The sequence below is a fragment of the Ictalurus punctatus genome, chromosome 2, assembly GCF_001660625.3.
Source record: "Ictalurus punctatus breed USDA103 chromosome 2, Coco_2.0, whole genome shotgun sequence".
Taxonomy (NCBI): domain Eukaryota; kingdom Metazoa; phylum Chordata; class Actinopteri; order Siluriformes; family Ictaluridae; genus Ictalurus; species Ictalurus punctatus.
This window is the reverse complement of record NC_030417.2, coordinates 28370209-28433214: the sequence shown is the minus strand read 5'-3', so window position 1 is coordinate 28433214 and position 63006 is coordinate 28370209. Positions and strand designations below refer to the sequence as shown.

The 63006-nt window shown below is 38.8% G+C and overlaps 3 protein-coding genes across 5 annotated transcripts; 2 read left to right on the top strand and 1 right to left on the bottom strand.

The window, feature by feature from the left end:
* Nucleotides 1-2831: 2831 nt before the first annotated feature.
* Nucleotides 2832-30765, bottom strand: LOC108255005 (TOM1-like protein 2). Of its 3 annotated transcripts, XM_017450568.3 has the most exons (16): nucleotides 30659-30765; nucleotides 22480-22564; nucleotides 20921-20999; nucleotides 20406-20555; nucleotides 17588-17722; nucleotides 17186-17341; nucleotides 16545-16661; nucleotides 16011-16144; nucleotides 15309-15351; nucleotides 14465-14627; nucleotides 13219-13336; nucleotides 13055-13130; nucleotides 11981-12046; nucleotides 8664-8723; nucleotides 6768-6804; nucleotides 2832-6666 (listed from the first exon to the last, which is right to left on the bottom strand). In XM_017450568.3, exons 1-16 carry the CDS (start codon nucleotides 30708-30710, stop codon nucleotides 6518-6520), a joined length of 1620 nt encoding a protein of 539 aa, XP_017306057.1. In that variant the 5' UTR covers nucleotides 30711-30765; the 3' UTR covers nucleotides 2832-6517. The 3 variants fall into 3 exon arrangements, with proteins under 3 accessions (XP_017306057.1, XP_017306065.1, XP_017306076.1); XM_017450576.3 differs by lacking the exon at nucleotides 11981-12046; XM_017450587.3 differs by lacking the exons at nucleotides 8664-8723; nucleotides 11981-12046.
* A 98-nt stretch (nucleotides 30766-30863) lies between these two features.
* On the top strand, nucleotides 30864-43189 carry drc3 (dynein regulatory complex subunit 3). The gene is made up of 15 exons (XM_053674977.1): nucleotides 30864-30947; nucleotides 31309-31417; nucleotides 32083-32193; nucleotides 33751-33920; nucleotides 34010-34126; nucleotides 34258-34424; nucleotides 35447-35593; nucleotides 37389-37508; nucleotides 38535-38652; nucleotides 40024-40193; nucleotides 40315-40437; nucleotides 41910-41982; nucleotides 42080-42201; nucleotides 42301-42432; nucleotides 42669-43189. The coding sequence occupies exons 4-15, from the start codon at nucleotides 33761-33763 to the stop codon at nucleotides 42777-42779; spliced, it is 1560 nt and encodes a 519-aa protein (XP_053530952.1). The 5' UTR covers nucleotides 30864-30947; nucleotides 31309-31417; nucleotides 32083-32193; nucleotides 33751-33760; the 3' UTR covers nucleotides 42780-43189.
* Nucleotides 43190-48783: 5594 nt separating this feature from the next.
* On the top strand, nucleotides 48784-61939 carry gid4 (GID complex subunit 4 homolog). The gene is made up of 6 exons (XM_053674973.1): nucleotides 48784-49136; nucleotides 51135-51194; nucleotides 52306-52413; nucleotides 55708-55809; nucleotides 56803-56933; nucleotides 59419-61939. The coding sequence occupies exons 1-6, from the start codon at nucleotides 48948-48950 to the stop codon at nucleotides 59480-59482; spliced, it is 654 nt and encodes a 217-aa protein (XP_053530948.1). The 5' UTR covers nucleotides 48784-48947; the 3' UTR covers nucleotides 59483-61939.
* Nucleotides 61940-63006: the final 1067 nt, after the last annotated feature.

The window sequence follows — 63006 nt, the reverse complement described above, 5'->3', positions numbered from 1 at the left end:
CTTGAAATAAAAATCACGACTAAAAACAAGCGGCAAATCGCTTGTTTACAATACGTCCAACATGGTTCCCAACAGCTCCGTGATGGCCGCGGTGGGTATGTCTTACACAGCCAATCAGAATGCGCGACGGGAGGGCTATGGAGCTTCAAGCTTCTCTGATCTGCAGACTCGACTCCGCCTGTAGAACCAGAGAAACTGGCCAATAGGAAGGCAGAAACGGAATGGGGTGATATGACATCACGAATGTGGCTGCCGTGGTTACATCATGCATTTTCTCTTAGAATAATGAGGATGAATTCGAGGTTATAAATAATAATAATAATAATAATAATAATAGAATAACAAAATTGTACACTACACAGTTCATTCATGATCCTACTAATTATAATCCATAATAATCCATTGTTGAATATGTTAAACTATGTTCAAATATAAATATATATTGAGATAAACAGGGAATTACTTCATGCTGTGCTTTATGATGAATATTTGATGTTTCTAAACAAATCTAAACAAAATAAACCATGGGTGAAATAAGGTGAAGTGGGTCAATGACCGAAAGTAACACAGGTATTAGATGAGCCAGTTCTCAAAGCTTCCCTCAGTTTATTGTGTAAACACTTACAGCGCCTCCATTAGTCTCCACGAGTGAATTAACACAATAATTGAAATGTTTGACCTGTGGCTTAATTGTTCATTGTATGCAATCAAATACCGAATCATGATACACACTGACTTTTGAGAGGCCAAATGTTTTAAACAATATCTACTGTAATGTCTACAGAAATGTCTGTTTAATGGACCATCTGTGCTCCAAACATTAGTTTGTTAAATAAAAAATAAATCCAAAAAGCAATCTTTGAAACTTGGAAAATGTTACTGGAACGTTCCCAGAAGGTTAGTTTGTAGTTACCAAAAATAATACCTAAATGTGTGAACGTTCCTTGTCTGTTGGCATATAAACCACACTATAGCACAGTTTTAAAGGTTTTGAGAAACTCTGTCAACCAAAAATAATCAGGATGTTATAGCTCCCAAAAATAACCAAAGGGGAACCAAATGCTAATGTTAGGGAAACATTTTGTGTTTGCTGGTTTTAGGCTACTCTAGAGCTTTCCCTCCATGTCACCAAGCTATTTATTTACATTATTATTATTATTTTTAATTCAACCTGGAAATGAAATGAATTGTTAATAAAAAATAGTGTTTTACACGTTTCCTTGTATCATTTAAACTATACTAAATGAAGCAGTGTTTGTAAAGAATTATTGTGCTTCCTACAGTTGCTGTACAATACTGTACAAGCACTTACATGAGCACTGATACTAATAAATAAATAAATAAATGATATCTTAAAAACATGTATTGCTTTGCTTGATGTACAAACTCGTTGTAACTCCTTCCTCTCTAACAGGATATTAGCTTGATTCAGACCCTGAGCTTTTTGTGCTAGCATGAGAATATGCTCATGCTAGCACAAATGCTACACAAGATGTAGACAATAAAAAATATAGTAGTCTTGCTAGTAGTCTTGGAATACAGGAGCTTTTCCAGCTCTGACACTTTATCGGCTAATTGCCACAGGCTTAATTAAAACAGGTATTCAGTACAGAGAGGTAATATGTATACAGTTGTGGTCATAAACTTATATACACCTTGGAGAATCTGTAAAATGTTAATAATTAAAAATAATAATAAAAAGGATCATAAATTGGTGTTATTTTGTGTAAAGTTCTTTTTTTTTCCCATTTCATACTGCCCTTCAGAATCTACATGAAATATTTGCATGTTTCCCAGCAGACAAAATAACAATTTACACTGATGATCCTGTTAATAATTTTACACTCTTAATATATCGTGTTGTCAACTGGAGCATCAGTGAATGTTTGCACCTTTTGTAATAGTTGTGTATGAGTCCCTCAGTTGTCCTCAGTGTGAAAAGATGGATCTCAACATCATATAGCCGCTGTTGGAAAGGGGTCAAATATGCAGTAGATGCTGGAAAGCAAAGAATGTGCAGGACCTGGAGGATTTTTCTGAAGAACAGTGGGCGGTTTAACTGTTCAGGACAAACAAGGGACTCATGAACAACTATCACAAAACATAAAAACAGTCGCTGATCATCCAGGTAACGACACACAGTATTAAGAATCAAGGGAATATAAACTTTTGGACTGGTCAATTTATGTAAACTCAGTTATTATTATTTCTTCTGGACTATATGTAAACATCTGCTATGTGAACTAGCTCATTCTGGGCACTACTAAATTTTAAAAAATGTCACTTTTATGATTCCTCTTGTTTTAAATGTTTAAATTTATGACCTCAACTGTACATGTTTGGGAAGTGCTGATTGAATCACTGTTACTGTGTTTATAGCTGAGAGAAATACTGAATCAGCTGGAACAACAGGGTGAGTTAAAAAAAAAAAAACAACAACAACATTTAATCTTATATTGGTTTATAACTTAGTTCAAAAGTGGCCTGTAATTTATTTGCTTTATTACACTACTCAGTGTATTTACTTGATACTTTGTACACAATTTAAACTTTGCCGTTTTATCCTCCTGGTGTGTATATGTTGTGTAATTTTAAGTGTACAGCTACATCAGTAATCAAAGTATAATCAAAGAAGTCAAAGTATACAGTCACTTACAGGTAATAAGGTACACTAAATTACTATAAACTAGTAAACCTAGTAGTAATTCACTGTGAATAGCATATAAAAATGAATATTTTACAGCAAGGTTGTAATATTTTACAATGAGGTTTACTTTATTCCCAAGATTAAATTTGTCGTTTCCTTAAAGAAGACACGTAAACATTGCACATCACAATAAGAAACTTTATTACATATCCTAAAATACATTAAGACATTAATGTTTGAGACAAATAATCAAAATAGTTAGGACTTAATGTCACATGGTAACATTCATTAAAGCAGTTATTAAAAATAACGATTGCCACCTCATTGGAAAGCAAAGCTTTTTATAGGACACCGAGAGTTACTGACAGGTCGGCTTTATTGTTTTACTTTATATAACGCTATAAACAAAACAAAAAAAAAAAGTTTTATGTAATTAAATGCTCATAATTGTGACTTTTGTTGAAAATTCCTTTTCGGAAACAGGTGTAATTTAGGTGTTAATGTAAGTTATCATCTGATTTGTGTTGTATATTCATTTCACACATATAAAAGGCCCATCTATACTCAACATTTTATCGCTGATTTATGACAGCTTGAATTGTATTAAGACAATGTATTAAGTGTTGTACCAATTTGAACAATTGAAATGTTAATATCTCATCAAAATATTTTTGGCTAGTTGTGACCAATTTCTAATTAATGCTACACCGAAACTCCATGTTACGCTGAATGACTACTAAACTGAACTGCTGCATTTCAAGAGCTGATGTACACCAAGATTACAACAGAGGTTCAGACTCAAAGTGTCACAAATCACACCTGAAACTCCTAAATTCATCAGGCATCTCATCTCCTTTCCTTTCTTTCGCTGCATTCACTTACATTCTGTCCTATATTCCTTCCTGCTGTGCTAGCTAACCCACTTATCCAGCTATGAAACGTCACACCTACCCTAACCATCACGACCAAAAATACGAACCAAGTCACATAAATGAGCTCTTGACTGAGTGGACTGAACTCCTTCATTTGATCTCTTTCTGAATAACAACTTACTCAGAAATGATAACGGACATTTATATTCATTACTTTTGGGTTGTATATACATATATTTATGTGTACATTTAAATACATAGTGCACAAGTTATGCTACCATAATTTAATCCTGCAAGATGAAGACCACCAGGAAACAAATTCCATCCATTTACTTTTTAATTCTGTGGCCCACATTTTCATGTGTGATTTATTGATTTTTGTTGGCTATGAAAAACAACCCATGCACAAAAATACAGGATTCTGAAAATAAAATAATATTTTTCACAAATGCTTCATAAGTATTTGTGAAATATTTCCTCAAATCACTTATTTAATGGTTAATTAAGTAGGCAGTGCGTTTTATAGAGCTTAATTCTAAGAACCGTTTGGAAATACTCTTAGCTCTCTGAAACAAGAGCTAACAAATCCCTTTTTATAAACTGTCTAAACTGTCTTTGGTCACCATTTTAATAATTATGACAATGCATTTCCTTCACCATACTAACACTCAAAGCAACTGAGAAATGAAACCCTGACAGAGAAAGAAATGCAAGCGTAATTTTTTTGTTTTGTTTTCCCTTATTTAAAAAAAAAAAAAAAAAAAAAAAAAAAAAAAAAAAAAACCTCCCCTGGTGTCCAGGTTTAACTCAATACATACAAAAACATGACAAATTTAAGGAAAAAACTGATGGCTCTGTATTGCTATTGGGGGTATTTTCTTAGCATGGCTTGATTCTTTATAGCGCTTCTCCACAAAACAGCTCAATTTGCCACAACTCCAAAACAAATCCATACTCGGACTATCCGTATAACCTGGCAGAGCGCATGTGTCGCTTTCCCATAATATAATATACTCATGAAAGTAGGAGGAGTTTCTCTGTACGTTATCAAAGGCCTAATTTGATAGGTACAGGCAAAGAAATACTACTCAAAATATGGAAATAAAAAACATCAACAAAACTATGCCTCTCTGATTTATATTTCTCTCTCTTGAATGAACAAGATGCACGGAATTTATTTTAATGGAAGCACACACTCAAACACAAGTGTGCCAACACTCTAATCTCTACTTAACAGAGGAGCAAGCTTTTGATTAATGGCTGCCTATGGACCCAAACACAGCTATGCCTGCCAGTACTTTAATGAAAAGTCAGTCATTTGAGTGTCCTTATTAGACAATGTTAAAAACACATGCGCACACACATAAAGCTGTGCATCTTTGGCTGAATCCCAAATATCTTTCTACAAAATGCATAAGGGCACTAGATAGCAAACAAAGCGAAGAGAAAGTTACATGGGACTTGCCCTAGAAGGTGTCAAGTTTTACTCTGTTTAAATAAATAACAAGTACAATGGCATTAACGGGGATGCCTCCTGTGTCAACAAGTCTAGTCTTCTTTGTTATAAATTTGTATGGCCAGAATACCCTTAAAAATTTCAGATATTTGATCTCGCTATGACCTCAACCTTGTTTGTATTAAGTCCAAAATGTAATTAGTTCATCTTCTGGTTACAATGATAATTCCATATAAATCCTATATTCAACCTATATCGCTAATGAGAATCTCGGATGGACGGACAGACGGACGGACCTAGTGGTGGAGGCATAAAAATGAAACATCGAATTGAAACATTAAATTCTTGTTTAAAATTGTGACATTGCTTCTTAAATCTGCCAGAGAAAGGACTACTCAAAAGAGTAAGTCACTCTAGCAGTCACTATTAGCCATTTACTAAAGATTTTGTTCCTGTAGAGACGAGAGTTCAGCCAGAGACATTAATCAATGACTGCTGTTTGACTATGTTTTAGCAATCAATGGCCAGCACTATTTTAGCTGCACTCACATGGTGGTGGAAATGGCCACAACGTGGATTATGGGTAATTTACCGAGTGGAAAAGTGCTATTAGAGGAAAGAATCAATGCAAATCAGTGCAATGTTATTCCGACTGATCATCTTTATCCTTTAAAACATTTCTATCCTGATGGGAGTGGTCTATTTCAGGATGACCCTGCTCATATCCACAGGGCACAAAGGCTCACTGATGAGTATGAAAATAATCTAAGTCATATGCTGTGGCGTTTACCGTCACCAGATTTCAACCTAATTTAACACCTATGGGAGGTTCTGGAGTGATGTGTTAAATAGCGCTCTCCACCATCACCAAAATACCATTTTGAGGAAATAAAGATTGGAAGAATGGTGTTCATCCAACCAGTATAGTTATAGAGACTTGTAGAATCTGTGCCAAGGCACAAGGAAGCTGTTCTGACAGTTCTGGAGGCCCAAAACTTAAGACACTTTATGTCTGTTTTTCCTTTAATTTGTCACTCTTTTGTATATGATTCACCATTAGTGGTTTAATGACGTTGGACCACAGGAATTAAAGACCTTTGAAATGATCTTATGAACCTTTATGGAATGGCATATTTCAGATTAGTATGTAAACTTGCATGGGAAATCTGAGATATTATAACGCTTTTCCAAGCCAGATTCCGCAAGGCTTCTGTCAATAAAACAGAAGTAAGTTATAATCATGGCATATCTTAACAAAACAGACTTAAACTACAAGATGACTTCGCTGCTGAGAAATTCACTCGTTTAAGACGGTTCATCCCTCTGCCCCTGAAGTTACATACAAAAGCATGTTGAGTCTGGAAGAGGAGCCATATCTCAGAAGCTGCCCCACACCGGCCAGCCGCTTGAGAGGTGGAAATGAACCAAGAGTCCCATGATGGATCAAGAAACGTGTGACAGAGTGCAGCACGGAAAGGCAGCAGGCATCCAGAGGAACGCTGAGGGGGATGAACGGAGCTTTTCTTAAAGTTCATGAGTGACCTACAATGCAAACAGGTTGTCCTCAGTCCGCTCGGCTTTCTTACGGCTGCTGCTTGGTGCGCTCACAGGAACAGAGGGCTCGCCTGTAGGGGGTGACGGTAACACTGTGTCTGCAACTTTGGCTCGCTCTTCTAAGAATTTGTCAAACTCTAAAATATAGGCAAAGAACAATGGCAATTCATCAGCAGTGTTGGTTTTGATCTAAAATTCACTTGTTTACAGTCTTAATACACAGTTTTACACTTCCTACCTTCACTGGTGACTCCCTCCTCAGGCTCATCACCTTTCTGTTCAGTAGAACACAAGAAGCAAAATAATTATTTGTATTGTTGGATTATTAGATTATTTATCGTATGGTAGACCTTTTGTCTAATCAAAGTTAAAGGAATGCTCCAGTGCTTTTCAACTATTTACTGTATGTGCAACATATATATGATAACCACAAACAGAAATGTAGAACAGAATAGGAAACCTGTTTTCTCAAAACTTACTTCTAATGGAAGTCTAAGGGCAGTGGTCAGGACCTTAAAGAAATATTTAGGAAAAACTGTGGACCCCCCCCCCCCCCCCAAAAAAAACAAAAAAACAAAAAAAAAAACCACTATGTTACTGGCCTAATGACATAACTTGTGTTTTCAAGTGAGTAATATTTTGAATTTATAATCATTCATTTGTGGTCAGTGTGGGAAATAGTGGAAGCGCAATGTGCCTGCATGGGTCCTGCTTATTAACCGACGTTTACTGAGGTATACATAGCTTTATCTAATATCCTAACTCCATCTTTCCTGCCCTACCAGAAAACATTATCTCATGTTACTTTGGCCAAAAAAGTTGGTAATTTATGGGACAACTTATGGTCTTGAATGATTAGTCTATGACAATGGTCATCAACCCTATTCCTGGAGATCTACCTTCCTGCAGACTTTAGCTCCAACTATAATCGTGCCCACCTGACCATCTAATCATTAGAAGTCTTAGATTAGATTCCCACAAAGATGAAACCTGAGGGAAGGTAGATCTCAAGGAAGTGGGTTGGTGACCACTGGTCTATGAGATGGACCTTTTACTTTTCATTTCAAAACCCATGTTATGAAGCGTGTATTATGCAATGTCAGGCAGCGCATAGTAAAGGTATTTGCATTAATTAACTTGTAAGTACTTAAACAACTTTGATCGATTCGTTTTCTTAGCATAAACAATATATATTTTTAATAAATCCTGTGTGCCATCCTGCTTTCGGTTCACATCGAAGTCGATCCCAAAAAGAGTGGAATCTCTGATCATAGGCATTGAAATATGTATGTCAAAAAATGTAGCATCGAAGTGTTTCAGTTAGCGAGGCAGACAGCTGATATTTATTTTGCCTTTATTTGGCCGGAATTTATCAAATCAGGGTTTGAAATGCAGATAAGTTTGTAGCTATATTTCCAGAACCAGAAAAAAAATGTACAGAATACCATCACCTAGTTAAGTGTTCTGTAGTAGTATTAGCTGATTAAATTGCAAATAAATATTTTTGGTATTTTATAAATTTTTCAAATAATTCATCTAATAAATTAATTGGAAAAACTATGGCTAGATTAATCGATTATTAAAACAACTTGCTTGAAATTCAGTTGAAAGACAATGGAGCATTCCTTTAAATAATACCCACCTTCCAGAGCACCTTCAAAATACCAACAAAGTTTTAATGCAAGCATTCAGCTTCACTGAAGAAAATGAACATATCACTTCAGATCTGACATACCATTTTCATATGATCAACACAAAAACCATACAATCCAGCTGAGTATGAAGACATTTCACTAGACCCACAGAGCAATATGCACCATTTTACTGAAACATTCAGCAACCACCATTCTCATAATTAGCGTTTTAGTACACACATACAAGCCAAGTGACAGACAACCTTACTACATGACTTGCCACTGCTGGAAATCTGTGTTCCCTGATTAAAAAAATAACAATGATATGAGTACAGGCGCGAGGCAAGCTTGACTGCGGACTATGTTAATATGATTGATCGACGGCCAAGTACATATATGAAGTTAAGAAACCTATATAGACGTATTGGGTTACATGAAATGGGCGTGGAATGCGATAGCAAAACCAAAGAAAGAATGAAATCAAGGTAAAGAATTCTCACCACATCAGCACCGAGCCACTCCTCAATGTCATCCATGACAGTAGACTGCGATACAGGAATCTATGGAGCAAAGCCATGGAAAAACCAAGGGCCCCCGCAAAGCCACCAAATAAAGCCGCCCCATCCCCCGAACAAAAAAGAACAGAAAGAAAAAAAAAACAACAAGCATAAAATCACAAGGAGCTCTGCTAGGAAAATAACAACAGCAACACATGCAATCACAGTATGCATGGATTCACACCGCCAGCCACACACACACACACACTTACACACACAGAGCACGTTAAGCATGAACGTTGCTATATTGTACAGCATGCAGTGGGAGGCAGAGTGAAAAATGAGGAGCTGTCTGGAGAGAACCGTGATGAAGCTCAGACAGGAAAAGGACAGTACAACGGCTCTGATCAACGGCTGCAGATATTCTAAAAAAAAATTATTTTTATATTCTTGCATGCAAGACAAAGATGTATGGTAGGACATTCGTAATGTCTTAGATGAAAATACTGATGTGTGTGTGTGACTATAAGGAATTTCCTGAGACGGGAAATTTTATTTGGCTTTTGTGAACTTACACTCAAGCTTCAAAGCAGCTCTAAATAATTATAAAGACCTTAAGAGTTAAAACATCCTACAATGTGCTAGATTTACCTCAGTTGATTTAGCTAGGTCCTGAAATACTCACCATGATTAAGATTTAAGCCACAAGCATTTTTCTATTGTTTTCCTATTTAGTTCTGTTTGCACCTAGGTGACAAAAAAAACATTGGCCACACACTACAGTGAACTACGGTGATATGTGCTCTTAAACACCAAAATTCCCAAGACAGCCAGCTAACAGCTATGTGAACACATAATATGGCACTAATGTTCCCAGCTATGTAGTTATCCTACACAGGGGTGGACAAAACATTAACTCGGGCATCCAGGACCAGGACGAGCAGATTTTACATCTGTGTGGACATGTTCAACAACCAGAGGGGGAAAAAAGACTACTCCTTATTGACTTTTTACAAAATAGACATTCTCTTGATATGTACTGCATGTTTTAATGTAATACACTTAACGGTAGTGTACTACACATTGACGTTCCTACTGCATCCTCTACTTGATCCAAATTAGCATGTATGGATGACAGATTTGTTTTTGTCTGAATGAGGAACACACAGTTACACTAAATGGCCAAAAGTACACGGACACCTAACCATCATCCCTATGTGCTTATTGAAATTCCCATTCCAAAACCATGGGTAGTAATATGGAGGTGGTCCTCCCTCTGCTGCTATAACAGCCTCCACTCTTCTGGGTATGTGTGCCACTAGGTTTTGGAACGAGGCTGTGGGGATTTGGTGTGGTTGGACACTGATGTTAGGCATGAAGGCTTGGTATGCCGTCTGTGTTCCTGTTCATCCCCACCAACCTTGGAAATCATGTGTTTGACAAAACACTGTTAAGCTGGAACAGGTCTGGATCCCTTATATCCAGTGATGGGAAATCTTAATGCTACAGCATACAAAGACATTCGACACAATTGTGGGCTTCCAAATTTATGGCAAAACAGTTTGAGGAAGACTCACATACGGGTGTGATGGTCAAGTGTCCGCATACTTTTGGCCATATAGTGTAACACTTATGGAACCGAGCAAAGGCTATCATATAATTCTCCTGCTAAATACATAAACTTTGTGAGAGAAAATATTGAGATGCTAGCCTGACTTGAAAATCTTTTTCGTGCGATGTGATGACGGAACACCACATCTCACAGTGGAAAACTTTTTTGTCCAGGGCAAAAAGATGATGCACTACTTAAAAAAAAAATGTGGTAGAAGAGGATAACGCTTCATTCATTTTAATACACTTAACTAGCTCGCCATACATTATCACATTACATTAGCTACCACTCTTTCACTTATTCAGTTAGACCAACCAAAACATTGGACTGAGCAGCACACTGGAGACTTTACTTGGGCTAGCTAAGAAATGTACTATTTGTCCACCTCTGTTACCCAAGATTAACTCTCTCGACACTAACTAGCCATGTTTGCTAGCAAGCTCACTGATATTACTCTAAGTATTATGTCCTGTAATTAAACCAAGCATGAACAAGCTAGCTAAAAGTAGAATATTTTGTGTTGTAAACCAGAGTTGTGTAAACCATGCTCACTAGCAAGCTAGTTCACCTTATGCTAAACATCTATGACTAAATTGGATGCAAATAGATTCTGACTTTCTATTTACCTGCAGATGCAAAAATGGTTACCAAAAATGTGAAATATATTCATGAATTTGGATTAAATTACAGCTGGATTAAAATTGGATTAGTAAACCGTAAGGGTGTGAAACATAAGTTCTAGAACAGGACGAACATGCTAGTCGTTTAATCGTGATGGTCATTATGAAATGTAGTTGGCCAAAGTGTTATTCATAATAAATGTAGACAGTGAGTGGAAAAGCTCTTACTGCACAGCTGTTGGATCAGCATGCAAATGCCATGAGCAATGCCAGGCTCATCGGTTAACGGTGTGTACCAGCCCTGTGCATGAAGCTGTACCAGTATAAATATGTGCTATCTATAACCACATCAGTTTGGCATTGTGGGGGTTGGTGTTGGTCACTGTATTACCACATGAAAATTCTTCCTTTCTTCTTTTTAAGTATATCAGATTTTTCAGACACAATCCTATTTGGTGCAGTACATATACGCCATACCAGTATAATCCTTCAATGAACCAGGGCTAGGCCATCTTGGTTAAAGCTAAAGGCAAGATCCTGTTTGTATATAATGAAAATTCATACATGTCCCAAGGAACAAGCAGGTCTTTTCATTTCGAAAGTCATAGTATGCAAAGAAGGCAAAGGAGGATGGAGTTGCCCACAGTAAAAGGGACAAAGTGAAGGAAAAGGCCTGAAAGAAATTTGCAGACCCTGAAGTGTTCTGAAAAGCTTAGGCTTTGAGACAAGGAGAAATGACTTCTCTGAAAGGACAAAGCCTACAGTTTCAGAAGAAAAGCAGCATTAATTTAAAGCAAAACTATATGAAATACAAAAAAGAGCATTTAAATAAATTTTAATAAAGTCTGACTGTGCGTATTTGGTAGGTTTGTTAAACAAATCTTTATAATCCAATGGCTTACAAGTGAAACAGAATATTGAATAATTCAATAAGTCTACATATTACGTTAATTAGGATGGGTAAGTTGGCTCTCCCTTTTACTGTACGGGATGGGCTTGTTTAGCGGAGGTGAGGGGGTAGGGATGACATGGTGGATGGACGCAGGAGGACACTGAGGAGGAGACAGTGCTACTGGTGAAGTCCTCACCATTCCTTGGGTAATGAGCCAGCTGTCTATGGGCTCCAACTCTGCGTTATCACCTTTTACACTCAGCTGAATCAACAACAGAAAACACCTTACAAAACGTGAAGCAGAACCCAAACTCCCCCAAAAGAAGGAAAGATAGAAATAAAGAAAAAGATAAACGAAGAAAGAGAAACATAGAAATGACATGTGACTGACGACTTTAAAGTGCAGAACTTGTCTGATATAGAAATGTTGTGACAAACGATAACAGAATCACCTAAGAAAGGTGGAATGGGGAAAAAAAAGGGAATAAACTTTGACCAGTGGTCTGATCAGTAAATTCTGCACTATAGTAACACGGCACACTGACTTTAGCCTGATGATTTCAACACTCGACGGTGCCTGGCACTGAACACAAGCTGTAATCAGTCCTCATGTACTTGGTGATAAATAATGATTTGATAATCTCCTTATGCATTTCTATTCACAGATTCAAAGCTGATAAGACTTGGTTCAGTTGCTACAAGTTTGTAATTAGTATTGGATTATTACGCATGTTTCCCAGTTATGTATGGAATTTATCTAATATCCAAACCTGAGAGACTTTTTCTGACTATCATGCAAGGCCTCTATCATAAATAACTCATCTTCAGTAACATAGTGTAAAGTTAGTGACCAAATAACTTCTGAGATACTAAATTCTAATACATTAAGTAATACAAATGAAGTAGTGATAACAGGAGATAAAATGGAGTTTTTTTCTACATTAACATTAAAGCACAACTAGGATGAGTTGAAGGATGGTCTTGGTGAGCTTTCTTACCCTATCCTAACAGTGGCAACAAACCTGCTTTCATTATCTACAAATATGCATTCACAATATACTTTATAAAGAGCATAAATTTCAAATAGAAATTCAGTGCAACCTTAATATTATACACAAACCATACTAGGATGCAAGCTCTACTTAAAAGCAGTTCTATACCAAAGTTAGTTAGAGCTCCAGTGGGCTACATTTCCATGAACATTTCATACAACCACAACCCTTCATCACATGACACATGGAAGGTTGGACAAAGAGTTAACAGCACTCACCCCAGTAGCGTTTTGTTGTCGGACATCTAGAGCAGAAGCCAGGCCACCGAGAGCCTGTGGGTCTTCATATTTCACGCTGAAACAGAGTGAGGAGAAAAAATTCAGAGGGAAAACAAAGCATTGGTGGCATTATTGAGTCTAATATCTAGGTTCAAAAGGCTTACTTCTTGCGCTGGTCAGAAAGGGAGCTTCCTCTGGTCTGGGCGAACATGTCGAAGTCATCACGAGGATTGTGAGCAGACAGTGCACTCAGAGTGCCACTGACACTTTCAGAATCCAAATCTATACATAGACAGAATCATAAGGTCAATGAATATTTGATTAACTGACTGATCTGTAAAGTGTGTGGCATTGGTAGTATAGGTGCATTACTAATATAAATATGATTGAGCTGCTGGGCCTGCTAGGGGTTCTGTCTCTTAGCAGGCCCATTCACTTTTCAGTGGTAGTCAGTGTTAATGCTGAATCACAACCACCAACACACATACACTGCTCTCCACTAATATTGGCACCCTTGGTAAATATGAGCAAAGAAGGCTGTGAAAAATGGTCTTTATTGTTTAACCTTTTGATCTTTTGTTTGTATTGATATTGATGCATGTTTTTATGGGTGTTTATATTGATGTGGTGGGGGGTGGGGGTGGGGGGAACGCACGTTATCCTTGTTATGGATATTGTTTGTCAAGTGCTACGTATAATGTTTTGAGAGTTAGCATGTTAACCAAATGTTAGAACTTATTTACTACCTATACCTGGTCAGGTGTCCATGAACCTTTGGCCTAAAATTTACTATTTATGCTCGCTTAGACTATCTTTCTTCTTGTTTTGTTTTTTTTTTCAGGAGGAAATATAACCTTGCTAGCTAAGTGACGTCCTCACATGGCGAATGCCATGCTTTGACCAAGTTTTTGGATATCCATGTGCCATAGTGAAATGTACATAATGTATATAAGCTGAATCAATTTAGTTTGTGATCAGCCACCAGCTGTCAAAATGTCTGAATTTTTAAATATAAATTTTCTGGGTGTAACCAGATCTTAAAATGCTATAACTATATTTCTGGTACATGCAGAGAAAACGCCTGTAGTTCTCAGAACTACAGAATAATAAAAAAAAAATACAAAATGGCAATGTTTCACCAAGTGAAATATTTTCCCAGGCTGCCACACAAATACAGACAACAGTCCTTCCTAGTACTAGTAGTGTATATGGGTCCATAGAGCTATGACTTTGGTTGAGGGCAGAGTTTGTGGTTGAATGTACATGTGCTCAGACATGAATTTCTGCATATGCATGTGCACCTGTGTCTCACTAAAATCCTGCCATAAGTGTGAAGTGAACTATTACAGCTGTCAGAGTCAACAATAATAATAGGCTGTAACGGCAGGATTGTGCCTGTGTGTCACTTACTCAGTCCTGCAAGCTGTGTGGCGAGTGACGGGGCAGTAGCAGCAGCAGTCAGGCTGGAGGGAGGTGTGGGAGTGGCTGCAGCGCTGGCTCGAGGGGTGACGACAGCCGGGGAGCCTGGACCCAGATCTATCAGATTATCCTCCACTGAAGCCTCGTTCAACACCTGCACATCATCACAGACACAGTCACTTACTATACACTACACAATACACCTTCACATACACAGGAACCAGGTTAGTCAAAACAGAATTGCTGCCGTTTATTTAATCAGTTTTGTAGCTGCTATTGGAGAATAAAGGTGGATAGGAAATGGCTATGGGATCAGGGAACCACAAAGAACTGCAAGAATGTGTGTGTGAGCGAGGGGCGGGATAATAGATGAAGAGGACTGCTCTAGTGTATTCTACAGCAAGATAAAGTTAAAACATGTCATTAGGGCATGTCAGACATGTGCAAGCCATGTTTTAACTTTTGCCATATTTACCTTCACCCATATTTATCACAAATGCTTCAATTCTACTATACTTGCCTTCATTAGCTATCCAGTGTACAAACACAAATAAACAAACAAACAAACAAACAAAAAATAACCATTGGCATATCAGCATGCAACATAAACACACCAGGTGGGTACAACTATTTTTTTTTCCTTTTTTTTTTTTTTTTTTTTTTAACTTTTATTATGTACAATATATCAGGTACATAATACACTATTGGTAGTTTAGCACAGCAAACGTAAATTACAGACCAAATTTTATGAACTAAGTTATAAAGCAATATAAGGATGAGGGGTTATATGTATAAGATAATATTAGGCTTATAAAATCAGCAGATTCCAACTTACCCCATTGTTCTGTGTATTCCGGCCCAGTCTGTATCTCTCATACCTGTAAGCACAGAAGCAGTGAATCGGTCAGCAAAAAACAAAACACCTTTCTCTATTAAATTAATTTTCATACCTAGTGCTTAGTGAAGAAGTAGGTCTTCAATAGTTGTGTGAGTGACTTTTTAAATTTTAAACATATATGTATGATCCCAAATTTTAATGAGCTATTAGACATCCAGCAAAGCTGCGTGATCAGCCAAACTCTCTGATCAGACGGAGCTGAAAAGCGAGCCTTATATTGTAATACGCATTCTTGATTGACATCCCTTCTTTTCAAGACTCTCAGCCTGTTTCGCCACTCAAGCAGAACTAAATACAATAAGTACAAGCTGGGAGAATCAGGACTGTTCAATGTTGCATGTTCAAATCTTGGCGTTGTCACAGTCATCTGCGCTTGACAGGTTCTCACTAGGTTGCTTCATCTCAAAGAAGCCATTCAAGTATAAATGCACAATTTTGACAAATACCATGTGGAATAGACAAGCCTTGTGATGGGTGAGATTAGGCCAACCACTTTACATAAAAATTCGAGTGAATTACGAGCAGATGTGGGAAAGTCACTAATCATTAAAACTTTGTATGTGCATGGACTAACATTAACCTCATCAGAAAAGAATCACTGGTTTTAGGCTTTCTGGGACTTCAAACATAAGTACTTGCCTTTCATAGCGGAGAAAAATGTTGTTAAGGTCATCGTTGACATGTAGCAGCTCCTCTGTGACCTCTTCATTGGTGACACGAGAGATGAGCTCCACTATCCTTTGCTGCATGGCCCGACAGGTCCTGTTCAGCTCCTACTCGCACACAACACATGCATGGCATCGGCACGTCACTTTGCACATTGCTCACAAGACTACAGCACTAGTAGTTCAGTTTAATATGCTGGTTATAAATCTGAGTCGAAGCTTCTATTAATGATACCAATACTGGTTCCTAAGTACATTCGATATCAATGTATTTCTATTTCAATGATCAATCCCACAATACCCCAAAACTGACCACTTCTATGAAGAAAAGCAAATCCATTAAAATATCTGCTTCCTTATATACACAGTGCTTCTACTCCCCCTAGTGGTGCATTCAGGAATGGTCATTATGGAAGAAGAATACTGTGTGATGCACACAATGATTGAACACAGGCATTTGTTAGAAAACAAGTTGAAAGTGGGAAGGAAACCCAGTAGGATTTAGGACCTGGAGGAGCTCAAGGTCAGAGGCATCCTCTTGCCCTGGCACCATCTCTGTCAGCATCTCTGACATCACTTTGCAGTTTCCACGCACAATGTCCAGCTCACTCCTCAGCCGGGCAATCTTTGAAAGCACAGACAAACACACACAAAGACACTCATGGTAAATGGTAAATGGTGCACTTATATAGCTTTTATCCAAAGCGCTTTACACTGTGTCTCATTCACCCATTCACACACACTCACACTCACACACCAATGGTAGCAGAGCTGCCATGCAAGGTGCTAACTTGCCATCGGGAGCAACTTGGGGTTCAGTGTCTTGCCCAAGGACACTTCAGCATGTGGAGTCATGTGTGCTGGGAATCAAACCGCCAACCGTATGATTAGTGGACAACCCGCTCTACCAACTGAGCCACAGCCGCCCCGTGCACATGCCGGTCCGTACACATGCACACACCAGCAGCATATATACAGTCACTTACATGAAGCTCAATTGGGCAATTTTATAAACAGGTTAAAATCAAATCTAAGACTCAATTTCACTGAATGAAACACTTCATTCATCCCAAGTATTCATTGAGGCATTAGGTTTTATACATCTCGACGTAAACAATGCAAGACACAATGTTTGATGGTCAGACTGACCTGTTCTGGGTTTGGCGTGATGGGCCCTGCCATGTTTGGTAAATGAGTCTGAGCAGGCAAGCTACTTGGAGCAGACGTCTGAGGCGTCTGGGATGCTGGCTTGGGCTGGGGAGTAGCTTTGTACTTATGTGAGGCTGGATCAACCTCTGGGACTCCCTGATTAAATCATAAATTCAGAAAGATAAAGCCATTTTTTAAAAATCATCAAAAAAAAAGAAAAGAAGATAAACAAACGTATCGGTTCTTGTTCTGGCTGAATATGCTTAAAAATATTTCTCTTCAAACTGAAACACAAACATAAGAGTGGAGCACTCTGCATGTGATGTGCTGGTTTCATAAGACAAAAGATGAAAAAAATGGCAGGAAAATTGTAGAATATGTCGCATGATGTGGCTGTCGTACTCTCTGTGGCGTGTGAATTGGTGAAAGAGCGTCCAGGTCTGCCATGGGGAACTCGACACCTTTTCTCTTCAGCTCCTCGTAAATTTGGACGACTCCGGTCAGATCTGGACTGCTTCTGAATGCATCTGCCCAAGCCTGCAAACAAAGCACAAAGTACTGACATGTGACTTTTGACATTCACAGTCATGTGCAGTTTTGCTGCTGTATGTAAAAAAATATATGGTGATACACGTCCAACTAGCCAGCCACTATTTAGTATAGATATAAATACTCTCAATGATAAAGGTCACTGCAGATCAAGTGAGCTGATATTTTATGCCCCTGACCTTACAGTGTCTTACAGTAAAATTTTAGCACTGTAGAGTAAGAGTATTTCTGGATTAATCGGAGGCTTAATATTAAAAGAGTAGTTGATTTCAGTATATTGTAGGGCTGTCAAAACTTTTAAAAACACTAGTTACTAGTTAAATATTAATGATAATTTGCATCACATAAAAAGCAAAATATCATATCAAAATATCCATTTTATCTCAAACATTAATGCTTCAGGTTTGAGTTTGTTTATTTATTTACCGACAGTAATGCTTTTTTGTCACTGTTATAAAAAGAAAATCTGAGATCTGCAATGTTTTAAGGCAGGATTTTTAAATAAATATAAGCTACTTCGAAATTCATGAATCCAAATGGCTGGGATTATTATCAAATAATGCAGTTAGACAACCTACATAATGTCCTATATGCTTAATAAAACGGCATTAACAATTCAGGAAAAGAAAAATTTAACTTGTAAATACAAATAATATATCATTTAAAGCACTTTTATTTTGATGAATTTAATTGGAAAACATACAGTATCTCACAAAAGTGAGTACACCCCTCACATTTTTGTAAATATTTTATTATATCTCTTCATGTGACAACGCTGCAGAAATGACACTTTACTACAATGTAAAGTAGTGAGTGTACAGCTTGTGTAACAGTGTAAAATTGCTGTCCCCTCAAAATAACTCAACACACAGCCATTAATGTCTAAACCGCTGGCAACAAAAGTGAGGTTACCCCTGAGTGAAAATGTCCAAATTGGGCCCAAAGTGTAAATATTTTGTGTGGCCAACATTATTTTCCAGCACTGCCTTAACCCTCTTGGGCATGGAGTTCACCAGAGCTTCACAGGTCGCCACTGGAGTCCTCTTCCACTCCTCCATGACGACATCACAGAGCTGGTGGATGTTAGAGACCTTGTGCTCCTCCACCTTCCGTTTGAGGATGCCCCACAGATGCTCAATAGGGTTTAGGTCTGGAGACATGCTTGGCCAGTCCATCACCTTCACCCTCAGCTTCTTTAGTGTGTTTGGGGTCGTTATCATGCTGGAATACTGCCCTGCGGCCCAGTCTCCGAAGGGAGGGGATCATGCTCTGCTTCAGTATGTCACAGTACATGTTGGCATTCATGGTTCCCTCAATGAACTGTAGCTCCCCAGTGCCAGCAGCACTCATGCAGCCCCAGACCATGACACTCCCACCACCATGCTTGACTGTAGGCAAGACACACTTGTCTTTGTACTCCTCACCTGGTTACAGCCACACACGATTGACACCATCTGAACCAAATAAGTTTATCTTGGTCTCATCAGACCACAGGACATAGTTCCAGTAATTCATGTCCTTAGTCTGCTTGTCTTCAGTAAACTGTTTGTGGGCTTTCTTGTGCATCATTTTTAGAAGAGGCACCCTTCTGGGACGACAGCCATGCAGACCAATTTGATGCAGTGTGCGGCGTATGGTCTGAGCACTGACAGGCTGACCCCCCCACCCCTTCAACCTCTGCAGCAATGCTGGCAGCACTCATACGTCTATTTCCCAAAGACAACCTCTGGATATGACGCTGAGAACTTGCACTCAACTTCTTTGGTCGACCATGGCGAGACCCGTTCTGAGTGGAACCTGTCCTGTTAAACCGCTGTATGGTTTTGGCCACCGTGCTGCAGCTCAGTGTCAGGGTCTTGGCAATCTTCTTATAGCCTAGGCCATCTTTATGTAGAACAACAATTCTTTTTCAGATCCTCTGAGAGTTCTTTGCCATGAGGTGCCATGTTGAACTTCCAGTGACCAGTATGAGGGAGTGTGAGAGCGATGACACCAAATTTAACACACCTGCTACCTTGTAACACTAACAAGTCACATGACACCGGGGAGGGAAAATGGCTAATTGGGCCCAATTTGGACATTTTCACTTAGTGGTGTACTCACTTTTGTTGCAAGCAGTTTAGACATTAATGGCTGTGTGTTGATTTATTTTGAGGGGATAGCAAATTTACACTGTTACACAAGCTGCACACTCACTACTTTACATTGTAGCAAAGTGTCATTTCTTCAGCGTTGTCACATGAAAAGTTATAATCAAATATTTACAAAAATGTGAGGGGAGTACTCACTTTTGTGAGATACTGTATATGAAATTGAAAAATATTTTTAAATGGTCATTCAGATAATAATTTAATTTAACCACAGTAACTTAAAAAAAAGAGATGATGCTTAACGTAGAAGATTCAAATTTGAAATTGTTTTCCCTTGTATTTAAACTGACTGTATTTAAACAACAATTTTTTGTTCTGGTCAAGAGTTTCAAGCTTTAAAGAAAACAAATCAGACCAGACACTGCTCTTCCCTATTGTAAATGCACCAAGTATTTTTCCTTACCTCTGTCTGAATAAACAGGGCATACAGCACTCAGACTCTTGTCACCAGCATGTTATTAAAGGCCACAGATAAGGAAGGTGGATCTAGGAGAAGAAGAGTTGTAGAATAAACTGCTCACCTGAATCAGTGCCAGCACTTTATCCTGTACTATAGTGGGGGGGTTGTTTTTCGGAGAAATGATCTTCACCAGGATGCCGTCGATGAAGTCCCGGGTGGCCACGAACACGTGGAAGCGATGGCCGCAGTTCTTCACGCAAGTCTCTAGCACCTGGGAGAACACAGAGGGTTTTAATTCCAACTGACTTATGAGCTGCGTTCACACAAATACAACTTCATATGCTTTTTTTCCCCCCCTGACAGCCAAAAGAGAAGCTTTAAACTAATGAGGCTAGATTCAAAGAGCCAAACGAGGCTCACAGCTGTGAAGCCACAAATCAGATCATTAAAGGAAAATAAACAGCCTCTAGTTGGTATTGCAGAGTGCATCACATTGTGCATGCGCACCATCAAGTCATGAAGCAAAGCAGAACTCCACAAACATGCTACATTCTTCACTACATAGTTTGGCTTGTTAGCATCTAATGAGCAGGGCGGCCCCATAGCAAACATTAACCCAGAGGCTGCTATACTCACAGTCAGAGCCAGCATCACCTCCCGGAAGTTTCGATTGCCATTCAGCCTCTTCTTGATGGCACGGATGGCGTCTTTGGGCCTACACATACATGCACACACACACACACACACACACACCCGGTGGATTAGAAGTGGTGACTAAAGATGTGTTAATCCATCTGAATGATTTTTATTGGACAATTTACACTGATCAGCCTGTTCAAAAGTTTACACTCCCCTGGCTCTTAATGTATCGTGTTGCCGTCTTGAGCATCAGTGAACGTTTGCATCTTTTATAATAGTTGTGTACGAGTCCCTCAGTTGTCCTCAGTGTGAAATGACAGATCTCAAAATCATATAGCCGCTGTTGGAAAGGGGTCAAATATGCAAAAGATGCTGGAAAAGCAAAGAATGTGCAGGACCTGGAGGATTTTTCTGAAGAACAGTGGGCAGTTTAACTGGGACTCATGAACAACTAGCACAAAACATAAACACACTCATTGATCATCCAGGTAACAACTCACAGTATTAAGAATCAAGAGTGTGTAAACTTTTGAACGAGGTAATTTTTATAAACTCAGCTATAATCTTTTCTTGAGGACTATATGTAAACATCTGGTATGTGAAACAGCTTCTTCAGGACAGGACTAAATATAAAATAACATGGGATTTTTATGATCCCTCTTATTTTGTTAAGAGTATTAAGATTTAGTAGATTCCCCAAGGGGTATGCAAACTTTTGGGCACAACAGTATATTCAAACGGTCATATCCTTGACCTGCATTAATGGATATAAAAATACATAAGTGGTTAAAAATAACCTTAAGCACAATTAGGTCCATTAGAAAATGTCTGAAAGAGTTGGAAATCTGTCAGGACTGGACCCAGGGGGGGGGGTTAGAGATCCAGAAACCATACATTTTCGTTGCATCTTGTCGTTATCAAGCTTCAAAATCATCTTTTAAACATCACTTTCATAACAACAAGCTGCTTTTTTTTTTTAAAGTGTACTTCCTTTTAGATCCATCATGATCAGTAAATCGGACCTCTTATTTGTTACGCTATGTATGAAGTACAGGCCCTGGAAAGAGGAACCAGAAACACATGTAGGTGATTATGTTAAGGACGTTCTATATACAGTACGGATTCCTTTCTCAGACTTGGTGAAGAGAGTTTGTATGTTCCATTTTTCACATTCTTGTCATCACCCACAACTTCGGACACAAAAGAGGACGCCAGGCCAAAGTAACCGGCTGTTGTCCTGCACTACAAGATGCTCTTTCACTCATATGGAACAGAGGCAGGACTGTGACGACGGTGTGAAACAGTGAGTGTGAGACTGAGTGAGAGACGGAGAGAGAAAGAGAACATTTTAAAGTAAGATGATGTGAGGCGGTGCAGTCAAGAGTAACCTCTTCAGCTGCTGCGAGACTGAGAGCCTCATCAAGTACTGATTTAGCCGCCAGAATGCACAAAGTGAAGGAAGAAGTATTTCAGAGCAACTGAATGAGTCACCCAGAGCAGCAGTGAGTCACCAACGGACTCTAGGTGTGTGCGTGTGTGTATATATGTGGACTCACCCTTCCTCTGTCTCGTTAATAATGTCACAGATCTCCATGTTGAGCGTCCAGTCCTCATTCTGCAGGGACCCATCAGTTGCCTTCTCTGTCATAAACACATCACAATCATCGACTGAGTCATGCACACACACAAAACTACTATTCACATATCCACCACTGGAATAGTGAGGATTACATGGGTGCTAAAAATTTAGACAAGGCTTCTAGATCTACAGGCCATAAAACATCTATAACCCTGTAAATAATGATTTAATAAACTAGTGCTATGTGATTGTTGGTACAACATGAGGATTTACAGGAATGTGGTTAAATTGTGATAGTAATTATCTTTAGACCTTGCTCAGCTTGTCTAATCACTAGACTGAGTGACGCCCTTGTTTCTGTCTTAATACCGATGGAGTGTAGACAAGATGCCATTGTTTTATTATCCCAGTGTGTCTTCTAGTACATTTTGGACATTTAAAAACCCGGTTGAGATAGATATTAGCTCATGTAATTCACCCAAAAAGTGCACAGCCTTCTTCAAATGAGGCTTTCCCATGCTATGATTTTGACAAGTTGTGTGGGAATTTCATGGGATGAAATGCAGATCATGGTGATGAAACACATTTGTCCATAAGCCTCCTGTTTAAAAAATAAATAAATAAATTAAAATAAACCATCGTCAAAAGAGTTCACTTTCATGTGACATCGCACTCTGTTAAACAGGTTTAATTACTGTTGCATTACTCATCAACAGGGTGAAACTTGAAATCGTTTTTCACCTCTCGGCTCTATCGAGACCAGTAACAACTCCGCTACCTCAGTCCTTTCCTTTTCCTGTTCTTCCATACCCTGTGTGCAAGAGCAGAGACACAGTCTGGGCCTCAGAACTCGCAGCCCGCTGAGATGTAAGATCTGGACTCATGGCCTGTCAGCTCTGATAAGAGCTCAAAAGCTAAACCTGAGGGTCTCTGCTCTCCCTGTGTGCAGCAGCTTCTATTGTCGGAAAACCTATGTGTAGAAGCGTCTCACACCTCAAAGTTTAAAAGAACGTCCAGAACAAAGTTTAGGTTCCACCACACCAACCAGCATGAGGTGGAATGAATGAATAAATAAATAAATAAATAAATACGCGAGCGAGAATGACTTGGCACTTCACAGTGGTGGACAGGAGCCGCCATCAGTCAGCCGTGATGACCCTCGGTTCTGCCTGGCAGTGCCACAGAGCTGTCTATACCATGCTAGAGACACGCTGGAGTACAGAGCTGGCTTTCATGGATGGATGAAGGCGGTTTCTCTAATCTGGACACCTCCGTCCATGCCTTATTCATGCACTGGCCTTTTGCTGTATGCAAACTGTCAGGACCAACGAAGGCAATAATTGTGCTCTGGCCCGCTCTCATTCATTCCTTTTATGGACTCTTTTATTTTTTTTTACATTACACGTGAATTGAACGGCATGATCGAGAATCTGATTTTTTGACTTGTTATATACAGGTACGGAATATGATTTTTTACAAAATCACTTGTTAACAAGCTTAGCCGACGAACAATTTGTTCTGCAGCTAATTTCAGAGTCAATGCAGCTTGTTTATCAATCTTTTAGTAAAGTCTTTTATGCATAAATTTAGACACACTGAAGAGCACGAGGAGGATATGATTGTTTTTTTAACCATACAGGATTTGCATATCAAATTTCCTGTATAAATGCTCCTACGGAAGATTTGTGGATAACTCTGTTCATATTCAGCTTGACAAGTCGGGCCCAATGTAAAAAAAAAAATTTTAAATTAAAAAAATAAATCAAAAATGGGTCAGTTGGTTGTAGCAGGTTTTGCAGTAGTTTAACCAGCTACTTGCACTCTCTCGTCAAGAGATTTAAAAAAGGTAGCGTGCAGTTAAGGGTGCTATCACACCTATTAATAACTTACACTTTTGGCATGCTTGCATTAGGGCTGCAACAACTAATCAATAATGAAAATAATTCGACAACGAATTTCAATATGGATTATTAATAACAGACCATTAGATAGGTCTGTGACATCACTGTGGATAACCACCGGCAGTGACGTCCCTTCATGAGGGTGAAAAACGCATTTCTATGTATAAAACACATCTGAGAAACAGTGGAGGTCACAGAGTGAGCTGCTGCGGTGGGAAAAGTGCATGATCCAGGTCGTCCAAAACATGAGAATGTTTTATATTAAGCACTTCAAACAAACTAGTAAGTGTATTAACGTGGCTTGTCATGTTGACAGATGCGTGAGCTGTTTAATGTGTTCCAGACGTGTTGTCTTCGGTGCAGAAATGACATTTTTACCTTTATATTCTTATCTGTAAATGTTAGAAATTCACACATGTATTTCCATCTTACATTACAGCATTTAGCAGACGCCCTTATCCAGAGCGATTTACAATTCTCTCATTTTTATACAACTGAGCAGTTGAGGGTTAAGGGCCTTGCTCAAGGGCCCAACAACGGCAGCTGGGATTTGAACTCACAACTTTCTGATCAGAAGTCCAATGTCTTGGCCGCTGAGCTACCACTTCTATAAGTTTACATAAAGGCTCATCCTGACAGCAAGTGAGTCTCCATTAAACTTCATTGAATGGGCACAAGTCAAACAGCACGCTATAGGAAGGAAGCTCAATAACTCTGACTAAAATATTCATTTTGATCAAATATATTGTTTGATGCTATATTTAGCTATTTTTAGAGCAGTAATTGTAATGGGGTTATAACATGTAATTGTATATAAATGTAAGAAGTGTCATACATTTACAGAAAAAAGTAACATGTTACAGTGTTTAACTGTAAATGAGTTTAAATGAGGGAATGTGTGTGTTATTGCAGAACATTCAACTTCTTAACAGTTAACACTTACATGCACAGAACATGCACACAAAGCGGAAGTGGGAATCAAACCCCCAACCCTGGAGGTGCGAGGCAAACATGCTAACCACTAAGCCATCATGACCCCCCCTGCATTCTAATACAGTAATATCTTTTCATGAGAAGAACTGTAAGAGTATGTGTTGCACAAACAGGCAGAGATTTGTAAGTAGCTTGCTGCCAGAGAGAAATCGGTATTGTCTGAGACACTTAACAACTTCCGTCGTCCGAGTTGCGTTTCAGGTAAACACACAAGTTCAAATCAGCCTTAGAAGGAAAACTGGTTAAATAAGACAGACAAAAGACAGACAAAAGACAGACAAAAGACAGACAGACATGGAAAGGATGCAGGTCAGATAAAGTGTCAAATCAAATAACTAACAAAGCTAAAGCAAATCTGGGCCATTCTTCTACAACCAAAAGATGCTTCATCTGAGAGGAAAAACACTGCAGGTCATGTGATGCTGAGCGTCAGGCTGTACCATCCGCTACCTCAGAGCCAGACTCACAAACCAGTCACAACCAGCACTGCTGCATTTTCCCAAATCAATGTTCACGTCAAGCACTTTATCGTATAGTGTAGATTAATATAGTCAAAAAGCACTGGGATGATGCTGGGCCAGGAGCGCTGGTAAAACTACATATTAATCCCATTTTGCAAACACAAACAGATTTTCTACAGTAATCTGCAAAGATTTGTGTTACAGTTTCTGGTTGGAAAGATGAACAGAGATGATTTACAAAACTGTGGCTTGGTTTTCATCTGCATTGGTTGCTATTTAAAAAAAAAAAAAAAAGTAGGTCATGGCACCACACATTCAGAGGTCACACTATTATAACAGCTCTTATACCGCTAATGTGATACATGAACTTTTCAAATTTAGATTAAATGCCACAAGATTAAAAGTATGCGATATGTTCTGACAATCTTTTACAAGCATACGTTAGATGCAGGTATAAATCAGGTGTTGGCAAATATCAACTGTCATTATCAACGGTCTAAACAAATGCTATTAAAACAGTCTTAAAATTTCTACAAAATTCAATGTGTTTAAAAGAATCAATTCTAGTATGTTTTTCCTGGGCTAAACAGAATCGTTGCGCGTATCTTCGTTGCTATTCGTCGAGTGAACGCTGATTGGTTGGTGGGGAGGCGTGTCTGATTGCAAACCTGGAAACACTGACCTGGAATACTCAAATAGGCTGTGGCATTCAAGTCACGATTGATTGGTATTAACAGGCCAAGTGTGCCAAGAAAACATTCCCCACACCATTACACCACCTCCACCAACCTGGACTGCTGACACAAGGCAGTTAGGGTCCATGGATTCATGCTGTTGGGACCCATTTCTGACCCTACCATCTGTGTGCCTCAACAGAAATCAAGATTCATCATACAAGGCTACGTTTTTCAAGTGTTGGTGAGCCTCAAATTTCTGTTCTTGGCTGACAGAAGTGGAACCAGACATGGTTTTCTGCTGCTGCAGCTCATCTGCCTCAAGTTTCGACATGTTGTACATTCTGAGATGCTTTTCTGCTCACCACAGTTGCACAGAATGCTTACCTGAGTTACTGCAGCCTTTCTGTCAGCTCAAACCAGTCTGGCCATTCTCTGTTATCCTCTTTCGTTAACAGTACTGACACTTACTGGATGTTTTTTTCTTTATCGCACCATTCTGAGTAAACTCTAAACACTGTTGTGTGTGAAAATCCCAGAAGATCAGCAGTAATACTCAAACCAGCCTGTCTGACACATCAATCACGCCACCGTCGAAATCACTCAGATCACATTTTTCCCCATTCTGATGGTTGATGTGAAGATTACCCAAAACTGCTGGCCCATATCTACATGATTTTGTACACTATACTGCTGCCACATGATTGGATGATTAGATAACTGCATGAATGAGTAGGTGTACAGTTGTTCCTAAAGTGCTCATTGAGTGTAAATATTATACTTTCATACTGCCCAGTCATAGTAAGGGGCTGGTGTAAAAATATCATTTTAAAATCCAGTCAGTTACTTGTTTCAGTGACTATCGATGGTTTTATAACAGGGCCAACACCTAATGATACTCGTGAAAATGATCATGGTGATAAATGACGATATCAATGCCATATCGTGAAATCGCGGAGTCCAACTCATCTGGTGGATTTCCGAGCCATAACGTGGAAAGCACCTACAGCTAATACATCAACAGCTAATCCCTTTCAGGATGAGCACAATAATCTCTTTTCCACAGTCACAAAAGCAGCAGCTTGTTATTGTTAATGAGAGTGGAGGAAGCCAGCAGGATCCAGAACATCCACCCACTCTTAGGAAAGTTTCGTGGAACGTGGTGTGATCAAACTGGCAACAAGAGGACGAGTCACAGTATTCAGAATGTAATTGTGGACCATTAGATTTAACTCATGACCTTCCAATCAGTAGTCCATTGCTTTAACCACTTAGCAGCCATTATGCTACAGAATGCTACAGAGGCCCATTTACACCTCTATCTTGTACGATATATGAACAAGCAGAAAGCCAGAATGTATAGAGTGTAGAACACTTAGAGATGAACACTAACTCTCCTCTTCAGCATATATGCGCACACAGATTGGCTCAGTGTCACTATAATCATCGGGGAAGTGTGTACTGCCATCCACAGAGGCGCTTAGCCAATTTTGCTCTTTAGGGCTCCAGGTCACAGATTACTCCGACAACAGGGTAAACGCTATTCTGTTAATCCACTCAGGACCCCAAACAGACAGGCCCAGAGAGATCTGGGATGGACAATAACACAACAATATCATGTCATGATTCTTGATCTGTATCATTATATAAAGGTTTGGTCACAAAAAAAAAAAAACTGTTATAAATAATAATAGACAATTTGGTTATTATTTTTTTTTTTTACAATTAGAGAAAAACATAAGAGCATCTAGAAATGACTGAGAAATCTGCTGAGAAGATAAAGTGCCTAAGGGTGGAGAAAGCTGGAGAGATCTTCTGAGAAACATTCTATTTAATGCTGTAGGAATGCTGTTTTCTCTGGAAAACTGTTACCGTGAGTTGGTACTGGGAAGAACATTTCATGGATTAAGCTCTTCGCCATGATTGCCACATTGATACACATTTAAAGAGAATTCGGTGCTGCATCTCAAACCACATAATGTGTGCTAAGTAGTATGCCTAAATGCCTAACTGGGTAACATTCTACAACATGGATAAATCGACTAATCACTTTTTCTCTTGTAGTATCTTACTCAGTGTTTCACACCTGCCTTGTTTATACTCTCACATGCTTGTTTTCCCCTGACTGACTGTCAGCTCTTGTCCGTCACCATGTAGTCCTGCTTCTTTCATGCCTAACATTGAGACCTGATGACATCTGATGCATTTGAGCTGCTGTATAAATACATACGGAGTACACATTTTCAATCCAGACTGTCAGGGAGTCTCACAGCAGCAGCTCAGAATTTTTTCGCCCATGACTCAATAAAATTGTTTTTTTTTTTTTTTTTAAATCATCAATAAACACCTATCAGGGCCTTAATACCTGACCTATTTACTACTGCCCTCATTTACTCTGGCTTCACTTCACGTCAGTAAACAACCACAGAGCTCAACAGAATAGCTTCTGCTTGCCTCCATGAGCACTTTTATTTACGAAATGTTCACAATATTTATTTGCAAAACATTTGCAAATGTTCAGCGAGATGATTAAGAAAACTTGCACCCGTGCATGATTCATGCATCTCTACTTTTACACAACAAACTGCTGAATCACACAGTCTGCTGCAGAGGAACAGGAAACCCATACTGCCAACAAGATCGTAACAGATTCTTCCCAACCATATTGAAAATGACATTCAGTTTGTGCTGCTTAAAATAAGAGCTTTTTTTTTTTTTTTAATTGTTTTATTTAAGAGTCAGAATGCAATCATTGTTGAATAAAAACAAAATCACTGTTCGGTTAACAGGTTAGCTACAAAGACCTCATGAGCATACTTCACTTTTGAATGACTGAGGGCAGAATGAGGAATGTTAAGTGTGTTAAGAATGTTTTATGAAGCAGGAATTGCTTGTGAATGTGGAGGGGGGCAGAGTCTGGGGTGGCATTGGCCCTGGTACAAATCCTACTGGGCCCTTTTAAGTGATTGTCTCCCGTCGTTCACCTCATTATGTTCTCATCGTCGTGCCTATGAAATCTCACACAGCTCAGTAAGAGAGGCTTCCAAGAAAGTCGGCTCTGTTACCAGTTCAGATTAAGGCTGGGTAGCAGCTGATATTAAGGATACTTTCACATATGCAGCATTTATTCTTTTGTAATTTAATCATTTGAATTGAACCCCTGTATGTTTTCCCCTTCAGAGTTCTCTCAGGCCGGTGAGAGCATAGCATTCGATGCGTTGATGTAATTTCCGCTGAAACCGGAAGTCAGGGTGGGACATATTGAGTGGCTCCTCCCCTTTTTTAAATAGCCAATCGCTCAACAATGGGAACTTTGGCAATGTAGGGACACTTCAGATTCTAGAGAGCATGTGATTGGATAAAAGCACTACATAAGTGCAGACCATTTACCTTCACTGCTTTGTACTGGTGCAAATGGCAATAAATCTAATCTAATTTAATCTAATAGGCGTGAAAGCATCCCAAAACCTCTTCTATCTGTACTGTACTGAGAATGGAAGAATCAGTTTGGCATTCAACACAAGCAAAAGACGATTTATCACTCTAGTGATAAAACTGGTGTTGGGTTCAGATCAGTCCTTAATGAGAGCAGACTCTCGGTTCAGATTGTCCAATAGGAGAGAGTTCATTCCCTTCTTCTTATTGGACAAGCCTGATTTCCGGCTTAAATGATGGACAAACTGTGAAATACACGTCAGAATAACAGAAATGACGTAAATACGTTATTACGCAATAACGCATAGTGAACAAATCTGAAATAAAGTGTATGTGCAGTAGATTTTTTGCCCTGACGTACCCGGTTACAGCGTTTAAATAAAAAATAAAAATAAAGTACAATTAGTTTTATAATTGCTCAGCCCATAAGACAAGCGTCTATCTTATTTAACTTGTTTGCCTGTTAGCGTGTATATGAATCAGCAGATTTGCTAACAGTGACACTGGATAATATTTAACGTTACACTGAAACAGTCCAGCTAACACTGTTAGCCAGCTAGGCTAGTTCAACAGCTACCCGGTAGTATGCTAATTAATTGTGGAATACGATGAAATGAAAGCGTCGAGTTACACAACCTATTTTATCAAAACATATATTTTAAATAAAGGCCTGGTATAACCATGTAACTTACCAATGCACTGGCCGACGGGAGTGCTAAACGGATTCCCCAACAAGAACTCCATCTTGATAACAACAAACCCTGCACAGGCAGGAGAGGACAGTGGGCGGGCGCAGAAGGAAGCGTCTGCCACAACGAGATGTGATTGGACAACACAGATAAAACTTTTTCCTGAGTGATGACAATGCCTGCCAATCAAATATCGAGGGCGTTCTGCGCTACCTTCACAGGCTCCTCTTTCGTTGAACTCAAGTGTAAAACCGATTTCAAGCTACTTAAGCCTGTTAATTTATATTTGCGTGTAAGTGCGCCAATGTTTAGCTAGTTAGCTAGACTAAACTGAATAAGACTAAGTAAGGAATAAAACACAATGTGCTTTTGTAAGAAAATAATCAATAATGGGGTGGGGTGATATACAAACCAAGGTTATTTACCACCCCAAAGTTGATTATTTTCTTATAAAAGTATGTCCAGAAGTATTTTATTCCCCTTATACCGCACTTATTTCATTTAGTAAGGAATAACACATCATGCCTTTTAATATTTTATAGTTACATTTAATGTTGTGGAACATCCATGAAGCATGTTAATCCTTGTTGTCTCTTACATTATAGCAGCTATAAATGTTGTCCCCTCACCAACCTCTCTTTTAATAACTGCAGCTTGTCATGTTACCAAAACCACAAAGCCCTCTTTCCTGAAGACTCCCCTGTGGTGGAAAACCTACCAATCATTATGAAGCATTGACACCCAAGCCTCCAGAGATGTTATGTAAGTTTATCGTTACAGAAAACCTTACTACTAAAGTTCAACGCTAATGTGTTTTCTTTGTTAAATAAGAATACATTTGTAATCTGTTTATTATTAGCCTTACTATAGATTATAGATTGTCCCGGTAAATGAGTTGTTGCTGTTAAAGCGATAATGTTTTACAAGCTCATTAATATAAACCTATGATTTAAATAAGATCCAGCACTACTGCCACAGAGAGAGAGAGAGAGAGAGAGAGAGAGAGAGAGAGAGAGAGAGAGAGAGAGAGAATATATATTTTTATTCTCCTTTCTTATCTATATTGATGCTTTGGCAATGTTGTATGTAAACAATCATGCCAACAAAGTACTTTGAAATTGAAATTGAAGTATTTCTGTAGTTATTTTCTAATTTGTCTGTACCCAAGCTTAGCAATACAAATGTTAATATTTGTCATGCCATTAAAGCAACCTTTTGAGAGAGAGAGAGAGAGAGAGAGAGAGAGAGAGAGAGAGAGAGTTCTGCTTTATACAGTAGAAAGTTTTATATATTTGTGCCACGTTTAGTACTTTCTTAACACCAAATGTGTAAAAGAGGCTACCAGTGATAACACACAGTCTAATTAATGCCTGGGCTTTTCCGTGTAAATGTGCAATCAGCTAACATTCGACTATCGTCCATTAAAGAACCACTATAAGCGTTCCATGACGTTGAAGGTACTCTAGAGCTATGCTCTGTTGCTAGGCAACAGCTGGAGACGAGAGACGCGAGTTTCTATGTAAATAGAAACCTAATCGGTAAGTGACTTTTCACTGACTCGTATTTTCACTTTTCTTCGCTCACATTTTGAATGTCAGATATTTTGCTAGTATTATGAGTGTATTGCTGATTACTAAAGTACTACTTCTGGACTATAGAGCTTGAATAGCGAATTCACGTCATTTCTGTTGCACTGAGTCGCTATAAAACTAGTCTAGTGCATGGCATAAGGTGAACCAGATACCATCTGAAAATCAGAATTAGCTCTGAGGAAACATAAACTACTGATTGTCCTGAACATGATCCTTGAAGAAGTTGTAATACTTGCACATATGAACTGTTCTGTTACTTTCTGAAGAAATATTCTCCAGTGCTAATATGTACATAGTCTTACCAACAACAAACTATCTCATGTTTACCTAGTTTGTTTTTTAAATATTATTTGTGTGAGGCAAGGGTCTTATAAAATGTCAACAGCATGTAGAATGCACCTTTATTATATTATATTATATTATATTATATTATATTATATTATATTATATTATATTATGTAAGTACACTGTAGTAATTGTTTTATTATTAGTAGTAGTACTAAATGTGTGGTTGTCTGGCAAAAAAAAACCTGTCAGATGTCACTGCAGTGGAATTCTGGAAAACATCCCAAAATGACCCCCCAATAAATCTGGTTTTCAACAAAATTGAGTTTTTCTTTAGGACACTTTCTCACTTTGCCCTGGTTGTCTGCCTGCAAAGATAACGTTGGGTAAGGAGCCTTTTTAACAAACCTAACGTTCTGCCTAAAGACGTCTAAAACCTTGCTAGCTAAGTCTGATCTTCTTAAACAATGACTGTCATGTCATGCTTCGATCCAGTTTTTGGATAGTTACATGCAAGAATAAAATGGATATAAATCTAAACACTTAATGTCATTAAACATTGTCTGTCCAGGGGACTCCGGGCATGACGTGGGGAACACCCTGGATAGGGTGCCACCCATCACAGTGTACAATCGCACACACTTATACACCTGTTCACACACTACGGACAATTTGAAAATGCAAATCAGCCTAAAACACATATCTTTGGACTGGGAGGAAACCGGAGTACCCGGAGGAAACCCCCGAAGCACGGGGAGAAAATGCAAGCTCCGCACACATGGCGCGGAGGTGGGAGTCAAACCCCCAACCCTGGAGGTGCGAGGCAAATGTGCTAACCACTAAGCAACTATGCCCCCCCATTGAAAACTTATCTTTCTTTACAAAATTGGCAGTAATGTTACTTTTCCATAAGTAGATAAAGTTATAAATGTAGAGGTATGCATCTTACAGTGGAATTGAAATGGAGATGAGAAACATTTCAGAAAAGAGAAACATTTTTTTTTCCCAGGCTGCCTCCAAACGCACACCTTTTAATACTCATCAACTTTTTGAAACAACTCAGATAGCCTGTAGATCAAAATAAGATAATCTTGTATTTGGCCACAAAAGACAGATTTCTAGGGTGTTTAATGAGAACTATGAAGAAATATGGTAACAAGAAGTGTATGTGTGTACACTGTGTAATAGGTTATTAATATGTGTCGCACTTTGTGGCAGCACCGTCAAAATGAGCGAACTATATGATGTAAAGGAAGCCAGTGTGATTGATGAGGAAATGCTGCAAAAGGCAATTGCAGAGCAGAGACCTCGAGGGCAGTCTGGACTTGTAGACAAAGAAGAGGGCTTAAGGTACGACAAAGTGACTGAACTGCGCCTGGACTACAGATGTAAGAGTCACGTTTTCACATTGTCAGTTCTGCTGTATGTTCTACTTTGTATATCATTAGTGGCCTGATGACTGCATGTGTTTCTTCAGACATCTTAAAGATAGAACATTTATGGCAGTTCACATCTCTAACCAAGCTTCAACTCGACAATAATATCATCGAGAAGATCCAGGGATTAGAAAAGCTCACTAACCTGGTATGGCTTGGTGAGTTCAGTACTTTCTTTTTCCCCCTGTTTTATTTCAGAATATTGAAATATACTTATATGTTTGAAAGTTCTGATTTGACTTTCTTAATCACACAAGCAGTGTTATCCTTTCTTCTACTGTTGTCTTAGACTTGTCCTTCAATAATATAGAAGTGATTGAAGGGTTGGATACGCTCGTGAAACTTCAGGACCTGAGTTTGTTCAACAATCGCATTTCTGTAATAGAGAACATGGATGCACTGCAAAACCTGCATATCCTCTCACTTGGTAACAATTTGATCTCGCAGCTTGACAATGTAAGTCCGAAAGCTTTGAATAGTTAACATAATATCATTTTGATTGCGTAGATTATGACACAAGAAATAATTTTTAGTAGCTTTCAATTACTGCTTACTATATTGAGAAATTGAGTTTTGAATATTTTGAAATTGGAGTCACAGCTACATATGTGGATGGTTTCACATGGATGCTGTAGATTTGTAACCTCTTTGAACTGCTGGCTTGTTCATCAGGGCTATAAATCTACATCAGGATTTCTATAAACCTGCTTTGTGACAATGTCTATTGTTAAAAGTGCTATACAATCGGAAACGTTTTGTGAATAACAAATATGTTATATCCACATAAAAACATATAAGATAATACATGGTGTCCCAAAGGTCTGCATACATGAGGGGACAATTTTTGGCAGCACCACGTCAGTTAGGAATTCGTCAGTGGGTGTTCGTGGACGTCCACTTCTCGGTCAGTCTGCAACATTTCCAGTCTTTTTGAATTGCTTAATAAGTTTGGCAACAGTGTTGTGTGTGTGATGTGCTTGCCCTGTTTCCTGTTAAAGTCCAACGCAACCTTTTCACAGCTTCCTGATCCAATCATGAGAACGATTTCTGAACGTTCTTCTTTTATCAAAGCATTCGTAAGGCTATCTGATAAAAATATATAATTTAAACTACGTATGAAAAAATTAGACTCCGTTTTCCTCCCCCAGTCCAAAGACATGAATGGTAGGCTGATTGGCATGTCTAAAGTGTCCGTAGTGTATGAATGGGTGTGTGAGTGTGTGTGTGATTGTGCCCTGCGATGGACTGGCACCCTGTCCAGGGTGTACCCTGCCTTGTGCCCGATGCTCCCTGGGATAGGCTCCAGGTTCCCCCGCGGCCCCGAAGAAGCAGTAAGCGGTAGAAGATGGATGGATGGATGAAAAAATTAGGAAGACATTTTGCTAAAAAGTGTTGATTTCCCCTCTGTATGGAGACTTTTAGGACACCCTGTATTGTGCCTGCCAGATGTACAATATCTGGTCCCCACTCTGTTTTAGATAATATACCTAAGAAAATTTAAGAACCTGCGCACACTTGACCTTGCTGGAAATCCAGTCTGCGAAGATGAAAACTGCAAAGTCTTTGTGGCTGCGTACCTGTCAGACCTGGTTTACCTCGACTACAGGCTACTAGATCACCAAACTGTGAGTTAGAAATTTATGTAACAAGTACATGACTTACAATTCAGTCAGAGTGCACAAAAATATATATGAGAACCTGTGCTCCAGAAAATATCTACTCTTGAGGATTTCATTGGTTGTCAGTTTATTCAATAAAAACATGTACATTCTGCTAAAGTGTAGAAAACAACATGTGTTTATACTGTTTTTATACTATACCATACAAGTAATGCTTGTATGTAACTTATGTAAGAATTAATAAAAAATAAAAAAAACACGATGGGTGATGTTATAGGACAATAATCAACATGTAACTCCGTTACAACGATACGTCCCCAAGTATTTTATTCCTCTTATACCATAACAATTTGACAGGGATTACATATTTATTTATTAAAGCACATCATGTTGTGGTGGCACACGGTGGCTTAGTGGTTAGCACGTTCGCCTCACACCTCCAGGGTCCGGGTCCAGCCGGGGGCATGTGTGTGCGGAGTTTGCGGGGGTTACCTCCGGGTACTCCGGTTTCCTCCCCCAGTCCAAAGACATGCATAGTAGGCTGATTGTCATGTCTACAGTGTCCGTAGTGTATGAATGGGTGTGTGAGTGTGTATGTGCGTGTGCCCTGTGATGGACTGGCACCCTGTCCAGGGTGTACCCCACCTTGTGCCCGATGCTCCCTGGGATAGGCTCCAGGTTCCCCGTGACCCCGAAAAGGAGTAAGCGGTAGAAGATGGATGGATGGATCGTGTTGTGCTTAATCAGTTTATAGTTATGTTTAATGTTTAATAACGGTTAATAACGTCTGTGAAACACGCTAGTTCTAGCTGCTATAAACAGTTGTTCCCTCATCATCCGCTCTTTTTTGGAGTTAATAAGATAAAAATGCACAAAGTATATAGTGTTCTGTCCCGAAGACCTTCCTGTCAGAAAACTTAAAGGAACAGAGTTACCTCTGAGCGTTACAAAGCACTTCCAAAAAAATGCACCGTATGCTCCGTACCTTTTTTAAAAACCTATGAATTAATCATTACTATAAAACTTACTAACATTAATGTGGTTCATAGTGTGTTTTTGTATGTTTTTATAATATGTTCTAAAATGCATTAATATAAACCTGTGACACTTTCCAACCTATCAGAATTAAGAATTCAATATTACTATTATATCACATATATTACTATGTGATATACACACACACATTATATATACACATATATATATATATATATATATATATATATATATATATATATATATATATATATATATATATATATATATATATATATACATAAGGAGTTTCCACCAACGCTGGACATTTACAGGCTGCTTTTTGGAATATTTCACTCCAAGTCATCCATTAAAAAATATTAACTTTATTTATGGACATTAATGTTGTGAATTCTTTATATTTCTGGATTTCTTGAGATAATACTGATGTCCATTGAAAATTTCATCTGAATAACCTCATAAGAAATATATTTACTGAAAAAAAATATTGACGCATCCCAATACTTATTTCCCCCACTGTATATATGCAGTGCTCTCCACTAATATTGGCACCCTTGGTAAATGTGAGAAAAGAAGGGTGTGAAAAATTGTCTTTATTGATAACCTTTTGTTAAAAAAATTCACAAAAATCCTCTGCTCTCACGGATATCAAACAATTGCAAACAAAACACAGGTTTATTTATTTAAAAAAAAAAAAAAACTTTGTTAAATACATGTGTGCAATATACAAACATAATATAATAGTGATTACATCGAGTATTGTCTGAAAAAAAAATTTTCACTTTGATCTCTGCGCTATCCACAGCGAGAAAAGGCACAGCACGAGTATAACAATGCAGTTAAGAATATAATAGACAAAGAACTTCAGGAGCAGAGAGCAATAGAGGCTCAGAAAAAGATGGAACAAGATCTTCAGCTGCATAAGGTAACAGTCCTTACAATAAAATTAAAGCAAATGTGTAGAATATTTCATTTGTTAATGTTAATTTTAATATTAAAACACGATGGGGGCGTGGTCTAGCAGCGCTTGTGAATGGAGGGTTTGGAGGAGTGGGTAATTTCCTGAATGAGTGTACAGCTATGCGTGATTAACGTTGGTGTATTTATACACTGTGCGTTTTATAGTGAGGCGCAACATGCTGAGCAGGGAGAGAGACTGCAGTGTAGAGCAATGCCAATTTCCCCTAACTGCATCCTGCTGAGCTTGTGTGTGTGTGTGTGTGTGTGTGTGTGTGTGTGTGTGTGTGTGTGTGTGTGTGTGTGTGTTGTTTCATTTTAAGTTGGTGGCCAAGCTGAAATGCCCAGACCCAAAAGCTTAAAATAAATGTGTCTCTCTCTGTATGTTTCTGTCACGCCTGCCTCAACAGTCCTTATTCTCCTCACACTGACCAGGGTGTCACCGTCTAAATATGTCCAACATCTCAATATATTTACTCCCATTACAAATGCCAGGATCTGTGAGTATACATAAATATGCAATTTTCAAAGCTCCCATGTCCTCCTGCCATCCCCACTAGTCTAATAACTAGCTACATGCTAGCAAACTGGCAGGTAGACACAAGTGAGATTTGAGTATCTCACACTCAAATACTTTAAAGTGTGCCATAATACTCAAGAGTTTGATCATCAATAACATTAGTTAAGCTGGCTAACATATCCACTAACCCACCAAGCAACTGCTAGTAAGCTAGCTTGCATTTAGCCACTGAAAAACGATTGAGATTCAGCAATGGTGTCTTGATTTGTATTATCATACTTTCGTTGATTTATTTAACAGCAACTAAATCTGTCTAGTTATACCATAACAATGACAATATTGTTCATCGCTAATATTACCCAAGTTATCTCTGCTATCTTAGCAAAGATTAGGCTTAAGAGGCTAACATTTTCTTGTCATCAGCAAGTGTTGATATAATGGTGTTAATGCTCTTTACTGAATTGTGTGTTGTAGGATGCTTTTGTGGAACATTTGGATGGGTCTCATCTATTTGACAGCATGTTTGCGGATGATGTTGAGGCATCTAAGTTGGCACACCTTCCTGGAGTTGATAAACTACTGGAATCATATCCTTACTTTGCATGTTACTTCCTCATTATGCTGTCATCATACTCAGAATGATGATATACATATAAACACAGCTTATTTTCTCTGGGACAATTTCTGTCCTCTGACTAGGAAGAATCCAAAGAGAACACCCCGTCAACATGGAATTTCAATTCGTAACTTCGGGGAGGTCCCTTCAACCAAGTTCAGCATGAGTTTAAGTGCGACTGTTGGAGCGGGTTGTCCACTAATCGTAGGGTTGGCCGTTCGATTCCCAGCCCACATGCCGAAGTGTCCTTGGGCAAGACACTGAACCCCAATTGCTCCCGATGGCAAGCTAGCGCCTTGCATGGCAGCTCTGCTACCATTGGTGTGTGTGTGAGTGTGTGTGTGAATGGGTGAATGAGAACCAATGTAACCAGCGCTTTGTAGAACTGCTAAAGTAAAAAAAAAAAAAAGCGCTATATAAGTGCAGACCATTTACCATGTCAAATCAACAATATACATCAATCTTACTTGCTAGATTTCTGCTTACAAAACACAAACATGGAAGCATCCATGTTTTCCCCCTTATTGTAACTCAAACACACAGAGGTCGATAATGACATTCATTATTTAATCATAATGATTCCAATTTACAACGTCCCACTTCAGAGTTAGTCGAATGCAGCATAACTCCACCCCCAAGCAGCAACAAGGCTGCTCAGCCCTACCTCTTTTCCTTAAAAGGCTATTCATTAGGCATACATCATTGGGTGGGTCAATTTAAAAGGGGATCAATTTGAAACTAGCCCTGCATCCCATTTGGCATAATTATACTCTGAACTAATAGTATGTACTCTTTTTGCGAAGAAAAAGTACATACTTTTGAGTGTGTTGCAAAAGAGTATGCAAGTACCGGGACTAACACGTCGTGTAATGGAAGAGAACATTGTTGCCTGGAAGAGAAAACCATTTCCATAAACAAAATCGCTGCATTTCAGCTTATCTTTATTCATTATTCTTTATATAATTTATATTACGTAATTTAATTGATCATTCCCTTGATTTGTTTTTCCACATCTGTAAAATGCATCCTTGAATTCGCAGACACAAACTATAACAGAACTCTTCTTCCCTCGTGCAAGTTGTGGGCGATATTAGTTGCAAAAATGTCCATGGATCCACACTTCTACCAGAAATAGTAGACCATCCTAGTACCTTTGGGATACTCATTTCAACATACTACGATTTGGGACGTATGCCAGTTGGGACGCTGGGTAAGATTCTATTTCACCTTAAAGGAAGGATGCACAGAAGCACAGATGAAGCACACAAAGAGCTGTAAATATTACGAATGGCTCCTTTAAAGGCAGTATTTCACTTTGCATCTTCCTTAACAGCATTTATACATATCAGACACAGTTTGATGCATTATGCCTTCAGATTTTTGAAGCGGGATTGACACAGCAAACTCAAAGGCAGAATGAGGTGGACTGCTTCTTCACCTGTTTGCAAAAGGCCATGGCTGACAATCAGCAGAGAGGAGCTCAAATAATAGCTGACTTTGAGAGGTCCAGGAGACAGGTGGGGTTTTTTTTTCAACTCGCAGCCTCGGCCACAGGCAGACAGCAGAAAATAGCTGTAATTGCTTTCAATGCCAGTCACATAAATAACCCAAATACTGTTCGGTTCGGTTCGGTTGTAGGTGATGGCTGAGATGCAGCAGGAAGCAGATCACAGTTTGTTGAAGGTCAGAGTCAGGAATGAGATCACGCAGATGCGGGAAACTCTCCTGACTCTGGAGGTGCAACTAGTGGCTCAGTTAGAGGTATGGTGCACAAGCTACTACCGATATATAAACACACTATATGGCCATAAGTATGCGGACACTTAACCATCACACCCACATGTGGGCCTTTCTCAAACTGTTGCCACAAAAGTGGAAGCACACAATTGTACATGATGCCTTTGTATGCTGCAGCATTAAGATTTCGCTTAATTGGAATTAAGAGGTCCAAACCTGTTCCAGCATGACATTACCCCTGTACACAAAGCAATGTCCATAAAAACAAGGTTGGTGTGGAAGAAATCAAGTGCCTGTCCTCAACCCCAATAAACACCTTTGGGATGAACTGGAATGCTGACTGCACTCCATGACTCCCCATCCAACATCAGTGCCTGACCTCACTAATGCTCTTGTGGCTGAATGAGCAAAACTCTCCACAGCCACGCTCCGAAATCTAGAGGAAAGCCTTTACAGAAGAGTGGCGGTTATTATAACAGCAAAAAGGGACTAAATCTGGAATGGGATGTTTATAAAGCACATATGGGCATGATGGGGAAGGTGTCCATATACTTTTGGCCTTATAGTGTATATACATAATAATGTTGGCTTGGATGTATGATCTGCTTTACCAGACAGAATCCAACATAGGAGAGATGAAAAACAAAACTGGTTATAGAATAAACCATTAAGCAAAATGAATCACCAGATCATGAGTCAATACTCAATATGAGTACAGCCTCTGCTGGATTAGCAGTGCACTGGAGTGAGCTGTTCTAGTCCACATTCACAGATCATTAGAAAAACCCCATGTCTGCAACCACCTTTAACTTCATGTTCTTACACTGTGGCTGCAGAATTTAACATCTATGTCAATGATGAGATAATGTGTAAAATATGAGATAATGTGTAAATATAATTAATTGTTTTAATATGTTATTGTTTCTATAGTAACAGATAAGTTACAGGGACTTTCAGACATTCCATATATACAGATGAAAAACGTGCGTAGTTGTTGATACGTAATTGTTTGGGAGGAGTCTCCAGTGTCAGTGCTTTGTAACAGACAGAGCCAAAGCAATTTTTTTATGTTTTCCCCCATGGGAAAGTCATCAGGAGTGAGGATGTTGCAGATGGTTGAGAGTTTTCTGTAATAAGTTGCTATGTTTCACAGATGTTCCACACAAATAAATATAGACTAATAAAAAATTTTTAATTTTTTTAAATAAATAACAAAAATCTTTATTTTTTAATTAAAACAATTGTTATAGTTGTCAATTTGCTGTACAGATATACATATATATATAAAAAAAAAAGCACTTTGGAAAGTGCTATTATAGGAATATAATCAACTACAGGAATATAATCTAATTCGTTGAGGATTAGCACATCCCTTAGTGTGAATTTCACATGGTGCTGCATAATCACCTTAAAACGACTAAATCTTCAGTTATTTCTGCACCATACTGTATATTCCTTTAACTGTACATATAATTTTTGTAACCCTTTTTTCTCAGGACATCATTAAAGACATTGAGAGAAACATCACAGACCTGGTTGGAGGCTTTATTGAATTTGTGCAAGGCATATATCCTTTTTAACAACAAAAAAAAAGTCCAATAGAGAATCTGGTCTCACTTTTATGTCAAACATTAACAAACGCACGTTCTTTAACTCTGCTGCACATTTGCCCAGTGTCGAGATCTGGAGAACTACCATCATGAGAAAGTGCTCAATATTGCTGTGGCAACACTGGAGAAAGTGGTTAAGAATGAGCTGAAGGAGGATTTGCCTGATGATGTACTCTTGGTTAGTAGAAGAACATACATTTATGAGTGTTATCAGATTCTGGATAGAGGGATTATTACAGAATAAGATCACTACTCACTGTTCAGTGCTGTCATCTAGCTCTTCGTGGACAAAGACACGGTGATCAACGCAGTCAGCGTGTCACATGACACACACCTGCTGAAGATTGACAACAGAGAGGATGAGCTCTTGACACGGATCAACGGCTGGAAGAATGAACTAATGAAGTCGGTAGGAGAGAGTCGGAACCTATTAAACATTAACTTAGGCAGTTCTCTGGTGAAGGACTTAGTACAATGTATTATATTACAGTGCACATCAGATCAAGAGATCCGCTATACAATTGCTCTGATATATATATATATATATATATATATATATATATATATATATATATATATATATATATATATATATACTCTTTGAACAAGTGAGCTCCAATGTAAAAGACATTTTTGTGTTAACAGATACATGATGATGAGGTTCAAAGGAATCGCAAACGTGTCTCAGAAATGCAGAAATATGTTGATTATGCTTGTGACCAGCTGGAGGAGACACTGTTGCCTGATTACCAGTAGCAGGAGCAGAGCTGGACTGGGACAAAAATCTGGAGTCTCACACCCACCCAGGCCAATGCTTTATGAGACCACTGACCACCTACTGTAATGTTCACTCACTAACCAGTTTCTTAGGAACCTCTGTACATCTACTCATTCATGCAAATATCTAATCAGCCAATCTTAAGATTAAACACCATTTTAAGTTCCCTTAAAAATGTCTGTTATTTTACTACATTTCGCAGCATCCTCTTTACGGAGGACTTTATTTTTTCGTGTTTTTTTCCTCTCTGCTCCAACAAAAGCAGTCCAAAGACTGCTTTGTCCAGTCTTCAGTATGTGAACATTGCTTTCTGTTTCACATTGCTTTTATTTACATAAGCTGAATAGATGATATTATGGGTATAAGCCTAAGTGGTGGATGAAATGGGTTTTAAATGTTCTATTCTAAAGTCTAGTCTTAATAAAACATATATAAACAAGTATAAACAAACAAGTATAAATAATAGCATAAATCTAACTGCAATTTTAAAACTAGGATAAGTGCTATTAATATTTGAATTAGGTTTTGTGGGTTTTGTGAGTATACATTGACCAAAAAAAACAAACAAACCCCAAAACAATAATGGAAATACATTATAATAATGTATCCAATAATGGAAGGGTTGGAATATATAGTCAACAAAAAAGAGACAGCCTTTTTACAGGAGTATTTTAAAGATAATTTTGTAAAATCCAAATAAGCTTTACAGATCTTTATTGGAAAGGGTTTAAACAATGTTTTCATGCTTGTTCAGTGAACCATGAACAATTATTGCACATGCACCTGTGGAACAGTCCTTAAGATACTAACCATTTACAGGTGGTAGGCAATTAATGTCACAGTTACAATAACTTAGGACACTAAAACGACCTTTCTACTGACTCTGAAAAACACCAGAAGAACGATACCTAGGAGTCCTACTCACCTGTGTGAACATGCCATAGACCTGCTGCAGTGAGGCATGAGGACTGCAGATGTGGCCAGAGCAATAAACTGCAATGTCTGTAAAGTAAGACGCCTAAGACGGTGCTACAGGGGGACAGGAAGGACAGCTGATTGTTCTTGCAGTGGAAAATTACAAGTAACCATGTGTCCCCTCAGATGTGATCGAGAACTTGCAAATGCCTTGGTGGAAGAGTGGAGTAATATCTCACAGCAAGAACTGACAAATCTGGTGCAGTCCATGAGGATGAGATGCACTGTAGTACTTAAAGCAGCTGGTGAACACACCACATACTGACTGTTACTTTTAATATTGACCCCCCCTTTGTTCAGGGTCACATTTATTCCATTTCTGTTCATCAAATGTCTGTGAAACTTGTTCAGTTTATGTCTCAGCTGTTGAATGTTTTTTGTTAATACAAATGTTTACACATGTTAAGAAATTTGCTGGAAATAAAAGCAGTGGAATGTGAGAGGACAATTTCTTTTTTGCTGAGTATACATTCTCCGGGTTTTTAATTTTATTTATTTATTTATTTTTATTTATATTTGTTTTTTTGTTGTTGTTGTTTGTTTGTTTTTTTTACTCCGAAAGGGGTCAGTGTTTGAGAGCCAATTTCTACAGTATAGTACTAGATTAAATTGTCTGTTTTTCCTGCTGGGCAATACCGCCACCTACAGGGCATGATAGGTGTTGCAAGCTATAGACATAAAAGGGACAGTTCTCATTATCATTCCTTTTCCATTTCTGTTGAATTCATGTGATATCACTTAATATTTTTGTTATGTATAACTTTCAGAAATGGCAAAGCATACACCACACCATCTCTTGACTGTCTTAGACTATCACATTAGTAGCCTTGGTAGCTAGCTCACCAACTGGCAGTTTTATTACATTTATAGGGTAGCTAAACTAAGCATATTCCTGAACTAGGATTTAAGATTTCTTTCATGGGTGCCAAAATTACATGTAGAGTTATACAGAGTTCTAAATTTAGAACTGATAACAAATTTGATTAAAGATCAACATTTCTGTACATATAGCAATTTCCTGGACATCCCTTAATTCCTTGTTTGTCAGTTTTGGTATGAAAATTATATCAATGTATAATTTCCCCCGGCAAAGATACAGTAAAGCATTTAAAGTTTCCTGAACACTGCAGGAATGTGTCTTTTTGGTTGGAAAATAACAAATTACATTTACTCGCGTAACTGTAGGCTAACTGAGTAGTTTTTTGTTTTGTTTTTTTGGTGTACTTTTACTTTTTAAATTAGTTTTAATTTTCATAGTTTAGTATGAGGCTTTGCTTAAATTAGCCAAAATCACATGACATTGGTAATGTTGGTTGGCACTAGCAACCTGCTGGTAACTAGGTCTTAATTATACTAACGCTAATGATGATGTCCCATTAAAATGACCACCTCTTTTGAATGTAAATAGGGATAGGCCTTAATATGTTAAAAGGATAGTTCTGTTGTTCTGAAGTGGGGTTGTATGAGGTACATTTTTATTTTTATTATTATTTTACTTTTCTTACTTATTTAGGGCTGGATAAAAAAAGATAGATTCTTAGATTTTAATCGATCTTCAACGAAACGATATATAGATTTGGGAAATCCCCATGGCAACACGGAAGCGAACCGTGTAACCACCAGAAACCCCAAGCAAGCAAGTAAAAACAAGTGATGTGATGGCAGTGGGTGCAAACATGTGCCACAGGCGAAGGTTTGCAAGCTCATAATTAACTTCATTTGTGAGGGTCTTCATACATTTTCTGTGGTTGAACAACCTGCTTTTAAAGAACTTCTATTGACACTGAATCCTCAACGCAAGGTCATTTCAAGAGCCACTCTCTGGACTAGAAGAAGGGAGCTGCCAATAAGTTGAAGAATACTTTGATTTCGCACCGCAGTAAAGTCAGATATGTTGCCAGCACTACAGATTGTTGCACAGCACACCAGGAAAGTTACATAGCAACTCCTTGGATAGATGAAGAAACCTTTGAGAGGAGATCCGCTGCACTTGCTTGCCAGAGGTTGAAAGGGTCCCACACCTTTCATGTTCTAGCAGGTGCCCTTGATGACATTCATTGTCAATACAGAATAAGGGGGAAAGTGGTAAGAAAAACAAGAGAGAACGGCTCACACTTCATTAAAGCCTTCAGTGTGTTTGGTGAGCAAAGCCAGCCTGAGGAAGCAGAGTCAGAACAAGACTCTTCTGAAGAACCCAAAGCCCACTACATGGACACATTCAGCATCCTGGATCAAGATAGCGGTCTTGAGTACCAGCTTCCTCCACATCAAAGGTTTGCATGCCACCTGTTGAAATTATTCGCCACAACAGATGCTGCCCGGCAGAAGAGAAGAATGACACATACAAACAGCTATCACAGGCAGCCTTTGGGAAAAGCAATCTGGAACAAGTCAGGTTGGTCATACATGACAGTAGAAAATGTGGGAGATAAATGCAAGCTCCAGCTCATCTGGCCAAATCAAACTCGGTGGAACTCGACATACATGGCTGTGGAGAGAATCATATGGATCATACAAGAGAAGGGGGGAAGACCCTATCAGGAATATCTGTGAAGAATTCAAAGTGAAAATGTGAGTATTATTTCTCATTTCTAAAGTATGAAATGTGAATGACACAAATGAAAAACAGTGCCTCAAGCTAAGCTACATTGCTTTGGAAATTTGTTAAAAGTTGTGTACGTTTGCTTTATGTCATACAGGCTGAGTCCAGATGAAATTGCTTTCCTGACTGAGTACTGCACCGCGATGAAGCCTGTGGTGAAGGCTTTAAACATCCTTCGGTCTGAGACCAACACGCACTCGGGGTGGCTCCTGCCGGTGATCTTCCAGCTACAAGCAAAAATCAGCAGACTGGAGACATCCTCCAAGATGTGTCTGCCACTCATCAGAGCCATTCAGCATGATGTCCAGAAGCACTTTGCTGGGATGATGGAAGACCCTGAACTGATTGCTGCTGCAATCCTTCTGTCAAAGTTCAAGACCACCTGGACTGAGAGGGCGGATATCATAGAAACAGGTATGATTTCATTATTTAATTTAATACTATAATCAGTTGTTAATTATTAATCCCAGTTCTGTCCACTTTGGTTCTACTCAACACAATGTCCTAAGTGCAATAATATTAGTCTTGCTACACAAATTGTACTTATTGTCATTTCTGGATTATGATGAACTCTCGTTGCCACATTAATCAAAGCTTAATTGTTTGTTATTCAATAATTGAATGTGTTATTCAATATGCATTGTCACTCAACAGGTCTGGTCTATGTGAGACAACACCTTGACAGAGGCTGCGGTGGAGCAAGATTCATCAGATGAAGATTTCTTCTCCTCAATGAAGTCCAGAAGGTCACAAGGTCCCTGAGATGGATGGGTACCTTGCCTGTGTCTCAAACAAGATGGATCTGCTGAACTCATTTCCACACATCCAAAAATTTTCTCTCTAACTCAACACCGGCCTGCCTGCCTCAGCCGCCTGTGAGTGTCTCTTCAGCTGTGCTGGACTGCTGTTCACTGCAAAGTGAGCAAGGATGAACTGTACTAACTTTGAAAACCAACTGCTGCTCAAACTTAACAGGAGGTTCAGAGAGTAATGCTCTAAAGATGGACACACAAATAAGGGAACTGTAATCTGGATATACAGTAGGGCAGGGCAATTTTAAAAAGTTTTTATAGCAGCTGCCATGCGGTTCATTTGACATGTTTTGTTATTCGACAGGTAGAGCACAGTCTGATATCAAAGAATGGCACAGTTTGTCTTAAAAACATCTTGAAGGTCCCTGATAGAGTTTGGACTTCTTTGGGTCATTTAGGGAAAGCCACAAGAGTTGATTTATAGATTTGCAGTATGACTGTTGCTGGTGAAGAAAAGAAGAATGGTCTACAGAATCCACAATTAATGCCACCTTTAATGGTTGTATTTAAAAATACTTTATAGGATGGTCTGCACTAAAATGACACAATACCTCCCTAAATACTTTAAATGTCGCATGTCGACATGTTTTATTTTGCTACTGCAGTTTAATTTATAAAGGTGTTCCTTTAAATAAAAACAACTAGTATCCCATCCCCTTGTCCTTTTGGCTCTACACAGGAGAGACCCCCCCTCCCGCTTTTAAAAAAGTAACTAAGTAAAAAGTAACTAATGTACTCAAAGTAACAACTTAAGAAGTTACTTTTTTACTTTTACATGAGAAGATTTTTAGACCTGTACTTTGACTTGTACATACGTAAAATTTCATCAAAGTAATATTACTTTTACTTAAGTAGAATATTTTAGTAGTCTTTCCAACACTGCTCAAAATGTTCTGAGAACTGATCTTTTAGTTTCTGTTTGGTTTTCTATTTGCGTTTTGTTGAGAACGTTCACCTAACATTCCCATAACATTTAAATAAGCTTGCAGTAACCCGTGACAGTTTGGACAACGTTCCCCTAACATTCTGGGAACAGTCTCTGAACCATTCTTATACAAATCTATTTTTATACTGATAAAAAAAAAAAAAACTGTCTGTAGTTACAAGATAATACACATTTGACGAGCTTGAGACCATGAAAGAATGTTAGAGGCAGGAGTTAGTTTGTAGTTACTGAAATAATACCCAGAAGCAAGCTGTCATTAGAGAACGCTGTGTTTTAAAGTTAACCAATACACACACACACACACACACACACACACACACATATACATATATATGTGTGTGTGTGTGTGTGTGTGTGTATATATATATATATATATATATATATATATATATATATATATATATATATATATACATACATACATACATACATATATATACACACACACATATACATATATACACACAAACATATATACATATACATATATGTGTGTGTAGTATCCAGTGCTTAGTATTCATTTCTGGGCTCTGCACTTCAGTCAAACTACAACTCCCATCACACTGTTCTTAAAATAGCGAATCAGCGTGGCTTTACTCTAACACGTGACACTTCCCCATCCAATCAGGAGAAATGTTAGTTTTTGACGACCCCATTCCTTCATAGATGCCGACCGAGTGAAGGCTGACCGGAGGACAGCTCTCTGAATTAACACACCACACCGCCCCATGTGTCGAGTTCCTATATCTTGTTGAATTCGATTCGTGACTCTGAGTCGGGGTTCACCCCGCCGAAGCGATCAAAACAAACCATGCCGGTCCGTACCGAGCGCTGTCCCGGTTCAGCAGCGGCCTGCGTGTCCTCGGCCTCTCTCATTCCGCCGCCCCCGATCAACACGCAGCAGCCCGGCGTGGCCACCTCACTCCTGTACAGCGGCTCTCAGTTCCGCGGACACCAGAAGAGCAAAGGCAACTCTTACGACGTCGAAGTTGTCCTCCAGGTAACTCTGTAAATGATTACTTCGCATGTCCTCTAACCTGGTCTGCTACGCACGGGGTGTGAGGCTAGTTTTATTTCCTAACCATGAAACGCAGGTAGTTCAGCGCGCCACTTGTTAGCAGCTGACATCTGACATGTCCGCTCGAGAGCTAGCTTGTTTCTGGAACCGTGTAACCGTTTGACTAGCTGCTTAACTACCGGGTCATGCTAGTTAGCTGACTAAGACATTACAGCACAGTAACGCTACGTGTTGTGATTCAGACGCCGAGCTGTGTGTCACAAGACCAGCACGCCTTCTGAACAGTGTGCATTGGAAGCGGGTTGAATGTTAACGTTACTTCATTACACGTTACACAAGTGACATGTTTTAGACGTGTTATCGCTTCTGGCTCACAGTGGAGCTTCATGACGAAAGTGTCAAATTGTGCCAAGTAGCTGCGTGATTAGTGCAAAAGGCTTCATTCACATTACAGGCACCAAAGCAGATATTTTACCATCATGTAGCACAGGTCTGGCTTTTTTTCATGATCGTGTGAAAACACACACACCGCTCCATACTCAGGTTAGCATGTTTGGTTCTGATTTGTGCCACTATGACTACATTAATACTGCATATAATAGTCACAGCAAATCTTAATCGTTTCCTCATATGAGACGGATTTTATTCATGACAGTGTGAACAGCAAATAAACAACAATTTGGGCCATATGTATGCGTGTGTGTGTCTGTGTTTCCAAAAGTACATGAATTAAAACCAAAAGAAACTAAGTCATTTGCTTCTCATTTGACTTGATTTTATTTTCTGTTTAAAGCCGGGTTCACACTGTAAGATTCTGGCCACGATTCGGTAGTCTGAGACCAATTTTGAGAATCCTAAAAGATTCCTATAATCCTAGGCCAAAATCTATAGTCTTTGATCGTTAGTTTGATGTGCTCCCTGACTGCCGATTAACGGCCGTCACGATCAGATTTCTCCTCCGATTAAATTCTGGCAGTGTAGGAAGATTTGAGGCACAGTCCTGTAGTGTGGCTTCTCCTACTCCGTACCAGTCTTCTTGTGTGCGTCTGTTTTTCGCGTCTTGACCGTCGAACGCAGTCTAATATTCAGTACGTTTACATGGACAACAATATTCCGATATTAACCCGATTTAAGACGATTCTGTCTTTAAGGAACTAGCATGTAAACCGAAATTATTGATGACCTTAATCCGACTAAAGTCATACTTGAATTAAACACAAATCAAATTAAGACACGTGGAGTATTCCTGTTTTAGTCGCATTATCAGAGTGCATTTTAGACATGTAAACACCTTAATCACACTTGTGGACGTTTTCGCCGCATATTGCGTCTTGACACACACACACACACACGGCAGTGCTCAACTGTTTGACGGCAAACAAGAGAGCACGGCTGCTTCCGAAACCGCATACTTGCATACTACAGTATATAGAAGGTGAAATAACAGTATTTCATCTACTATATAGTAAGTAAGTCTGTGATTTGGGATGCAGCCCATGGCTTCAAGCAGCCGTCTATGTGCACGTATAGCATGACAAATAATTAACTGCACTTGAAGCGTTCATAAAATTAAAAATGAAACCCCCAAAAATGTATACAATACCATAATGAAGACCAACTGTATGTTGATGTGTGAAATTCTGGAGGGAACGTGGGACGGCGTGGCGTGGGGACGTAATGACGTATGCCGCTAACAAAACTATGTTCTACAACATGTAAAACGGGAACATGAAAGGAATATTCTAAAAGCGACTCATGTAAACACCTTAATCACAATATTGTCTTATTCAGAATAAGGTCAGTAATTAGATTATTGCTGTCCATGTAAGCGTAGTCATTAATGACAACTGAGTGTAAGCAGTGTATTTTAGCCATCACTGACATAGTTTTGTGAATGTGGTCCCAAATGAATGGCATTGCAATTGTAGCAATGGGCACCTTTTTTCCCCTAATTTATATTCATCTCCCTCTTCTTTGTAGCATGTAACGATGGAGGACTCGTACCTGTGCGGATATCTCAAGATCAAGGGGCTTACTGAGGTGAGGTGACTTTCACGTCCTAATGACACAAGCTTTCTTAGTTAATGTCTGCTTTCATAAACCTGGCAGTTAGTATGGATTTGAGTTTAATTCACTTCCTGCTGTAGCCCACAACTCCAGACCTCCTTGCTGACACAGGTTATAATTTCAGACTCTTAAGTGTGAGAGATGTTGGATGCTGCTATCCAGTCGCAGGTCTAAAATGTTTTATATGAGGGGACAGAGTTTTGGCAGTGGGAGTGCTGCATCCATCTTATATCGTAATCAGCTTTTTGTCATATGGGTTGTACTGGTGCTGGCAGCTGTACACCTTGCGATCATTTCTCATGAGTACTGGTTAGGTGTGAGGAGATGTTTCACGTTGAAGGGCGCTTCGCTGAACCGTTAAGGGTTTTCCTAGAGGGACCAATCGAAGAAGATACCAGATGGAATCTCTTTAGACTGGAGATTTAATGTTGATGTACTTAAATAACCAAAAAGGACCAGTTCAAAACACAAGTGCGTAAACCGTAGATGCCAATGCAGCGTAATCCAAAGAAGTCTTAAACTAGATATTATCTGAAAAGGTCTATGGAGTCTTATTTCTGTCTTCTGTCTTTTCTCTGCTTGCTAGTAAATGACAAAGCGCAGTAATAAGTAAGATTAATGAGCGTATGGCATGGGGGGGGGGGGGGGGGGGGGGGGGGGGGGGGGGGGGGCTGGTCATAATGATAAATTCCTTACTTATCTCACCAGGAAAATGAAAGTTCTAGTGTACTTGCCCACTTCCATATTTTGGTTGTACTAGACTAAAAAGTGGAAGCTAAACTTAATGTAACATGGTGAGCTAGTTAAGTGTGAGATTACAGTCTAAGGGGAGGGGATGATTGTAGACTGCAGTAAAGTTAATTTTCTTTATCTGGTTGTTGAACTTACATGTAGACGAATAAACTCTAATAGCCAGGAAAGGAGGTTTGCTTATCCTGGTTTGTTCAGCCATGTTGTTTCTTTTGCATTTAATGTTTAATTAGATTTGCAGTGTGTTCTGCTCAAGGGTGCTCGCCCATATGGACACATTAGGTAAATAGGTTTTGGGTCTCTGAGTTAAGCTCTGCTCATTTTCTCCCTTTAGGAATATCCCACCCTGACTACTTTCTTTGCTGGGGAGATCATCAGTCAGAAACGTCCCTTTCTCACCAGGAAGTGGGACGCGGATGAGGATGTTGACCGCAAGCACTGGGTAATGAACCTGAATGTTAAATTTTTTTTAGACTTTGCCATTTAAAGAGGCATGGAATTATAAAATGTGGCTGTGTTTAAATGGTAGTGCTTACAGTCTGCCGTAGCCTGAGCTTACACGTATTGTATTTCCTGCTATTTGTTCTCTTTGTCCCAAACGCATTAGATAATTGAATCCTTACAGAAAGCTGTCTCATTAATTCAGAAATATGCTTTAAATGCTTACTCGGTTACACTAAGTGGGACTTGAAGAACTAGTCAAAACTCAAAATAATGCAAACATTAACACAGACTTGTGAAGTGAAAAGAAAAGGGTTAAACACATCAAAACTGTTGTAAATCTTAAATTCTTAAGTGTTCCTGACGAATCTTTACACACTTCTCAACTTCTTAAATCACTTCACGAAGGAGCTTTTCCAGGAGGCTTTTCTTAAACTTCCCAAACAGGCTGATCTCCTCACTGCTTATCCTAAGTTCCTTCCTAAATGAAAGCTGTTTGGAGAAACAGTTTAATTTTAAGTCAAAACTACTACGGGTGTAATGATCGATTGTGATGCGTCACGATGCAAAAGTATTGAAGATGTGCGTTGTGGGGATCTACATTCTATTGATTATGCATTTAAATCAGTTGAACTGTGTGAACAGCAGAGGTCCCAACTCAGAGTTAAAATACATTCACTGAACACTAATAGGAACATGTGTACATCTACTCATTCATGCAATTATCCAATCAGCCAGTTGTGTGGCAGCAGTACAGTGTATAAAATTATGCAGATACGGGCCAACAGCTTCAGGTAGTGAAGGGGGGTGGGGGTGTGATCTCAGTGGCATGATTGGCCAGATGGACTGGTTTGAGTATTTCCATAACTGCTGATCTCCTGGGATTTTCACATACAACATTATCTAGAATTTACTCAGAATCGTGCAATAAAGAGAAAACATCCAGTAAGTGGCAGTACTGTTGATGAGAGAGGTTAACGGAGAATGGCCAGACTGTTTTGAGCTGACAGAAAGGCTGCAGTAACTCCGATAAGCACTGTGTACAACTGTGGTGAGCAGAAAAGCATCTCAGAATGCACATGTAGAACCTTGAGGCAGATGAGCTACAATGGCAGAAAACCATGTCTGGTTCAACTTGTCATCCAAGAACAGAAAGCTGAGGCTCACCAACACTGGACAGTTGAAGACTGGAAAAATGTAGCCTTGTGTGATGAATCTTGATTTTTGTTAAGGCACACAGATGGGAGGGTCAGAAATTGGTAACAACAGCATGAATCCATGGACCCAAACTGCCTTGTGTTAACAGTCCAGGCTGGTGGAGGTGGTGTAATGGTGTGGGGAATGTTTTCTTGGCACACTTTGGGCCAGTTAATACCAATCAATCATGACTTGAATGCCATGGCTTATTTGAGTATTGTTGCTGGTAATGTGCACCCCTTCATGCCCAGAATTTACCCATCTTCTAATGGCAACTTCTAACATGATAATGCACAATTTCACAAAGGAAAAGTCGTCTCAAACTGGTTTCTTCATTTATGAATTTTTGGGAATATTTATAAATTTCTTTTTATTTTTAAGGTGGAGGCATGGTGGTTTATTGGTTAGCATGTTTGCCTCGCATCTCCGGGGTTCAGGGTTCAGTTCCCACCTCCGCTCTGCATGGAGGGACATTTTTTCAGTAAATATATTTCTGATGAGGCTATTCACATGAAAGTCTGTAAATGAAGTTATGTGTAATAAAGAGGAATGACACAGGAAAAAAGTATTGAACGTGCTAACTGAAATATATTTAATATTTAGTGGAGAAGCCTTTGTTTGCAATGACAGTTTCAAGACTTCCTGTATGAAGAAATTAATCGGCCGCAGTATTCAGGTGTGATTTTGGCCCATTCTTCTAAACATATTGCCTTTAAATCTTGTTCAGTTGGATTCGAGTCAGGTGATTGACTGGACCAGTTGAGAGTTTCCTTTGCTGTATGCTTTGGATCGTTGTCCTGCTGGAAGGTCCACCCATGTCTCATCTTCATTCTGGAGGATGGCAGCAGATTCTTCTCAAGAATCTCCTAGTAAAGGGCTCCATTCATTGTTCCTTCACTTATATGAAGTCTGCCAGTACCATGCGATGAAAAACCACCCCACACCATGATGTTTCCACCTCCAAACTTCACTGTTGGTGTAGTGTTTTTAGGGTGATGTGCAGTGCCATTTCTTCTCCAAACATGGTGTGTAGTATGACAGCCAAAAAGTTCAATTTTGCTCTCGTCTGACCAGACTACAGTCTCCCAGTATTTCATAGGCTTGTCCAAAGGAGTTGTAGCAAACTTTAAACAAGCTTCGGCATGCCTTTTCTTTAGTAATGGAGTCTTGCAGGGTGAGCGTGAGCAGTGGAGTGCATTGCCTATTGTTTTCTCTGTGACCATGGCACCTGCTGTCCCCAAGTGTTTCTGGAGCTCTTTCCGAGTGGTCCTTGGCTCTTGTGACTTCTTCTGACTCCCTGGTCAGAAATCTTGTGAGGAGTTCTTGTGCGTGGCCGGTTGATGACAGAGTGATGTTATTTCCACTTGTGGATAACCAATGGCCCCAATGGTGTTTACTGGAGGATTTAGAAGTTTTGAAATACGTCTGTATCCAATTCCATCAATATGTTTTGCAACAATAAGGTTGCAAAAGTCTTGGAAGAGCTCTTTGCCCATCATGAGTTATTTCTTGTGTGACACCTAGGTGATGAAAAGCCTTTATATAGACCATCAATTTACTAATCCAGCTGATATTAATTTCCACAGGTAGGAGGTATAATTACTTTCTAAATACTTACAGATTTCAGAAGGTTCCATGCCTTGCTTTTTCTTAGCTTTTTCAGTACTTTTTTTCCTGTCTCATTCCACTTTATTACACACAACTTTTTTATGTACTTTAATGTTGTGAATTTGTTATATTTGTCGATTTCTTGAATATCTTGCGATTTCTTGAGTTACTGATGTCTGGTGAAAATTTCATGTGAATAACCTCGTTGGAAATATATTTACTGAAAACAATGTTGACACGTTCAATACTCATTTCTCCTACTGTCAGCACAAATTGTTCCCTCTGAAAAAAGGAGTCCTATCTCTTTAAAACTAAATATACAACTGCCTTTGCAGAATTTTTTTAATGAAAATATTTCCAGGGGGGATTGACCAAGCATGGGCATACACATATGTGTATGCAATAGACAGAAAAACGCTAAAGTATGCCTTTTAATGATTGATTAAAGAATTACATTTTAATGTGTCTGATTTGCTTTGTATATCCACAGGGCAAGTTCCAGGCATTTTATCAGTACGCGAAAAGCTTTAACTCGGACGACTTTGACTACGAAGACCTCAAGAACAGTGACTTTGTCTTCATGCGATGGAAGGTACAGTGTTTAGACAGTTGTATGGCTTGTGGTGTGAGTAAAATGCTAATAAATGTGAATAGTATTGAATGATGTCACAGTAGTAGTGCATGTTTCTTGATGAAACAGGAATCTTTTCTTTTTTTTTTTTGCCTCTGAATTGAGATCACGAGTTCTTGGACCAATATTGTGAGGAATAACGTGTATTTTGTAAATCCTTACATTACTGTAGCAGACCATGGTAGCTACATTTTCCTAGCAGCTGTTTGTATTTGCGTTTTGAGTTACTGATTTACTGATGCGTTTGTAATGCTGTAGCCTTCTGTCAGTCACTCTGGATAAGAACGTCTGCCAAATGCCATAAATGTAAATGCTTAAAATGGCATAAAGTTTTCCAAGAGTGAAATGGAAATGAGCAATATTAACACCTGCTTAAATAATTAGTCTTGGCAATACTTCTTCTGTTGATAGCAAATCATAAGCCTCTTGTGGATGAAAACCGGTCTTAATGAACACAATCTTTGCATGCATAATGTGCCACTGGCAAGTTTTGGGAGAGACAGCATGGGCAGCCATGAGTCACTCACCTCGTTCATTCATTCATTCATTCATTCATTCATTTCATACATTTAGCCCTTGTTTGTTTGATAATTGTAAATTTACTATTCGTCAGTGCGTAATATTAACTCTGTTTAGAAAACATTTGTTGCTTCTCACTACAAGCAGGTGTTTTAGGTCATTTTAAAATTACAATATGGTTTCTCCCTTTTCTCTTCTGTAAACTCGCCTTGCTTTTGTTGTGGTTATGTGATACAACGATTATGCGATTAGTCACAGCAAATAAGGATGAGTAATAGCACTCTGTTTCATGCATTGGAGGGCAAATGCAGAATCGATACTGTTCTTGAGTCGAATTGCACTGAGAAACAAACTTCGATTTGAATCTCATTTCATGTGCACTCTTCACAAAGGAGGATGATTGTATTCTAAAATCTCTCCCTCTCTTGAGTGCAGGAGCAGTTTCTTGTCCCAGACCACACAATCAAAGACATCAGCGGCGCTTCCTTTGCTGGTTTCTACTACATCTGCTTCCAGAAGTCCACAGCAACCATCGAGGGTTTCTACTATCACAGAAGCTCTGAATGGTACGCTTTCAACTTGACCAGACGTGATCTAGATGACCCAGTTGTAGGTGGCACAGTTTTAACAGAAAGGATCAATATTTATTGAATCAATTTTTATCAGTAATGTATAAAATATATATAATTTAAAAAAAAAAATTATATATATATATATATATATAATTATGTATGTTTTGTTTTAAACATGTACATCTTGAGCAGCAGATGGACATTTAGTGTGCTATACGTAATGACTGGATACATCAGTGTTATATATTGTAATTAAGAAATTCAGTCTGGTATATTTGTGTTTATAGGACGTTTTTAGCGCTTGTATATTTAGCTGCTGCTTGTGTATCTGTCTGAGCTGCTCATCATGTATACACTGTGCTTTTGTTTAGCTACTCTAACAAGGCATTTTCCTTTACGGGATCGATACCGTATCTATTATTTATTCATAACTGTGCAGAAGCTACTAATTGAAATGCTAATTACAGACATTAACAGATGCAGAAGCATAAATTCCAGCATAAGCTCTCTCTAATTTATCTGTAGTATTTGCATGATCATCTCCGTGTATAGAAAAGAGAAAATAACCCTTCATAAACTTTCCTTACAAGTGAGTTGAGTCCAGGGACGTAAGCTGGCCTGGGCATTAGGGGCTGTAGCTCCGTTTTTTTTTTCTTTCTTTCTTTTTTTCTTTTTTTTTTTTCTTCTTTAACTCTCCACTTGGAGCGGTTTGTCACTACGTAACTGAATGTCAGTAGAAGAAGGCGTTGTAATTTGTTGTAATTTTATAGCTTCAGTGAATGGAGTCGAGACCAATCACACAGGGTTTACAGGAAAATACATGGAAATACTTGTGTCTTATCGGCTGACAGATCTTAATTCTGCCAAACGCTAGCCCACACAGTCAGTTAGTAGTGTGAGGGGGAAAAAATGGATATACACAGATTTATTTATTTACTTTTTTACAAGTAAAGGGATTGAAAATGAACATCCTCTCATGCTGAGCAGGATAAAAAGGTGTGTAAATGTCTTCCTTCTTGTTAATGAGTTCCTAGTTAGGTGAACATGATATGAGCATTGCATAAGGACAGCTAACATACTTTGCATGGCACTGTAGCAGCTAAACGCATTGAATAATAGATTAGTTGTGCCTTCCCTTGGTTAGCGACACCAAACTAGCCTAGTCTCGTTTTAGATAGCCAAAAGGATTTCTGTTTTATTGGTCTGGTAGTCCTACAAACAGTGATAACACCTGAGGGAAGTTTTATGATAAATCCAACTTTTTGTCCAATTTTCACATTTTTTTAAGCAATTAGCCAAGAAATGCAAGAAGAATAATGCATGGAAACAGTCTATTTAGAAGTAAATTTTAAAAGTTTTTTGACGGAGAAGAATCTGGGCTCAGCCCTGGATGATTAACAGTCCAGTTAACACTCTTGGTTGAGTCAACAAGGGTGTCTGTTCATTTCAGTACGTAGATGCAGTAGATAAAGGAATATTTATAAGGGGATATTTATAATTCAAAATCTGAAATCTTTTTTTAAGCCATGGCAGGCTTAACTGTTCCCAGGTTATAGTAACAGCTGGTCATGATGGGCTAAAATCTAATATCTATCAATAGCATGACAATGCAGCAATCATAGTTGAGCAATGCATTATATCACATGCTCTCATCCGTGGCATAATTAGAAAATATCACATACACATACTTTATAACCTCCCCAACAGAGTTTTTAGACTAATGGTACTCTTAGTCTCTGAATTAGCATGAGGATGACACAAAGTGCCTTCTCACTCACTGCTGAAGACAGATGTGTCTGAAAAATATCAGACCAAATGGAAAGCAAATCTAGGGGACGTTCCACTCATTGTCACTGATAGGCTGCATGAACCTACAGTCTGGATTAGAAAGAAATCAGCACCAGCCTCACTTCTTCATACCAGCATTGATGCTGCTTTTTGCAATTGGTTGTGATTGGATGTTTGATAATCAGTCCCTCCAAGATCGCAGAAATGAATGGGGAAAAAAAAAAAAAATCAAGCAAACTCCACAAAATTTGGAGGCGCTTGCAATTTTTCAAAATGACTACAGATGTTCCGCAGATTTGGGCCAAGACGTGTGGTGTGATCACAACACACATTCAACCAAAGCCCTCTTCTATTCATGTGCGTGAAACATGAGTACAGCTAAAAGCAAAACAATTTTGTGCAATTGCAATTTCTAAAATTCAAGTAGTTTACCACAAAAAAAAACTCAGCAAGAAGCATTTTTGGCCGCAACAATCACAAAACAACTCCACGAAATCCTGCACAGACTGGATAGTGGCAGATAAGCTGATTCACGTATCTAAAACGAACCTTTATATTTATGTCTCATTACCTACGAAAACCCATTCATACCAGCTGCCTCTGCTTTCTTTCCTTCGGTTGTACAAGAATCAATACCATTCCTGCTTTTTCTCATCCAAAGGTCAAATCATTTCTGTGCGTTGCTTTTCAGGTACCAGTCACTAAACCTCACTCATGTTCCTGAACACAGCGCGCCCATCTACGAGTTCCGGTGACACTAAAGCCCTCTTGTGGCTGGAAGAGGGTGAAACTTTGGACAGAGATATATAACAAAAACACTGGTCTCAAGGAAATAATGCAGAACTGCCTAATCATGCCAAGTACTCGTCATTTTCTCTCACAAAAGAGTGGATGACAAAGACAGACATGAGGATAAGAAAGTCTTCAAAGGCCTGAGGCGGATCATTGTGATGGATTGTTGGAGTTACAGCAGCATTTTTTTGTTGTTGTTTGTTTTGGTTTGTTTTGTTTTTTTTCCTAATCATTACTTTCATTTTGCCTCCAGGTTTTTAAAACATCCTTCTGTCCTTCTTCCATCTTAATTATTTTAACATTTTTAGTCTGTTTTGAGATTAAAGTTCCTCTTATTTTTCTTTTCCACAGAGAAGCTAATCATTTTATTTTATTTTATTTTTTTTACATTTTTTTTTCACCAGGTCAACTGGATCATTAGGCCAGACTAATATAGATTGCTGTATGCACGTAGCCAATTCTTTAAAATCAGACTGTATGAAAGCAGTGGGATGTCTTTGAGAGAGATGAAGATTACGGAGGATGTAATTATGACACCTTTGAGTGACTTGGGCATCGGAGTCTGTGTTTTCCGAGGTGGGAGGAACATAAGAAATGTCTCCACGGATCAGAACAGAGAGGTCCTTTTGCGTCTTAGAGAGATTAAATATAATTCTATATTTTCTAACAAATCTGATTCAGATGTTTTGGAAAGAGGTATTTTATATCCCACAGTGCTAGTCGTAAGCTGCTTAGCGTGAGCAGGTGTTTTTTTTTTTGTTTTGTTTTTTTTGGGGGGGAGGTCAGGGATGGGCAGCTTTTGAGAAAAGCTAGCTGACAATATTTTCTCCATTTTGCTATGCAACATAAAAATCTTAGCTCACCAACAGTTCCCAGATATTATTTACTGTACCACAGTAGCATTTTTCACATACCTAATCACAACCAAAAGAGTATTGATTGGTAAGCACTTTGGATGGATGGGATTTTTTTTATAATCCTGAATGGGTGACGATTTCCGATGTTTGGAGTTAAAGCTGAAAAGCGTTGACGTGAATACAGGTGGCAACAGCCTGATGGCAAACAAAGGAAAGTTTCCTCTTAAATGGCTTTCAGGAGTCAGGCCAGGGGTTTTCTGGAAAGACAAATGTAATGTTACTAGCTGTCTATAAGATAAATTGTTCTGCTCCTCAAGCTCATGAAATGCACAAAAAAAGATTTAAATAAGTGTTGAAGGAGGGTGTGAACAGAAACATTTGTGTAATAAGAACTAAATACCTGTTGCAGAAAACTACAGCTCAGTCCTCTTAAGCTTTAGTCAAACCCTTTGCCTTAAATGTCAACTGTTTGTATATAGTGGTTTTATAATTGTAGGAATGATTTTGGACAGTAAGGCTGTTTCGGATGGAGAATATTTGTGAGAGTGCAAGTATGAAGGATGGTATAAGTTCATGAGTCAGCAGGTGTGATGCCAAAACAACCTCCAAACCTTTTTGCAGGACATAAATACTAATTGATTATAGTACAAACAAGGACACATTGTTGCCAGGCTTTTGTTTGGTGTTGGATTGTGTAAATAGGTTGATGTCAATTGCTGAAAGAAATTTATTTGTACACTGTCACAATAATCTGTGATCAGTCACACTCTCAACAGTCTACATGCCCAACTTATTTTTTTCTTTTTGAACAGAGAAGCATCTGAGATCTTGACTTGTATACATTTATCACAGTTTTATATTAAGTCACCACTTCCATCTGTTTCCTGTAACTATATTCTTTCAGATACAAAAAAATGCACACTTATTCATAATCAGCACACTGAGATCACTGTACCACTCATAACCCGAGAAGCTTCTGATTGAGAGTGCTGCGTGTGATGGACTAGAGGTGTTTTAAGACTGTTTTATAAAATGATACATGCGGGAGTGTAAAGTGAAATGTTGACCCAAGAGTGGTGTACATAATAAAGTTTGTGATGTAAATTACTTTCTTATAAAAGGCCTTTCAATTGCTAGACCTAAAAGTACAAGAGATTGCAAGCTACAGTTCCAATCACAATGATTCAACCCCCATTGCAAATCAGGTTTATTGTCACAATGTACAAATTTTCAGCTGTTTGCAATGAACAAATCAAGCAAAAGCAATTGAAATAGTTCAACACAACGAATGCTTCCAAGTGGTTTCCCCAAATTCAACTGAAAATACAGCTTAGAATGACTTCTCCAGTTTCAAAGTCTGCAAATTTTGGCGATAAACCTGATTTGCAGTGGAGGTTGAATAATTTTGATTGCAACTGTACAATGAATTGTGTATAAAGAAGGAAGTGACACCTACTCAAGGCTATGTGCTTGGAATTTCATCCACAACTGAGGATTTAAGTGCAGTACAAACGGACAAGCTTTGCTTAATTTGCATTGAAATAAATACTGTTCAAAGACTTATTTCCTCCTTTTTGACTACTGATATTACACTGTAATTAGGATGACCTCATTGTGTTATATTATATATCTGATATACATGAAAAAAAAAGTTAAAAGCATCTCAGAACACAAAACGTCAAACAGCAGCAGAAGACCACATCTGGTTTCACCCCTGCCAGCCAAAAACAAGAAACTGAGGCTGCAGTGGGCATAAAATGAAAAAGTCCATTTTCCAGTCGTCAGCTATCCAGTAGCCTCAGAATCCAGTTCTTGCCTTATTGAAGTGGTCTACTGCTGTTGTGGTCTGTCTGCTTTAAGGTTTGGCATGCTGTGCATTCTAAGATGCTTTTCTGCTCACCACGGTTGTAAAGAGTGGTTATTTGAGTTATCGCCTGCAGAACTGGTGCTCACAGGATGTTTTTCTAGAGACTGATGTGTGTGGAAATTCCAGGAGAGCTGCAGTATCTGAAATACTCAAACTAGCCCATCTGGCCAACAAACAAACCACGGTCCAAGTCACAGAGTTAACTTTCCCCCCATTCTGACGTTAGATGTCAACATTAACTAAAGCTCTCGACATGTATCTGTGTGATTTTATGCATTGCGCTGTATTATTGGCAGATTGTGTATGTTTATATGTATTAGGATGGGCTGCTGCATTTGGCGTGCATCTGCCAACAAATGGAAATGAAATTACCACCAGAGTTTTTAACTTGTTCCTCTGCTGTGTCCATAAGCTGAAGGTGTTCTGTGGTATCTAAGGTGTTAGCAGCAGATTCTTTAAATCCGGTAAGTTGTGAGGTGGGGCCTCCAAGGATCAGATTTGTTTGCGATATTTGCTGTGTGGCAGGGCATATTATCCTGCTGAAAGATGAACTCCCATTGGGGAATACTGTTGCTATGGAGAGGTGTACTTGGTATGGAACAATGTTTAGGTAGGTGGTACGTGTCAAAGTAACATCCACTTGAATGCCAGGACCCAAGGTTTCCCAGCAGAACATTGCCCAGAGCATCACACTTCCACTGCCGGCTTGCCTTAATTCCCATAGTGCACCCTGGTGCCATCTCTTCCCCAGGTAAGCGACTTG

What these genes read in the sequence shown, in the direction of transcription:
- LOC108255005 (XM_017450568.3), bottom strand. Translation starts at nt 30,710, where the DNA reads ATGGAGTTCTTGTTGGGGAATCCGTTTAGCACTCCCGTCGGCCAGTGC. An exon ending in CACACAGCTTGCAGGACTGA is followed by an intron (nt 13,337 to 14,464) that starts GTAAGTGACACA and finishes GTCTATGTATAG; the next exon opens with ATTTGGATTCTGAAAGTGTC. An exon ending in AGTGGCTCGGTGCTGATGTG is followed by an intron (nt 6,805 to 8,663) that starts GTGAGAATTCTT and finishes TCTACTGAACAG; the next exon opens with AAAGGTGATGAGCCTGAGGA.
- drc3 (XM_053674977.1), top strand. Translation starts at nt 33,761, where the DNA reads ATGAGCGAACTATATGATGTAAAGGAAGCCAGTGTGATTGATGAGGAA. An exon ending in TGATCTCGCAGCTTGACAAT is followed by an intron (nt 34,425 to 35,446) that starts GTAAGTCCGAAA and finishes ACTCTGTTTTAG; the next exon opens with ATAATATACCTAAGAAAATT. An exon ending in TTGAGAGGTCCAGGAGACAG is followed by an intron (nt 40,194 to 40,314) that starts GTGGGGTTTTTT and finishes GTTCGGTTGTAG; the next exon opens with GTGATGGCTGAGATGCAGCA.
- gid4 (XM_053674973.1), top strand. Translation starts at nt 48,948, where the DNA reads ATGCCGGTCCGTACCGAGCGCTGTCCCGGTTCAGCAGCGGCCTGCGTG. An exon ending in ACGTCGAAGTTGTCCTCCAG is followed by an intron (nt 49,137 to 51,134) that starts GTAACTCTGTAA and finishes TCTTCTTTGTAG; the next exon opens with CATGTAACGATGGAGGACTC. An exon ending in TATCACAGAAGCTCTGAATG is followed by an intron (nt 56,934 to 59,418) that starts GTACGCTTTCAA and finishes GTTGCTTTTCAG; the next exon opens with GTACCAGTCACTAAACCTCA.